This window comes from Haliotis asinina, chromosome 6 (genome assembly GCF_037392515.1).
Source record: "Haliotis asinina isolate JCU_RB_2024 chromosome 6, JCU_Hal_asi_v2, whole genome shotgun sequence".
Lineage (NCBI taxonomy): Eukaryota > Metazoa > Mollusca > Gastropoda > Lepetellida > Haliotidae > Haliotis > Haliotis asinina.
The window spans coordinates 39,864,813-39,922,416 of NC_090285.1; the positions used below are offsets into that span (position 1 = coordinate 39,864,813).

Here is a 57,604-nt window from a genome sequence, read left to right on the forward strand (position 1 = left end):
AGGCCGTTTATCATGCTCACCATCACCACCTGTTTTAAGTTGCCTATAGAATTGCTTTTCATTATTTTTATTATTATTATGTTTTACAGATTAAAAATTGAAATGCAGCAGAGAGGGTTCGGGTGATCCTGGCACAGTCAGGCTGGTCAAGCTCATCATCAGCTCAGGGCCCTCACCCCCTCTACACGCAGCCCAGACAGCCAATGGGACTTCTCCCAGGAAACACTGCCTAGTCGAACCCACCAAGAACTTTCCGAAGAATATGAAGGCTCCCCAACACTGCAGCCTTCTGCATTACCCAGATTGTCAGAAGGGCTGTGCTCCCGGTGGAGAACCCGGGCACTCTCCTCATCTGCGCCAAGAGATCAGGAGGTACCAAACCAAGGGCACCGAGAACAATGGGGAGCCTGACGACAGTGTACTTGGGATGCAAGCGAGACATTTCAAAGGCGAGGTCCGCATATTTATCATGCTTTTCCTGAATCTTGCCAATCACATTGCTGTCAAAAGGGACAGAAAATTCAATGATATAAATAATTTCATTGGCTTTATCAAAAAGGACAAGATCAGGTTTGTTGGCTGGAATTCGTCTCAGGCTGTATATTGGCCTATTCCAGAGAAGTTTGTAGCTGTCATTTTCCAGGACGCCCTGGACATGTTCAGGGTCATACCATGGATGGACCTCGGAGTCAAAGCCACAGGCATGGCGGAGACGATAATAAAAGCAGCGAGCCATGCCATCATGTCTTTTAAGATATGCTGTTTGTGCCAAGGAAGGGCATCCACTGACAAGGTGTTGGACAGTCTCTGTAAATTGATTGCAAAGACGACATTTCATATTGATATTTTCTTTAAGAATCACATTCTGGCGATTGCGAGTGTGAAGTCACTGGTCCTGAGCAGCAAAAAGGAAGCCCTCAGTTTCACATTTGAGACCAGCCGACTTCATCCAGGCGAAGGAGTCGCTTGGATTGCTGTTCTGTTCCACACACTGCATATACACACGATGCAGTGGCTTCTGAGACAGCTTCTCCACAAAGGACCGACTCTGGGCAGACTTGGTGAAAGACTTCACCTGGTTTACTCCCATCACTGTACCGTCCAGCAGTACATCGCCATCAACAAAATCAACTTCAAATTTCAAATTGTGTCCAACAACCTTGGCACGCTTAAAGTAGCTGTGGAATTCCTTGCTTTCATCATGAATCTTGACGTGCATCACCAGAGAATCATCTGACAAATAAATATGTGCAAAAGTACACAATAACATTCTGTCATGAAGAGCTTCCACGTTAATCAAACCCCGACTTATTATTATTATTTTTTACAGATTAGAATGAAAATGCAGCAGAGAGGGTTCGGGTGATCCTGGCACAGTCAGGCTGGTCAAGCTCATCATCAGCTCAGGGCCCTCGCCCCCTCTACACGCAGCCCAGACAGCGAATGGGACTTCTCCCAGGAAACACTGCCTAGTCGAACCCACCAAGAACTTTCCGGAGAATATGGAGGCTCCCCAACACTGCAGCCTTCTGCATTACCCAGATTGTCAGAAGGGCTGTGCTCCCGGTGGAGAACCCGGGCACTCTCCTCATCTGCGCTAACAGATCAGGAGGTACCAAACCAAGGGCACCGAGAACAATGGGGAGCCTGACGACATTGTACTTGGGATGCAAGCGAGACATTTCAAAGGCGAGGTCCGCATATTTATCATGCTTTTCCTGAATCTTGCCAATCACATTGCTGTCAAAAGGGACAGAAAATTCTATGATATAAATAATTTCATTGGCTTTATCAAAAAGGACAAGATCAGGTTTGTTGGCTGGAATTCGTCTCAGGCTGTATATTGGCCTATTCCAGAGAAGTTTGTAGCTGTCATTTTCAAGGACGCCCTGGACATGCTCAGGGTCGTACCATGGATGGACCTCGGAGTCAAAGCCACAGGCATGGCGGAGACGATAATAAAAGCAGCGAGCCATGCCATCATGTCTTTTAAGATATGCTGTTTGTGCCAAGGAAGGGCATCCACTAACAAGGTGTTGGACAGTCTCTGTAAATTGATTGCAAAGACGACATTTCATATTGATATTTTCTTTAAGAATCACATTCTGGCGATTGCGAGTGTGAAGTCACTGGTCCTGAGCAGCAAAAAGGAAGCCCTCAGTTTCACATTTGAGACCAGCCGACTTCATCCAGGCGAAGGAGTCGCTTGGATTGCTGTTCTGTTCCACACACTGCATATACACACGATGCAATGGCTTCTCAGAAAGCTTCTCCACAAAGGACCGACTGTGGGCAGACTTGGTGAAAGACTTCACCTGGTTTAATCCCATCACTGTACCGTCCAGCAGTACATCGCCATCAACAAAATCAACTTCAAATTTCAAATTGTGTCCAACAACCTTGGCACGCTTAAAGTAGCTGTGGAATTCCTTGCTTTCATCATGAATCTTGACGTGCATCAGCAGAGGATCATCTGACAAATAAATATGTGCAAAAGTACACAATAAAATTCTGTCATGAAGAGCTTCCACATTAATCAAACCCCGACCTCCCGAATTGATTGGCATATATAAACGATTAAGAGAGGAACGAGGGTGGTGTGCTCTGTTATCAGACATGATCCTTCTGGTCAGGCGGTCAAGACTCTGGATGTCTTGTTTTGTCCAATCAACTACTCCAAAGGAGTAGGAGAGGACTGGCACAGCAAAAGTATTGGTGGCTTTGACTTTGTTTCGAGCATTTAGCTCTGAACTCCAGATTTTCTTTAAACGAGATTTATACTCGGCCCGAAGTTTATCTTGAATCAGGGCATTCCGGAGCTTGTCTCGAACTTCCATTCCAAGATAGGTGTAGGCCTGATCTTCCACAAGATGCTCAATAACTCCTCCCCCTTGTAACTTGACCGATCCATCATTAATTACCTTGCCACGTTTCAGATGAAGAGTATTACATTTGTCGAGTCCAAATGTCATGCCAATATCATTAGAGAAGGACTCGACAAGGAGAACTTGTTCTTTCAAATTGGTCTCTCCTTTGGCAAGGAGCTCGATGTCATCCATATAGAGGAGATGAGTGAGAGGTGTCGGGGATCTGTGCTGAGGAGGTCCGGGATGGTACCCTTCCTCCCCGTTGAGCAGGAAACTCAAAGGATTTAGAGACAGACAAAAAAGCAATGGGCTGAAGGAGTCCCCCTGAAATATTCCCCTTCTGATTGGAATAGATTCCGATGTCTGCACCTCTCCTTGCGAGTACATCTCAAGTTGAGTGGACCAGCAACTCATTAAAGACTTGAGTAAATCAAGTAGTCGCTCAGGGAGGTCAATACACTGAAGAGACTTCAGAATCCATTCGTGAGGGACAGAGTCATATGCCTTTTTGTAGTCTATCCAGCACATGGAGAGGTTGCGGTGGTATGTTTTAGCCTCTTCCAAAATCATTTTCTGTACAAGAAGTTGATCCTTGCACCCCCAACAACCCTTTCTCGCCCCCTTCTGCTCTCTGTAAATTATCTCATTGGAAGAGCAGTAACATGACACGAGGTTTGACAAACACCCTGTGAATAATTTATATTGAGTATTTAGACATGTGATAGGGCGGAAGTTTTTGGGATCAGTCAAGTCTCCTTTTTTGGAAAGGAGTATTGTGCGACCTTTGCAGAACCATGGAGGAACATCACCTGTATCCACAAGAGAATTGAAACAGTGAAGTAATGGTGCTTGGACACAGGGAAACAGTTTCCAATACCGGTTTCGAATGCCATCAGGCCCTGGAGCTGTATTAGATTTGGACTTCTTTATAACAGTCTTATTATTATTGACCAGAACTGATCACACAGTTATTTATCTCTACTACATCATTGTTCGTTAATGTTCCCATCTTGTCTGTCCTTCATTATGCTAACATCGTGATGCTGTTTAAAGGAGTGATGACCCAGTGCAACTCTGAATATATTCAAACAATCCGTTCCTGTTTCACATAGAAACTATATATTTCATATGTATAACGTAATCAGCATATCATCATCGCCATGGAAGTTTAAAGATCAGGATATTTTTCAGTAAAAACATCTAGTATTATCTGAAACAAAGGCTATAGCTGTTATTAGTTTCCCTGACAGGGTTCATGGCTGTGCTGAACTAGATGTGTGTATGAATTTTAGCGCTGGGCACCAAACATGAAGACTTACTATACTCTCCAAGCCAAACAAACATGAAGATTTACTATACACTCAACGCCAAACAAACATGAAGACTTACTATACACTCAACGCCAGACAAATATGAAGGCTTACTACACTCTCTGCGCCAAACAAATGTGAAGACTTATTATACAGTCAACGCCAAATGAAACCTTACTTTCCTTCCTTAATAAATTACTGAAAAACTATCAAAGATGTGTTAGAAGTCAGTAGTTTACAAGAAAGGTGAACACAAAAGCCTTATGCAAGTCACGAAACAAATTTCTCAAATGTGTTCATATTTAAGTGAAATGCATGTTTTACAGAAGAATCAAATTGTCCTCTTGTGGGCCATGCCGAAATAATCCAACAACAATGGTTTAGATGTCCAAATGCAGGTTGAAAATCTACTTTGAGACAAAGATAAACCATTTAAAGTAACCATTTTCCATCTATTAAAACAAGAAACAGCTGTTGTAGAGTGTGTAACTGTTACAAAAATGTGTAACATTGTAAAAAAAATCATTCCTATGATTTCAGTCTTTTAAAACTTTCTCTGCATTTGCATTAATGAAAACAAATTTGTCTTTGGTATTTTGAAGAATTGTTTAGGAACATCCAAAATTATCTTTGTTAAAATTTTGTCTTGCAATGTAACATTTTTTTCCAGTTTCTGTTTACAAATAGCAATGTCAATCGCCAAATCGTAGCGGTATTCAAGTAGTATTTACATCCATTTCACGTGAAGAATGATTCTACATGAGAGACTAGAACGCATGATATGATACACAAGTACGAGAATCGCTCCGTACAGTTCCATGCACAGACAACAGCTGCAGCTGTTGGAGAACGGGAAGCTGATTACACTGATGTCTTTGATGGCATCGTAACAGTAACCGATTGTACGGTGTGTGATTCAAAGGAAAGCATTCCAGCAAGGTGGGGATGTGTGATTTTGTCTTATCCTGGCAACGAGCTGCTGGGAAAGTCCGGTGGGTAAAACATTCTCCCGTCACGCCTAAGACACGAGTTCGAATCCCACATGGGAACAATGAGGACCACTTCTTACCTCTCCCACTGGCTAAATGTTGCGGTAGAATTTATTGAACGTATGCAGGGTTGTGCACATACGTATACGAGGGTTGGCTGAAAAGTTCTAAGCCTCACTGTGGAAAAAAGTGACAAAGTCCACGTTTGTAATTTATTTTTCTAGATAGTCCCCTTCCAAATTCACACACTTTTGCCAGCGATGCTGCAAGGCCCGAATCCCGGTCAGGAAGAAATCTTCTTCGGCTACCCTAAAAAAATCAGTCACAGCGGAAATGACGTCATCATTACTTGCAAAATGGCGACCGGCGAGTTCCTTTTTCATTTTGGGGAACAGGTTGAAGTCAGAAGGAGTCAAATCAGGTGAATAAGGAGGATGGTCAATGAGTTCAAAGCCACAATCGCGGATTGTTGACATGGCCACCACCGATTTGTGAACAGGCGCATTGTCTTGTTGGAAGGGGACACCTTTAGCGATCATCCCTTGTCGTTTGGCTTTGATTGGTTCTCGCAACTGGTTCAGTAGATCAGCATAGTATCTGCCGTTGATAGTTTGACCGTTTTCAAGATAATCAATGAGCAGAATACCCCTGGAATCCCAAAAGACTGATGCCATCACCTTTCCAGCTGAAGGAACAGACTTGGCTTTCTTCGGAGCCGGTGAATCAGGATGCTTCCACTGTTTGGACTGTAGTTTTGTTTCTGGTTGAAAGTGATGTATCGAGGCCTCATCCATGGTTACAAATCGTGCCACAAAATCATCGGGATCTGCTTCAAAACGACGCAAATTGTCAAGGGACGTCTGGAACCTGACACGTCTCTGTTCTGCTGTCAAGAGCTTTGGCACCCATCTTGCTGAAACTTTAGTCATTCCTAATTCGTTGGTGATAATATGCTCCCCTCTCATGAGAGATGCCCACTACGCTAGCAATATGTCGAGTAGTCAATCGTCGATCATCCATCAACATATCGAGCACTCGCGTGATGTTGTCTGGAGTGGTTGCTGTTGAAGGCCTTCCTGAGCGTGGGTCATCATCAAGGCTTTGTCTGCCACGCTTAAATTCTGCAGCACACTTCTTTACTGTAGAAAATGAAGGAGCATCATCCCCTAGAGTGGAGACCATGTCAGCATGTATCTGTGTTGGGGACATCCCTTTCTTTTGCAAGTACTTGATGACTGCCCTGTATTCAGTTTTGTCCATTTCTAATGATTTCAGAGGGTAGGTTTACCAAAAGAGCTGTAGTTGAGATAAAACTATTAGTACGTTTGTAGTTCTTGTGTCTATGATTCACTAAATGATTGTCCTCATTGGTGGCAAAAACCTGTCTCTACCTGGTGGGGAAAAACCACTCAGGCTGAGAACTTTTCAGCCAACCCTCGTACTTGCATGTGTGCACGAGTATTTTGCGTCCATCTGGCTGTCAAGTCCTGACCAATGTCTTTATTGGAGATATAGCACACCAGTTATCATGGATACTGTATTCAGACAGTAAATTATTTCCGTGAGCATCTCTTTCAAATCCCTCAATAGCGATCACCAGGCAGGGCAACAACAAGCACCACATGCTAACGTGCTTTAGTATGACGGACAGAGATGACCGGGGGTGTATATGTCTCACCTACAAGCGCAATGCTGCTGGGGAGTAGGTTCATTCTGCTAAAACACTTTTGTTGTGTAGAGAGAATGCACTTGGAAATAACAGGTGCTGCCAGATACTGGAACGCATTTTATCTGGGGGCAACAAGTGGACCACTTTGACAAGAACAGACTTGATTTCCCTATAAAATTATATTTTTATATATTAATATTTTTATTATAAGTTTTAACTTAAAGCATTTAAAACCTTCCTCCCGGCTCTTCCTATGGTTCACACATGATGATGCTACGGTTTTCACCTTAACGAATGTACCCGGTGAAGATCAGAGTTAGATTTGATCTTCAGTAACCCATTCTTGTAGTGAGTGAGTGAGTGAGTGAGTGAGTGAGTGAGTTTTACGTTGCTCTCAGCAATATTCCAGGAATGCGACATCGGTCATCACCAGGATGGGTATATAGATGTGCGCCGTTGACATATTTCTCCCAAGTCAGCGAGCCACCCGATCACGTTTGTCATCTCTTATGAGTATCGATCTACGCAGTTGGGAAACGACGACAGTGAGTCTGACCATCCAATCCCGTTAGTCGCCTCTTACGACAAGCATGGGCTACCGAGAACCGATCTGAGACTACTGATTTATCTACCCTTCATGTGTTCATGTGCAGTGTGCAAAAATATGACATAGTTTTTTAGCACATTCGGGTGTAACGATTTTCGTGCTGACATCCGATGGTATAACCCGTATTGACGACTACAGTCATTTGTGTGGTCACTTCGAAGTAGAACAAACCCCACATGGTATTACATATGTTTAAGACAGTTGATTCACTGTGGTCATCCAATATAAACTGGCGCATGACTGACGGTATGGTTGAGAAGGCCAGGGCCTGAAAAAAAAAAAAAAAAATCATCTTTCTGCTGGTGCCACGGAGAGTAAGTGAGTGAGTGAGTGAGTGAGTGAGTGAGTGGGTGAGTGAAGGGTTTCAGTCGTAACAAAAAACAAGTTATAATATACACCTGGAAATTAATCAAGCAACACCCCAATTTTTTCTATTGGAGCAACTTTGAAGTGTTCTGACAATCAAAATATGCCGGGTTGATATAGTTTGACACTTTTTTATTCAACAGACGATCTCTGACAAACAACTTAAAGGGAAAAAGTATCAAGACTTTGCTTTATTGCAACGAAATCCAAATTCTTAAAACTGTCTTAAATTCATGAAAAAATGGACACAATTTACTATTCATCCACAGACGTTGTTGTCAGGTGTATTAACACAAATGTCACATGGAAAGAAAGAACAGTCATCTGAGAGTCTGCACACCGACTTTCATCAATATCTAGTGTGTCCTCCCTGCGCACGCACCACCGATTCCAGACGCCTCCTCATTCCTTGGATGAGTCTCCGGATCTGATTCTGGGGGATCCTGTTCCACTCCTCATGCAGGGCAGCCGTCAATTCGTTGAGATTATGGACTGGTGGGTCTCTCTGCCTCACACGACGGCCAATAAAGTCCCACAAATGTTCAATGGGGTTGAGGTCAGGGCTCATGGCAGGCCATGGAATTCTGTCAATTGCATTTTGCCGCAAAAAATCATTTACAGCATGCGCCCTGTGAGGTCTAGCATTGTCGTCCATAAATATGGGTCTCGTTGCCAGAGGATGGTTCTCAAAATGAGGTACCACAGCCCTGTCAAGAACCTCCTGTTGGTAACGAACACCGTTAAGGTTGCCACGGATGGTAATGATATCCAACTTGCAGTTCATGGAAATGCACCCCCATACCATAACGGAACCTCCCCCAAAGGCCACAGTCTCCTGGATGTTCCGTGGAGCCATTGCTGTGTTCCTCTGCCTCCAGACCCGAGTACGACCGTCCACCATGTGCAGCAAGAACCGGCTCTCATCTGAGAAATGGACCTTCCTCCAAGAGGCAATGTTCCAGTGCAAACGGTCATTACACCAGGCCAGTCGGGCTGCCTTATGGGCTGGAGACAGTCTGGGTCGCTTGATTGGCCTCATTGCCCGGTATCCTGCAGCTTTCAGACGATTCCGAACAGTCCTGTTCGAGATGGGTCTCCCTGGAAGCCACTCCTGTCTCAACCGAGAGCTCGAGTCGAAGGACCTGCGCCGTACAAGTCTCAGTAAAGCTCTGTCCTCCCGGACTGTGGTCTTCCTGGGTCTTCCTGGTCTAGGCAGGTCTTTAACTTCATTAGTGGCCCGGTATTTTTTCAAAAGTTTTGAAATTATGGAATGATGTCGTCCGATTTGAGTCCCGATTTGTCTTAGAGACATACCAGCATTCCTCATGCCGATTATTTGCCAACGAGTGGCCTCTGATAATTTCCTACGTGCCATGACATTGAAATGAATGAAAAACCGAATGCAATCGACAACCTGCGCTTGTAAACACCCCAGGGAAAAAGTGCATTTTTCGAAAGTTGAGGTTAAAGCAATGCACGTGCGCTGTGCAAGCTTCACGCGCGTCATATCAACCCATGAAAAGCTCATGCTGTATGTCAATACATCAAAATTGAATAATCAATCATCAAAATTACTTCGTTAAACTTTGTTAAGTTTTTATGTGTCTTTGAATTTGGTGTTGCTTAATTAATTTCCATATGTATAGAATAATTATATTGATAGAACATGAAGTTATCGACTGCAAAGCCTGTCGACAAAGGACAGTAAATCGATAGCGTATAGAAACCTAAATATTAGTAATGAACCATGAGATATGACACATCATAACTGTACATCATTAAAATTGGCTATCAATCACCAGCAATCAAACTTAGGCTATCATATGGTGACGGTTGTCATGGGGATATCAGTGGGACTGACTCAACAGGTAAGTGTGGGTTGGGTTTTAATACGCTTTTGGCTATATTCCAGCAATACCACAGCGGGAGACACTAGAGTTGGGTTTCACACATTGTACCCATGTGGAGAATCGAACCCTGGTCATCGGCGAGAGGAGCACACGTTTTAACCACTAACCACAACAGTGTGACAAGGGCTTGGGCATTGTTGTCTTGCATCGAGGAGGCAGCACGGTGTTTTCATACCCTATGATGCCTCATGACGTACTCGTATACAACGACGTATAGTGACGTAAAGAAACAGTTCCATCCACAGAAATAGGTCAACTTACAGTCATCGATGGTGACCCTGCTGTTGAGAATTCTGATGGCGTCGAAGTAGAAGTGGGAAGAGCTGCAGCTGATGTCGGAGTTCAGACACTTGAGAAAATCCTCTGCGGCACTAGCGAGAAGTGAGAAGAGGAGAAATCACGTTGAGGATTACTGCACTTACATAGGTAGGTACGTTGCCGCGGGTGAGTATAGCTGAGTATGTGTGGACGTGCGTGTGGATGTTCACATGCGTGCATGTTAGTAGACACCTGTGGGTGTACACATGTGTGTATGTGGATGCGTATTTTTTCTTGCGTGTGTATATATGGTATTGTACGTGCATGCATCTTTGTGTGTTGATGCATGCGTGTGTGGGTAAGCACGTGTGCAGGAATGTCAGAGTTAGCTGAGGCGTTCAATGGTCCAGGAACTGCAACAACGTCTTTAGCAGGATACAGTGACAGATACTGTGTTTCACATTGGGAAGAGTGAGTGAGTGAGTGAGTGAGTGAGTGTGCATGTAACAATACCTGGTACCAAAATACATGACATTGTACTTTAATCATTGGCAATACAACATGTACATGGGCCACTAAGTAACTCCTTGTGAAACCTTTGTCACAGGCATGACCGATCTTCATCCCATGAGTGATGAAGTGATATTTCTTCAGCTATGCTAGTGAGTAAAATTTACGATTATATTGCTTATTAATTACAAGTATGCCCTGAAGCTGATGGTGTACTCACGCACATAATTTGGTCATGCTCTTCCCCGCATAATAGAACTCCCGCGTGGCGTGCATTGTGCACTGGGAGATGAAACGCTCAGTGCAGGTCCATCCACAGACAACAGCTGCAGCTGTTAGAGAACGGGCAGCTGAGTACACAGATGCCTTGAATTGCTACTTAACAAATTATCTTAACAGTCACCGATTGTACAGTATGTTATTCGAAGGAAGCAGTCCAGCCAGGGAGGGTTGTGACTTTATCTTATCTCAACATCGGGACGGTGGGTGAGTGAGTGAGTGAGTGAGTGAGTGAGATTAGTTTCACGAGGCACTCAGCAATATTCCAGCTATATTGCGGGGGTCTGTGAGTAATCGAGTCTATATCAGACAATCCAGTGATTGACAGCACGATTATCGAACTAGGCATTTGCGAAACGATGTGTCAACCAAGTCAGGGAGCCTAACCACACGATCCCGTTTGCCGCCTCTTACGACAAGCATGGGTTGCTGAAGATTATACTAAATTGGCGAGGCGGCTGGGAGCCTGCTGGTAAAATGTTCGCTCGTCACGTATAAGGCCGGGGTTCGAATCCCACGTGGGTACGTACAGTGAGGTCCATTTCTGACATCTCCCACTTGGTTTGAATTCAGGCATAAAATACTGAAACGTTATACTGTATAACAGATGTACATATGCACATATGCTTGCGCCTGAGGGAAGGTGCATTTGTACCTGTCCTGACCAATGTCACACAACTAGCACACCGAGATACTAGCTTAACGTGGGCACTCCAATCAGACTGTAAACTATCTTCGTAAAGAGATCTTTCAATTCCCTCAAAAGCGATCACCAGGAAGTACAACAATAAGTAACTGTATCATCTGTTAGTGCCTTTGTAGTATGACGGAAGGAAATGCCCGAGATTGGATAAGACTTACCGGCCAAAAGCACGATTCCGCTTAGGAGGAGTTTCATTCTTATCCAACACTTTTAGTCTGTGTAGAGAGAATGTATTGGGAAACGACAGGTGCTGCCAGATACTGGAACGCCCTTTGTTTTGACGCGAAGACTGAGTGCAACAAATTGGTCTTTTTGGCAAGGCGATATATGACTTCCCAACAAAATGTCGTTTTATCTTAAATCATTTATAATATTCCTCACTACTCGTCAGATTGTTGTATATCACTTGATTCATAGATCACTAATATACACACCTTAACGAATGTTATGTTGAGGGATTACATATTCCTAAAGTACAAATTCTGGTAATTTGGGGCTTGAACCCCATCCAGATTTGGAGCTAAATGTCATAGTGAGCAAAAACGCCAGCACACACTGTCAGCGATCTGACCCACTCAGCCTCCGAGGCCTCCACAAAAACGAACACCTAAAAACAAAGGTAGATTTGATCACGAACTTTGCGCACATTTCTGTCAAGATTAAGTTAACACAACTCACATGACCGAACAACTTCTAAAATGCCTTTTATACTTTTATACAGTGGTTGTAAGTCTGTTGTCTCTTTCCTTGATTTTGATGGTTTATTGCTAAAAGCGATGTAAAACTCTTTCTCTCTGTCTCTCTGTCTCTCTCTCTCTCTCTCTCTCTCAATTTAGGACTTTTAAAACTAGTCAAATGATTTGAACCTTCAGTGTATGATTGCATCCCGAATGGGACTCAACAAACACATGTACTAGCATTTGTGCTAAACTTGGAAGTTATCTCAAATATCCTTTTCCATATATGACCACTCTTTGAAAGGCAATTACGAGAATAGACTTGGGGATGTAAATCTTTGACGATTATGTAACAATGAGCTCGAGGGACATAATTAAGTCAGGGTAGAGTACACGTTAGATTAAGCTATCTCTTGACAACTATCTGCAGTATTCCTAACCCACAGGAGCTCCTTTCACAAAGCAGCCTTTACTAAGGTTAACCTTAACTGTCATTCCTTAACACTGTACTAAGGTTACCTTAGTGACTTACGATAACCTTAGTCCTTTTTAATAGAGGCCCAGATGTGTATCCTTCTACTCTCGCGATGCTTACATTGTAGCAGATTTAATACATGTTAGGGGCAGTGGGATAGCCTAGTGGTTAAAACGTTCGCCGAAGATGCGGGTTCGATTCCCCAAATGGGTACAATGACTTGTGTGAAGTTCATTCCTGGTGTCCCCCGCCATGATATCGCTGGAATATTGCAAAAACCATATTGCGGAAAACCATACTCACTCAGTGACTTTTGTTGAGGTGGCGGTTTCGAACAGATGAAGCCTCCCGCATTATGTTCCATAAATAGATCATTATCTTGCCAAAGGATAATCGACGAAAACCTTTCATATCTCTTCATATGTGTACCGTTTCATTTGTTTCGACCCGTGAAGGTCCGACGTAGGAATCCATGCTTGCCATAAAAGGCGTTTATGCTTGTCGTATGAGGCGACTAACGAGATCGGGTGGTCAGGCTCGCTGACTTGGTTGACACATGCCATCGGTTTTCAGATCGATGCTCATGCTATTGATCACTAGACTGTCTGGTGTAGACTCAATTATTTACAGACTACCACCATATAACTGGAATATCGCTGAGTGAGGAGCAAAACTACACTCACTCATCCAAGTTCACTTGTTTTACAACTTTCACACACATCCTCATCGTAGAAGTTCATTCAGTAATAGTCTATATTGATAACATCAAAAATCGCTACACCGCACCCACAAACAAATGTAAGTGAGTCGAGGCCGACGCACTTCAGGCTATCTGTTCAATCAAAATTTTGATCATTTGACGTATTCAGCATATATGCATCAAGCAACGCCCTGACTATGACACGCTGACACATGACTACAATGTGTGAAACGGAAATGCGTAGTCTCGTTGTGTGGCGTTGCTGGTAACCCTGTTATATTTCTAAAACGGCGTAAAACATCACTCAATCTCTAGTAAACTATCAGTAACACTCCGCGAGCATTTTTATGCAGTACTGCAGGGTTGGGCTAACATAATTAAACAAGTAATATAGACGGATATTCTACAGGACATATATGGAGGGCGAACTACAAAAAATAAAGCAACAGGCATGCCTAAAATCCCAAACTTCCACCCACGGTTATAACCATACTCTCGCGGGGGCGTTCTACATGGCTTGTTCGTATTATGGTAACTTTACCCAGATAAAACCGAAATTAAGAAATGGACAAATCACTTGAAGCCTCTACCAGTTATGATTTATTCAACGTAACCATTAACACATATTGCATGACGAAACACGATGATGTGACGTTGTAGTCGGAACCAAATTTGTCACCGTCCATTGACGATGAGGAGCACAGTCACCAACGTCAGAATGGGGTAAGATCTTCGTGCTGCGGCAGGTGAACACGTGCACGGAGATGTCGTTTTTACTGTCGCTGTGGGGTTTAAAGGGATGTCATCCTCGAGCAATTCCGGGCCTGCAGACAAAGACAACAAATGATTAGACATTCCATACCATACCAGAATTATATCTCTGAGAGCTGGATAAGGATTGAGGATTGGGGATTAGAATCCCGAATCTGAAATTTCGTTCACATTCGGGATTCGTATGAGGAATTTGAGTTCTTTGTTAACATTTGGGATTCCAATCTCGAATCTGTAAGTTTGGTTCATATTAGGAATTCGGGATTCGAATACCGAATCTGATTTTTTTTGCATACTCGATCGACATCGGTTATTCGGTATTCTGTAGTTGAGCTCTTTTTCACATTTGGAAATCGGATCCTCAGCGGCCTTTGCACCTTTACTCTTCAGAATGTTCTATCCTTGATGCTATCTATCCTCGGGGATAGTCGAGCGCTCCCGGGGCTCTTGTATGTATGAGCTCTCAGTGAAGACCGAAGTCAATCCAACAAAGTCTATAATCAGAAACACACTTTTTGTGTCACGTTTTCATAATGTAAGGCAATATTAAATGTTCAGCATAAACCTGGCTCTGTGAAATGATCCCTACTTCGCTTGACCTGAGGAATGCAGGCAGTGTCCTCATTGTGGAGTATTTGTACGACTGAGAAATAATACTGCATCAAATATGAAATTAATGCAATACATATCGTGTCAATAACTCCTTACGTATGGCAGCAACATAAACGTTATAATCTCTATAAAAGTTATCCGATCGCTACAAAATAACTCTGTTTTCGTAATATGCATATCGATAATCAGATGGCAATCCTCAAAACAAGACTGAACATTTGGGGTGAGTGAGTGAGTTTAGTTTTACGTCGCACTCAGCAATATTACAGCTATAGAGCGGTGGTCTATAAATAATCGAGTCTGGACCAGACACTCTAGTGATCAACAGCATGAGCATCGGTCTGCACAATGGGGAACCGATGACATGTGTCAACCAAGTCAGCGAGTCTGACCGCCCGATCCTGTTAGTCCTCTTAAGACAAGCATAGTCGCCTTTCATGGAAAGCATCGGTTGCTGAAGGTCTATTCTACCCCGGACCTTCACGGGTCTTAAACATTTGGAACCTACTCAACCACTTCTCTACAAAGTGAACTTAATATAACTGTTTTCTGTCACGTACAGTCGTCGATGGTGACTTTCATGTTGAGATGGCGGATCCCCGAGAAGAAGTGCTGGGTTTTCCTGCAGGTTACGGGGTAGGAATCCACACACCGCATGAAGGTGACTGCCGCTCTGTAACACCATATGGAAGAGTTAGGGAGTCCGTGAGTTTAGGTTTACTCTTTTTTAGCAATATTTCAGCAATATCACGGAGGGTTGTAACACGATGTATGTTTATTAGTAGTAGGTGATCTGAACTAAATAGTGAGTGAGTTTAGTTTTAAGCCGTTTTAAGCAGTATTCCAGCGTGGTCTGTACACATCGAACCCGGGTCTACGGCGTGATGAGCTTTACCTACTAGATTAACCCAAGACCCATCTCTGAAGCGGATGTGTCATCTATTTTTTATTGCGCTTGAATATTCTAATATATTATATGACAGGGATACATAGTTAGAATTTGGATAACTGCTATCTTGCAAAAGTTTAGGTTGTAGCGTAAAATTTTGAAAAGCCATGTATGAGGAGATTAGCTGACACATGTCATCGAATCCCTATAGCGAAGTGCCGTTGATCACTGGATTTTCCGTCCCAGACGTGCTGCCTTAAACGCCACACCAACCAATCAAAACACTTCCCGTGTACAGTCACTTACTCACATAGTCTTGTAGAGTTGCTGCCGGCGTAGAAGTAGTTCATTGTGAGGTTGTCGTTGCAGTCGGCGATGTCGTTGATGTTGTCACAGGCGCTAACCATCCGTCCATCTCCCAAAAATGTAGCTGGCGAAACATTTATAAATGAATATGAACACATGGTACGACACCAGTTTCGTTTACCCACCATTCGACGTTATAAAATACATTCCCATGTGCAGTTTTCCCGGATGTTTTTGAGAAAATATTTGATAAAATCCTCATGATGAAATTTTAGAACAGGTGTAACATTATATAGTGAGGTACTGAGGATGGGAGGGAACTCTTGTAGGCCTAAGAATGAACCTTACTACATAAAGAGTTATCTCCCCTTGTTTAGCAGACGGCTTTCGTTGTTCTTGTGGCAGATTTGATAGCAGAAGAGAAGAGAAAGCTGCTTCCACACGTTTGTGAAAGAGGTGTGACTAACGCTGGTAGACATAACATTCCCCTGTCCAAGAAATATTCCAGCTGTATGACGGAAGTTTGCAAATATATATTTTGAACTGATCAGACAGTTAGTTAACCCTGCGACATCGTTGTTCATTGATACTCCGATTTTGTCTGTCCTTCCTTGTGTCAACATTCTTATGTTGTTAAAAAAATGACCCAGAGTGTCTGGTATATTCAAACAAACCGTTTTCTGCTGCACACAAAACGTATGGCATATGCATCAGATTCTGTATTATATATATAATCCCCATCTCCTCCACACGAGTCAACACGGATCAAAGATCAAAGATATGCTGCCGGAAACAGACGTGACACGGATCATGCCTAGATCTGTACTGAACTTGATACATGTATGACTCTTAGCCTTCAACATGAGTAATAGTTTATCATGATCTTGAAATGAAGGAGACTGATAAGATTTCACAGAAGCGTGGGGAAGCATGGGGATTTACATTTGCGGGCGTTTCCAGAACACTGTATACCAGTGTTGTGTTGCGAACATGACTCTCCCTGTAACACGCTTAGCTCCTATACCGGTAAACATCATACCTGTTTCCGAGTTACGTGACTACTAGTAGCTTGCTATGTGACTACTAGTAGTTTGCTGTGAGGGCACATAATCCTCAACAGAAGCAATAAATCTGAAGACGATTAACATTACCTACAAGTGAAAAGACGTCTTTGGAGAAACCTGCAAGTACGATTATTGTACGGGTAATATACTCATAGAATGTAATAAAGGAACACACGGAATTGCAAGTGTTCCTACGCTCTTTTCCGTGTTTCTTGTCACGCGTTATATTGCTGTGTGGGTGAAAATCTGGAAATGTTTTCCCTTATTGGTATAATATAACCAGTGCGATGTTTAGGTTCGAGCACAAGAACATAGGTTTGACATACTCATTAAATCGCTGTCCACAGTACAAAAGTAATATTGCATTACGTGTGTGAACCTGTTTCATAGTGTCGACGTTGCTTTAAACGATATTCATCGCATGTGGCATACAGTAACTGGTCATATTTACAGAACCATGTCACATTTGAGATATTGTTGGAAAATAATGAGATGAACCAGCAATGCTTGTAGGTGTTTCCTCATCGTCGGCACACTCTAACGCGTTCGGTTTCAATTGAATGTACAAATTACATACGTCAAATTTCGTTCTTATCTCGCTCCTGAGGCAGTGAGGAAGGTTTTACACCCCGTACAGCAGTATTCCAGCAATATCACGGTGTGAGACACCAGAAACGGGCATCACACATTGTACCCATGCAGGGAATCGAACCAGAGTCTTCGGCGAGATGAGCGTACGCTTTAACCAACAGGTTACACCAAATCCACACCTCTACATTGAAATCCTGCTTTGTGTCCGGTCTGTTATGAAACAAAGGCATAACAATCGCCAATTGAAATGAAATGAATAGTTATGCGGCGTAGACTGAATCTACCTGACCCATTTGGTTGGCAGATCTAATTCAAGAATCAGTGAAACCAAAGACCATATGATATGGTCTCCGGTGTAGTCTGTATTAATCTGCATATATGGTTACAGTAGTTACCCAAACAATACATTCCTTAACAGTACTGAACTACTTCGCTGTGACATAATACCAGCAGCCTTTGTAACGTTTTGTTCCTAACCAAACAGCAACACTATTGTGATGTCTCTGATTTCTTCAGGTCGGCATTAATTTTCGCTTTGATCAAACATAGCAGTGAATGAAGATCAACTTAGATTCAATGCCGCTGGAGAGGTGTTAAATTTCATAGCAGGAGTAATGGTTTTATGAATACTCACGTCCGTCTGATGTCGAAATTTGTGTTCAAAATGCTTCTACTGGTATGACCGTATTCACACTTTGCAATTCACACTTTACAATATATCCCCAATGTATATATCTTCGGATATGATTTCGTTTGGCTTGGTTGTTGTATAACGTCACACACAGCAATAGATCTGATATATGTCGGCGGTCTGTAAATAATCAAATCTATGTAATGAGCGATCTTTTCAGATTGATCTTCCCTTCACTAACCCGCTAGGTGCGCTCATTCGTACGACCCAACCTTAAACTGACAGCGCATGTCGTATGCGCGATGTGAACCATACGTGTTAATATTACACTTAGAGACAGTTAACCAGTTTAACCTTCACCTTCACTGTGAGGGTTGAAGCTGGTGCATGTGCAGTATATCAAGTTGTAGACTGGTACTCTGCCTCAACAAGCTTGTAGTGCAGCGATAGCGCAGCGCGGAATAGGGCAGGGGAACCAGTCTAATCAAGTTGTCGCAGCGCACACTGAGTGGAGAACCAGACCGGACGTAAGAAGTTGGACAGTCACTTACATCATTTTAAAAGGAGAGTTATCGCCCGTCACAGCAATAGGTTCCCCATTGGGATACGATGACATCATTCTGTCAACTAGCCTGACCATCCGATCCCCTTAGTCGCATCTTACGACGAGCATAGGCTGGGCCTAGATTTTCGAAGCTCTCTTAACGCTAAGATAGTCGTAAGTGCCATACATTAACATAGACTTACGTCTATCTTAGCGTTAACAGAGCTTCGAAAATCTAGGTCCAGAAGTCCAATTCTAACCCGCTTGTTCACGGGCTTAGGACATGGAGATTCGGCACTTATTGAACAGACAGGAATACGTTATTTAACGATATTAGTACTACCATTCATTAAAGGACACTGGTTAGAGATTGCCATTTAGTCAAATCTATCAGAACGTAGAACACCGTGGAAGTATACTTCTATGTGATGATTTGTTATACCTGAAATGTGTTCATTAAACGAACTTACGCCCAGGAAATATACAACTGTACAATTGTATTAAGTAATTTACCTGCAATGATAACAGCAGGAAGAATCGATATTATCATCTCTGTTATCCAGTGCTCTGTAGTCTCACTGAAGAGTTATCCGTGTGAACACAACAACTTGCGCTATGTTTGTGTTCGTCACCAGGATATAATGTCACCGTGATATAAAGGACGTCAGGTTGTCAATATCATCCAATCCGACAGGGTTGTGGGAATTATTGTCTGTGTAACTGATCTCTAGTGGCTTACTACCACAGACGGGTATTTAACAACAGAGATTTAAATAGAAACAGCGGAGGACCTAGTATACTGTATATTCTAAATTAAAATATTTTGCCCACACGGTATGACCCGCTGTTCGCATGATCTAGTTGTTCATCGCAGGGGTGATATTTTGCAGTATGTAATCTGTAATTGATTTTTCTTACACTTCGAATTTCTATTTACTTTATTCAAAACATTTTAATGTCTAAACATCTCTGATCTCTTAAATACATTAGTCACTATGATCTATTCTGCTATTTGGGGAGATGTTGATTTGAAGTACGAGAAAATTTATATATCCACCCACACGAGAATATCCTAACACCTTGTCAATCAAAACAGTTCGTACTGCCAGCACAATACGAGAACACAGTGTTGTTTTTAAAAATAAACTGGCAGATGAAAGAATGCATTGTGATGGTGCTGATTATGTGAGTAAATTGTTGATCTGTGAATGGCAGTTTTTAAATTTTATTACGCCTGTCTGACACTCACTTGTGGGAAAAGTAAGAATAGTGGACAATTTTGTGTCAGCATACACTGGATCATTGACGTCTCGGTTGTGAAATAATTTTGTCACCAAATAATTCCTACTATGTTTGAACTGATGTAAATTCTACCGAAATAGAAGATGTATCGATGTTCATAGATGGCACGTCTAAGATACCTATCAGCTTAGATTATAATGATTTTTAAATAGTTTAAATCTAATCCTGATTTCAAAGAATAAAAGCATGTAGATGATATCTGGAAGTGCTAGCAAAGCTAACATACACTAAGAAATTGTCCAGACAAATGATTAGCCCCTTTGTCGTAAAATATGCTTATAAAACTGTAAGTGACCATGAGGAAGGTGCTTCAGAACTCTCTTACATAAGGTGAGTATTTTACGTGTTATCCTCCTGAGCAAATACGGTCAAAAGAACAGGCACGTGACCGGAGTCGAACTCGAATGTCGGTGATAAGTGGCCCAGGGACACTCAGTCAAACCACGTAGAAACAGAGGAAACAGATACAGATATACATTTAAGATTTTATTCAATTCCATTCTGATTATTGTCATATGCACGTGTATCTTACAATGTGTCAGCACAGCAATGAGCGTGCATGGCCACAGGACATGGTAGAAGTTTATTTACACCTATGACACAAGTCCTAATATATGTAACGGTTGCCAAGGTCATTCTACAAATTAAATAACTGAATATTCTAAGGGTGTTTGCGAGACCTCTTAAGTTTAAGAGCCTATTTAGTGAGTAAGTGAGCTCTTTGCAATATTCAAGACATACTACGGTGGGGGGACACCAGAAATGGGCTTCTAACATTGTACTCACGTAGGGACTCGAACCTGGGTTTCCGGCGTGACGAGTGCAACCACTAGTCTGCTCCACATCCCCAAAGCCTATTAAGTGGCAAATATACCGTTGGATGTCTTCGTCATATTATGTGTCAACATAATGTCCAACACAACCCCGTTCCACGAAGCGATGTGAGCGCTAGGGTGGTCGTATCTGAACAGACACTCTACTCTGCACCGTAGCGATACTATCGGTCTGTGGAACGCCATGGAAGAAAAACAACGCCATGTCATATAACATGTCATGACCTTGTTCGGAATATGATCGGATGACATTTGGGGTTTGTTTGATTGGTCCATTCGCCCATTCATACGTTGAAGAAAAGATGTTTATTATAAGTTTGTCCATTGAAACAAGGTTGTAAATAATAAACAAAGCATTTGCTTTGATACCCGAATGTGAAGACAATATCATCATAACCTGTTTCAAACAAAATGTTCTTGGTGTAGACAGAGGTATGTGTGGCTTCAAATAGAATCGCCCATTGTATGATCCTTAGGAATAAAATGTTCAAACGTTTGAAATACAAGAGTTAAATACATGAAAACAAAATCAATAGATATTACTACAAAACTATAGTTTAAGTCAAACGTGAGTAGATGCACATATAAACAGCATATTTAACTATGAAGGCGCAGAGATAACAGATTCGACATATTAGAGATACTGAGCTAATATTAAACATAAAATATTTGTAACATATAAAACATGTAAAATGCTTGCTGGCAAACAACACCTGATGTAACTGTTGAGGTAAGGTTGTGAGTCATTATTAAAATGCCCAGGGAATGAAAGTCTATGCTTGACTAATTCTTCTGATGCTGAAGACACAGAATGACACAGCCAAGTGCAAGCCTGGATTCCAATACACCAATACTGAATATCCATTTCTCACTTGTTCCATTTTAGCGACTTTTAAACATAATGTATACCCTCTTTTGCCAGTCATTTTATGGTGTTGTTGTCAAGTGAGATAGATCGGCTACCTTACCCAACTCACAATAGCCTGTCTCACAGTCCCTGGATCCACTTTAGGAGTATATATGCTGAGAGAAACAAATACAGGAACCTCAAGCGTTCCTTTAATATTTTCCAGTTTAATTACGTCACCAGGCTTAACTTCAGAATAAAGGAACAAAGCCATGAAATGACGTTCCCTTATCCTTTCCTTCAGTATATCTTCACGCTCTCAGTGCACCAGTGGCAGTTGAGATATGTAAAACTATAGATGCGAGGTAAACGAAATCATTTAATCTATGTAATGGTATATATCTGTACACAACCAAGGAGCTAAAGGCCATCATTCATGACAGTAGTGACTGCACATTTTGCAGACATGACTCTTATAATGACACATCAACATGATCAAATTTTGTCGCATATGATAAGATGTAAACATTGCCTTTTCACATCACGTTCATGTCCTTCGTGAAATATTATTTCTCTGTATCAATTACTGCAACCGAAGTATAAGCCTTGTTCTAATCCTTTGCTGAATGTTAAGCCCATAATGTTTATATTAATTTTATTCTGTGAAGAGGTATGTCTAGATCAGTTTAAAATCTATGGACGCCAGGTTAGCTATTCTCGAAACATTCGCAGCCTTACGAACTTCTTAAGCACGTTCTCAACATATTGGCTACGATCAAAGTTACGAATTCTTAGGGCTACGAACGTTTCGAGAATAAGGGTCCAGATTATCAGAGGCTTCTCAAAGTAGTTATGTTAGAGGGACAATGTGATCTTCTTACTCAACAAAAATCTTTCAAAAATAATCATTTAACCTATTTTTATTACCTTGGAGACTTGAGCAGTTCTATCGAGACTTGAACGTCTTACGAATGGAAGCTCAATAACTATCTTATGAACATGTAACAAATGTGCGGCCCCCAGAATAGGGTTAATATAATGTTGAGTTCCAATTCCTCGTGTTCCTGGAATGTCTACCTGACCAGCAGAGTCAACAGCAAAGCCAGTATACAGATCACACCACCTCGGACAGTTCCGGCAGAATCTGTCGTTGGAAATACCACATCCGGGCCTGTGAATAATTCACCTCTCATTATCAGATCAGGAGTTAAAATGGTCAATTTAAGAAAGGCAAATGCATTGTTCGTTATATTAACATGCAGGATAATTGTACTACTCAAGGAGGGTTTGGGTAGCCTAGTGGTTAAAGCGTTTGCTTGTCACGCCGAAGACCCGGGGTTTATTCCCCTCGTCAGTAAAACAAAACTCACTCACTCACTAAAAAGGATTAAAAGAACACCCGATTCTCCCATAGTACAAATTAACCTGTCATCTCATGATTATATGAACAGTTATTAGCAATATGAAAGAATCGGGTGTTTTTAATTTTTCTTGAGTGGTATGCAATACTGTTTCAGCTTCCAAGAGACATGAGCTGTGAGTGAGTGAGTAGTTATGGTTTTACGCCGCTTCCTGCATGATCACGACGGGAGAGACCTGAAATGCACTTCACACATTGTACCCATGTTTGGAATCGAACCCGGGTCTTTGGAGTGACGAGTGGATACTCGAACCTTTAGGCTACCCCCAGCCCGTAAGCTATTCTCAAAGGCTTCGACCGGTATTTCCAATACAATCAATGTCATCGAGACAATAGTATTCTACCTTTCTCATAATATATAGCATTTATAGTTTCAAGAGTATTTGGACATTTTCGATTTTGAGAATATTATTATCCTCGACATAAACGTCGTGCACGGATAGATTGGACAGATTTGGAACGGAACAGTATCAACTATTTTCTTGTAGATTCTGTGTCAGATATTGTTTGAAATGTATACACAGACAGATTGAATGAGTAAGAAAAACTTACAGGTCCTGTCCAGATTCTTCGCCGTAATGGTTCGTAGCGCTTGTAGGTAAACGCTGTTTGTCTTGCAAGTCTGGTTGTTGAGGCACTTTACGTAGACATCAGCAGCTCTAAGATATAAAACAATAAAAGACAAGTATACATTTTGGCCCTTCTTGCATTATTACGAAGTCCCCATAACAACGCTTTAGGATATATTATTGTCAGACTTGATATTTGTGTGCGAAGAGTGCTTTTGTAGGGGTTGTTTGAAGCGCCTTAAAATGAACAGGACAACTAAGGGAGAGTGGCCCCGACACCTGCACGATATGCCCATGTATTTCATTCTTCTCAGTGACGATAACAGATTATTCATAAACCCGGCGTTACTGAAAACAACAGTAAATGTTTGAACAATATATGACAGTTAATGTGTGAGTTAAAATTCTACGTTACATCAGCAAATGGATACACCAAATATTCACGGTACACTGTTTGACTAAAGATCGAGGCCTATATACACCTTAAGATGCATGCATTTTTCCTCATTACAGGCTTTTCTACATTCATCTGAGGCATCACCATCATATTAAGGGCATTGGTAAGAAGAATTTACGCGCATATTGTGTTGGTAGTTGCGTTGGGGGCGTCGACCGCTGCGACTACAGCAGCACTGCAGTCGTACATTTCGTTGACGTCGCAGTGGTCGGTGCTTGCTGCAGGGACAAGAGAATCATCCATGAAAGGGTTTTGGAGAAAAACAATGAACTACATAATGTCCTCATATTCCACGTAACCACAAATTCGTACAAGCACGCGCGTGTGCATGTTTCTGGCTTTTGTTTGCCGTATATTGTCATATTGCATTCTTTGTCATAAGCAAAGGCCAGATCGTTTTGTAAATGATCGAATCTGGATCATACGTCTCTGTGATTGAGATCATGAACATGATTTGAGATACGGTGATATGTAGTCCACCTATTTAGGAACTTATCCTTCGGACACTGTCTGTCCATAAACTACATAAAGACGATGTGGCTAAAGACATACCAGACGATTGCCTGGTCCAAACTTAATATTTTGAGGCTACCATGGTAAACTAACACAAAGGATGACATTGTAAATGTTATAGTATCCAGGTCATGGATAAAAAAGCTCGACCTGCTTCCCTGAATATCCTGCGATGGCGCTACACGGAAGCATCAGCGCAGAAAACCCAAGGAACCAGAATGAACAAATTAAACCAAAGGCATGGGATCTGTACTCCAGTTTATGACGTTAAAATGTTCAACTTACCTTGAGGTGTGGAACCAGCAGCTGAAAAACAAAGTACATATGAAACACTGAGTACACTGAGTACATCGGGAGGGTATAATCTATCACAGGTTCCAGAAAATCAATTAATAAAACTGCCACTGATCCCAAAGCAAAGCGTGACTCCAATCGCCCGTGAACAGTCTATGGCAAAGTAATCTTGATTATGTCAGTGTTAACGGAGGTGTGTTTGTTCATGCGAGAATGCTTGTCTGCAGCATGTCTGACAATTGAAAAACCGAACACGGACACTATACATGCATAACTGTCACGATTTTTCGTGACACTGGAACAGAAGCACATTTTTATTACATGCTAAGTTGCACTATATTGTATGGAGATGTCAATGTGTGAAGTTCTGTTGTTCCATCATCAAACTACTTAGATAGTAGGTGCTTTCAATTTGGATACTTTTATTTCAGACTGAAACATCGCAGTATTATTTTTCTCTAAATCAACCGACTTATTGGTAAGTCATGTTTTGCACTGCGAATGACCATACGTTAATGAAGATAATCTTTGACAAAGAACATTCACCACTGGAGTCCTACGACACACTATCTTCAAGCATTTGTCAAAAATGTCATTTACTCATAAGGTCCCTGCTCTGTTATTTATTTAGAGTGACTATAACGAATTCTGCCTACATCTGACATCAGTAGTTCTTTTGGGTTCGTTATGACAGTACTTCATTGTTCAAGGTATTATGGTTCCATCAATAAGTTGGAGCTAACCGCCGGATTAATTATCTGCTCTAGCTACTTAGATTCGCAACCCAAGTGCAACCCTAACCAGTCTGTTACATGCGTCAAGTGTGCTGTGGCTCGGTGAAACTGGAACAAAGTATTTCGGTTATATGATAATGTATGAGCTTGGTCGGAGACGGTACCAATGTGGAGAAACCGACGCATGCGTAAAGTGCAGGTGCTAACAGACATGGGAGACAACTACACACCTAAGTGGTTCAAGGAGGAACGGTTTACCTGTTGGCGTTGTTGCAGTCGTAGTCGGGTCAGTGAACACGACGTTTGGACCTTGAAATACAATTTGAAAGTGTTACGTTTTGGGATAATTCTAATCTGGCTTGACTCGATATTAACGAAATGCCTTTAATGATATTTTGCTCGGTTTTGCTCAAAGAGGAAGGTCATAATGGAAAAAGAAAACTTTCTTCGATGCGGACATGTTTGTTAAATATTCCTAGTGCCTGCAATTATCGTACCCGTGAGTGAGAGAACACGTGAGGTTTTACGCCGCTTTTAGCAATAGTTCAGCAATATCACGGCAGTTAACATTAGAAATGGGCTTCAGATACTGAAACCATCAGGGGAATCGGACTCTGTTTTCAGCGATACGAGCGGGCGTTTTAACATGTATGTCTGTCATAGTATGTCTTTCTGTCTGTGTGGATGGATGGAATGTGTGTGTCTATGCATGTATGTATGCTGGTGTGTGTGTGTGTGTGTGTGTGTGTGTGTGTGTGTGTGTGTGTGTGTGTAGGTAGGTAGGTAGGTAGGTAGGTAGGTAGGTAGGTAGGTAGGTAGGTACAGGATGTATAAAGGTTCGTATTGCCTATGGATATGTTACAGCATTTACGACGTTGATGAATAACATATCTCACATGTTTTGTCAAGGTTCCTGGAAGTGATAGTGACAAGTGCTTGTAGATAGATGGGGCTTGTCTTGCATGTCTGTTTCTTGAGACATTGTGCATACACCTCAGCCGCTCTGAAAACATACAACCGTTACAACTGTTGAACCGTTTGATATCGATACCATTTGAATTCGTGTAGATACTCTGACCCTGAAATATTAATCTGTGGTAGCTATAACTGTCCCAGATTACAGTTACACCAAGGATTAACGGATTAGAAAGTCATAAAGTATGTAAAGTTTGGTGGTTGGACATCCCAGGATACACTACATACATATCAGTTTACAAAAGCCCGGAATGTCTCGACAGAAATTAATGACTTTCAATACTTAACATGGTCTAAGTATTGTAGGCGTTCTATGAATTCTGTCTCATGACCAATAGTGGGAGAACTTGGATGCACGTATGTTACTTACGTGCAAATGATGCTGGCATCCCCGTTGGCTCCGTCGACAGCTGCGACCACGGTGTTGCTACACTCGTACATCTCGTTGGTGTCACAGTGAACGGCAGCGGCTGGGGACATATACATCATCATCATTGCCATAATAATTATTATCATGATGATGATCATCACCGTCGTCACCATTACACTGAATGCTGTTTGCCTGCATTCAAATATTGCCAGACAAAATAAAGTACACATGTAAAGATTCACAAAATTGAATTTTACGGTAAATTTACAAAAACAAATTCGAAACGTTTCATGGCTAAAAACTGTCATCGCAAACACACCAAAATTCAGTTTCCGCAAACGGCCACGATACCCATGTAGACTTCGCCTCTACTGAGTAGCCATTTGCTTATTGTTTTAGTTAATGGTTTGGATTGGCAACGTAGTAGTGCTAACGTTGTCGCTGGCTGTGACTTTATGGTTGACACAAGCATGCACCATTTCAGACATTTAGCTAATTAAACATTCATGAGTGATTGCAAAGGCGTGACTCAGATCATGACTTTTATCACTCTTGTGAAGCAGAAACATACAAATATGGTGCTGACAAGTCAATCTTATCTGACCCCATGGCCAGCGGGTTACTGGCACGGCCAGGGGGAGACAACTATGAGAGGCGAATTGACGACGGGGTCCACATGACCCGGTGCCTTTGATGACAGTGTGTAGCCCATGTGTTGCTCTTGGTCGTGATATGTTAGTAATAACTGATTCAACTCATAACAACACCATTGCCATAAACTATCTATTGCATCGATGTCAAACGAGGAAGATGGATTGTTAGAAACCAGACGGATTCTTATTTCACTGTGCATTGTCGTTTAGTTATTTTATGGCGCTTCTGTGTAGAGTTAGGCGCCTTGGGCACCCAAACGTCGGCATCCACTTCGAGGAAGTGCAGTATATTTGTTACCTCGTGTTGTGCCCTCATCACCTGAAAATAGGAATAACACGCTTAAGTACTTCCACAAAGATTTTTACTGATATTATATGTATTAAGACATCCAGATTCGAACCCACACCTGACGCACCAAGGTGATGCGTTATATATTATTCACCCTCCCATCCCTTATATCACAATGTTAACACACATTTTTCAGCACCTCTTCACCGACTTTCTCGTCCTTGTGGAGACGTGTTACATTTGTTTTCAGTTTCACCTGGTCTACTATATATCACACAAGAGTACATTTCAAAATCGCAACCTAATAGACGCTCGAGGGTATATATCTTTGTAGGCTACATAGGTCAGGTTGAAGACGTTTACCTGTTGTGGTAGTGGTTGTGGTCGGGACGTTGAAAGTGACGCCAGTACCTGCAAATACATGCCCGACAACGTCTACATATAACTGTAATCAGTCATATCCGAAACATTGTAAAAAATATGAAAATATTTGAACATTTATGTGTATTTTTAAGACTTGTCAAATACACACTTCTAGTTTCCAATCAATGACACAACATGCGCAAACTATTCGCTGTCAAAACTTCCAGATATACAGCCCATGTTCCCTGAAAGGAGCCAGATGATTGCCAGTAGCACTACCATCTACATTCATCCTGCCTAAGTTCCAAGTCAGATTTGGCCTTCAGTACCCCATGCTTGTCGTAAGTGGCGACTAAAGGGATCTTATGGTCAGGCTTTATGACACATGTCATTATATCCCGGTTGTGAAGATGGATGCTCATGTTGTTGATAGCAAACGTAAAACTAAACTCACTCACTCACTCACTCACTCACGACTTACAATTCGAATTTGCCTTAGCAGACACATTCCGGAGCAGTTTGACTGAGCAGCTATAGAAATAAATACAGTATGGCGTTGCTCTAAGACATTTCCATGTCTAACAACGCCGATTATCGGTTCCACGCAAATAATCATTTTCGTTGAGATTTGACCCCGGGAGCTTAAAGTATGAAGAGATCACAGGTTGTTTATTTATTATGGAAAAATACACTGACATAGAAACAACACGTAAAGATACATTAATGTTAAAAAGAAAACGATAGAATGTGTTCTGTCCAGTTATACGCCCTAGGGTACAATGGTTCAATGTGAGCTCATCGATCAAAGCTATTGACGTATGTAATATATTGCAGTGGAATATGTCATGCTGTTTTATTGAAAGAGGAATATGATAAACTTTGTCGTACAGATTTATTGTCAGCGCCACAGAGTATTATATATGTCCTCTGAATTTCTCACGGGGTTTTCCGTTCATTTGATTTTTTTTAATTTGTGACTATCAAAATAATAATAGATTCAGGGATTGAGGAGGATTGGATGTGTTTGAACATACTGACTATATAACAACATGGTTAGTGGATATTGCCCAATTGTACCGTCGCGTAACAAAGTGAGTGAGTGAGTGAGTGAGTGAGTGAGTGAGTGAGTGAGTGAGTGAGTTTAAAACTTACACAGCGGGAACAACTGAACGGACCTCGCATATTTTACCCATGTTGGGGGTCTGCGGCGGGACGAGCGAACACTTTAACCGTTAGACTACCCACTGCTTCGTATCGTCACAAAGAAACAACAACAAAGCAAACTATGTATATAGTTATGTAATATTGTCAAAGGCAAACCTACACATGGCCCGGAGGTCGATCCCTTGCTGTCGTAATACCTCCGCCACTCTGTCGTTTATGAAAGCACTCCCAGCACAGCCCTCCACTCCTAGGATGCACTCTGTGTAGATCTTGAAGGCTCTGAATACAGAACACACCACTGGGAATCAGTTGCTATTGGTTAGCACCGTTCCGTACTGTGTGTCCGATTTACTCATGAATATCCATTGAAAAGCGAGGATGCTCCGTTTTGCATCCTTGTGATGAAAGAATCACGGTCAAGTATGTCTTGCTTGACTGTTGAATATTCCATCACAAGGGAGAACTATATTAAATCACGCACTATGGAGGATCTTTTTAATAACATTAGTTCTCATTTAACTATTGCATTTTTAAAAAGACATAGCTTTGTTAAATGATAAATATTTTATTCTTGGAAGTTTGAATTAGTAGATTGTTAGTGGCTGTATCATCGAATGGGGGTTATCGTAAAATTATTGTCCTCATGAGAGAATACGTAAAGGCCCCAAACCTTCAAAACTAGATTTAAATTTACCAGACTTTTTAAACGTCACGTCGTGGTATTTTTGTTCTTTTAAAAACTCCCTACCATCGCCAGCGGCTGAAGGGATGATGTAAATCCAGTTCGGGTCCATGCAGGTAGTAAAAGTATTGCAAGTATGGTGATCTACCTTCAGTTCTTGAGATATATAGCGTGTTTTCATATTATATTGTCCAAATAGTACTATTAGTTGTAACGCTCCACGCTAGTTTTAATTCTAACTGTGATATTCTAGACATCTGTTCCACTGTCCTTTTGACGATATGATATCCACGTGTTCCATTTCAAAGTCAAATATGTCTCCGTCACGACATGGCTGAAATCTTGCCTGTGTGACGTTAAATATTAACTCACTCACTCACTTCTTAATGTGTTTTAGTTACATCACAAATGTCAGTCTGATGTTGGTGATGCAGCACTTATACCATCTTGTTTAAGATGACAATGTTATAAGTAATAACACGGTACATACCTGCATGTGGTAGCGGTGTTTACCCCTATGCTGTTGGTTAGTCCAGTAGTGCAGTCAGATAGTGCCTGAAGGTCACACGCGGCGTCAGTGACAACCACGAGGGCTGGAAACAGTGACGATGACCTTCACATCCAATCGTTAAATCATGCTCTATTATCAGACATCATTATTGTGTTCATTAACATGTGAAATAATGGTTAATCAATGCAGATTAGTGTTGTCGTTGATTTATGAAATGAATAGCAAATTGGGTCGTTTTAATGGAATACAAATGAATGAATACATAATGTCATTTAGAAAGTGGTCAAATGTAACACAAATCAAATTTGCGGTTCCACTTTCTGCGTAAAGTACAGATTCTAGTACATTTTTTGAGTTGATGCCAATGTGGAAGTCGCGGTGGTTGTGCAGTTTAGGCGACTGACTTTGTGTGCTGGCGATTAGGTGTCTGACTCTATGGGTGTGGGTTCGAATCCCTGATGGGACTGAACCCAACAAAAGTACTAGAATCTGTACTTGACTGAGAAAGTGTAATCCCAAATATAACTTGTGTCACATGTAGATGAACTTTAGAATGATAATTGATCTTGAGTTTATATTTTTATTTTTAAACACACTGGATGTATAACAGTCTTGGCATATATCAGCAAACACCTATCAATATTTAAAGTATGATTCTAATCGGATGAAACATAATGTGTATTTCCAATGCATTTAAACTTAAAATGTTACGGGCAGAATAATTCCAACTAAACAGAATCCAAAAATCAAAACAGGCATAAATAATGATATGGATGTATCACTGAAACTCAGTGATTGTACGAGACGTCAGCAAAAGGTACCACATTCGCACAAATTTAATTACATTTGTGACGTCATTCCATTGTCTGCTTGCTCCATTACTTTTCAGGAATGGAGCGGCGTGTACCAGTTTCAAATTAAAGACTAAATTAAGACATTTAGTTTTGCTAACCTAAATATTCCCAAATGAATGTAATCCATGAAGGGTATATCCTAGTAACTCTCCATTCCTTAAAAATAATGAGCCTCTGGCCTTCCGGGTCTCGGCTCCATTGTTATTAAGGAATCGAGAGTTCCTCGGACATCACCCTCTACAAATCAATAATCAATACACAAAACAAACAATGTGGACCACACAATCCATCAGCTAACCCGGTAACCCGGTGACCCTTGAAGCATATCTCCTTGTAGGGTGAAGATATCAATACTAGCCCAAATACGATAAAAAACAACACATTGATAAAAATGTAAAGCAGAGGTCATCAGGCGAAACCTCTACTGATACAAAATATTATATTCATTAGCCCCTGTTTACCTGCGACGACCAGCACTCTTGTATACAGCAGCTTTTTCAACATGGTACTCCAACTCTGACACACCCTTTACTATTGTACTACTGAGATATTGTACATAGTCTTATCTGGAGCATTATTGCGACATTGCTATTATGGAGTTCAGGAAACCTGCTCGGCAAGTTGCTGTGTAAACGTACGTTGACATATTGACATGGTTGCCAAGCGACAAGAGCTATATCCGTTGAACTTGGTGGTAGGAATGAACGTAAAGGGTGTTCCACGATTTCACACTCTCAATCAAAGATGTCCATGTGTATCTCAGCACCACCCTGATTCATAAGGAATTGCCCCAGCATAAGCATGTGTGGAAGGACTCATGTCGATGCATTCTGTATATTGACATTGCACAGAAGGGTGTCTGAGTAAGTAGGTTATTGCATTAGACAGTGCGTACTATTCAGACTGATGAAATAAGTGCTATAGCGAGTCAATATATCGCGATGTCCAAAGGTAATGGTTCGAACGGAGAGTGTCCGAATCTAAGCGGTCCTTGGGTAATGTACAAAGCATGCATTATTTGCCTTCTGAATGAGTATGGTTTAACGCCGTCTGTAGCAACCTTCCAGCAAATATCACCTTGGAAGACAAGAAATGGGCTTCACAAACTGTACCCATGTGGATAAACGAACCCGGGTCTTCGGCGTGATAGCGAAATTCAGTGCTGTAATGCTTGTTATTTTGTATGTTGTTGCCATGGAAAGATACCTAAAGGTTTGATTCGGATTTAACTGTATTACCAGCTATATAAGTCTGTAAATAATCGTAACTGGACCAGAAGATCCTGTGAGCAACGTCATGGGCATCGATCTATACGCAATTCGGATACGATGACATGTGTCGACGAAGTCTGCGAATGTGGGTTGCTGAAGACCAGTTCTAACCCGAATCTACACGAATAACTGTTGTAGCATCGCAATGATGTAAACAGAACTTACATGAACTTGCAGAGGGTCCTGAAAACAAAAAGGTGAAACTTGGAAACGTATCACTTTTAGAAGGGAATAATCAACAGCTGGATATGCTGGTGCTTGATGGTTTGCATCATGTTGGTAACTTTGATAAAAAGGGAATAACTCAATACAATGTAACTAGATTAGTTACTTGATACATGTAGCTGTTACCGCATATTTGAATCTTGGAACATTTAAAAGAGTGCTATACTGGTAGCTGAATGTTATCTAAGCAATATGTCAATTCTCCTAAATTCGAGTAATTAGCGAAAATTGTAAATTGCAATTAGCTACGAAATCCATGTAGGACAATATAGATGTCCGTTTTCTCTTGCCTTAGGTTTCAGGTTTTGTTAGCTAATCGGGGTAGCTATGCCAAAAAGTTACGAGCCCACAAAATAATTCATTCGCCCAAATGTCAATGTGTGAACTTTGCAAAAGATTACAAAAGGTAAAATACCACCCTTTATCAGGCCATAATGTTGCATGATTTAAAGTGTATTGTAACTTAACAAGAGGGAGAAAGTGAATCAGATACATTTAAAAAATCATCCCTGAAAATTCGCTCCACAGTCGCTGACCCGAATGGCTTTTTACTAGCCAGATGCTAGCGGGCCAGTAGTTCTTCCGACACTGAACTCGATTAAGATTTTTAAAAAAAATGAAACTTGTGGCTTGTATTATCATCAGGCTGACATATAATACCAAAATTCATCGATTTTTTTAACATTACGGCTAGTCATAAACATGGCACCAGGAAATATTCTCATGCCTTGGTATGTACCTCCATATTGACCAATCGCCATCGCAGATGAAGAGACAGAACAGGTTGCTAAAGCGCAATACGTACATGAAGCGTCTGCATAAACCACCAGTCCTGTTCATAATATATAAACCTAAAGTGTGCTTCTCACTACATATTAGGTAACCTCCCATTTTCCCAGAATAACCGCAAATAAGGTTTTTGTTTTGGAGGGACAGGTTTTACTTTTCGCTAGAAAGACCTCTTCCCAGGTTTAACTTTTCGCTAGAAAGACCTCTTCCCAGGTTTCTCTTTTCCTTACTCTAAATGAACATCAACATTCCAATGATTCATGAGTGCTTGAAATCAATTGAAAAATATCTTTCAAGTTTAAAACTATATTAATGTTCTCCGAAGCGGGATTGGAATCGCAATTCTCACGTCCACAGGCAGACGCTCCCCTTCACAGCGGTAGGGTTAAATTATCTACTACCAGTTACTGTCATTAAATTGATTTTACGCGCGCTTCAGTTATTGTTATGTAGCTCCATTAAATGATCATCTACATTGTAATTACCCATCATTGACGGTATATATGTAAGAGAAAACACACCATCCGGTTTTACATTGTCTACCAAAACCTCGGAGGCGTGTTTTCTCCTATACATACAACAGGGTTAGCAGTATCGCCTTACTATGTTTAACAGTTTTTTACATAAAATACCTTCAGGCACCATCAATTTGAGTAATACATTAAATATTGTATGTGTGCATTTAATACATAACTGATAACTGATGATCATCAATGCTTGGTTGTTGTTATATGTCGTATTGGGCGAACACAGACACAAATCTGCTTTTCCCAGAGATCAGTATTCAATATACTGATGACCATGTCTTGCGTGATATTGGATGTATTGATACACAACCGCGTTGACCATTTAAACCCGTTTCTGCGGTCACCACTCTGCTGGGAGTGAAACAAGAATGAGTGAGTTTAGTTTTACGCCGCACTCAGCAATATTACAGCTATATGGCGGCGGTCTGTAAATAATCGAGTCTGGACCACACAATCCAGTGATCAACAACATGAGCATCGATCTGCGCAATTGGGAACCGATGACATGTGTCAACCAAGTCAGTGAGCCTGACCACCCGATTCCGTTAGTCGCCTCTTAGGACAAGCAGAGTCGCCTTTTATGGCAAGCATGGGTTGCTGAAGGCCTATTCTACCCCGGGACCTTCACGGGTCAGTGAAACAAGAACCCAAAAACAACGGCCCGTCAAGATAATAAAGGGAATTACTCCATAAAAAGACGACATAGTCAACACATCCAGTATTGTCTTTGAATGGGAGTACTATGTCACAACCACGATTGCCATGAGTGAGTGAGTGAGTGAGGTTAGTTTTACGCCGCACTCAGCAATATTACAGCTATATGGCGGCGGTCTGTAAATAATCGAGTCTGGACCACACAATCCAGTGATCAACAACATGAGCATCGATCTGCGCAATTGGGAACCGATGACATGTGTCAACCAAGTCAGCGAGTCTGACCACCCGATCCCGTTAGTCGCCTCTTAGGACAAGCAGAGTCGCCTTTTATGGCAAGCATGGGTTGCTGAAGGCCTATTCTACCCCAGAACCTTCACGGGTCACAATTGCCATGACGCTTGCATGCAGGGTGGTTCTCAAATGCTTGCTGTAGTTCCGCAAACATCGTCCTGCCTTGAGCAAGGTACAACGCTGAAGCGGGTCTTGTCTTTGAAACATTGTGCGATGACCATTGCGAAATATGAGAAAAAGATGTGTCCGTGTGAGTAATGCAACGAAATCAGGTCCAAGGTTCAGTTGCAATATTATGTCGATTGTCTGTCTAAACCGATTTGAAAGTTGAGATAGTTGTGTAAACGGGAAACACAGGATTAAGCATAAAGCCGTTAGGAAGTCTTCGTTTTATCCCAAACCAGCTCATGTGAATGATATGGCGCATGAATGTTATAAGAAAGTGTACTGACACCTGTGTTAAGCTCACACTTGACCATATTCATTTCTTTTGTTCTCTTGTTCATTGAAGCATGGTTCCTGTTATATAGTGCTCATGCCCACAACCACCTCCCATATCTGTCTCTATACTCACGCACGCACGCATATACACACAGGCGCACACACGCGTCAAACATGTTCTGTATTGGGTTAAGGAACAATGAATGACGTATTTTAAAATAATAAAAAAAACATAGTTCAGAACATATCTTATGGTGTTCACAAGCACGTCATTAGAAAGTTAAAGCTATTTGTGACACAATATAATGCTATTGTGTTTAGCATCACTGTTTAATCATGCGTCCAGTAACATTCAAACACACGAAATAAATACAGACCTTCATTTATTTCGAAAAATAATTTTATTATCAAATATCCTCTCTGACTCCTCAGCATCACTTTTAACTACCCAAAGATACAGAGCGTCAACAGAGCGACCAGTAGGTAAGCCGTCGTGATGACTGGAGCACCAACAGAATTGACCATGGGGTACTGGACTACTTCTGCACCTGGAAACACACATTGGAAATCCACATTAACTCTGTGCGCCTATTGGCCACAAGAGGCGTATACTGCTCAGGGAGTTGAGATTGATGGATAATACGGTGTGCCGTTTAAATTTCCCTCAAACGAAAGTAACCTTGGCCAGCTCAGCTGGATACTGGCGCTATACAAATATTAGTGAAATAATAGGAATAATAGTAAACAATAGTGCGTGAGTGACTGTAGGTTTACCCAGAAATACCAAGGCGGGGGACACTAGAACAAGACCTTCGTGATTACATGGTATAATATAACGCTATACAACTAGAACATTGCAGCAATTTACAGCTGGTCAGGTGCGCAATATTTACCATATGAAACCTTCCTAATCAACCTGTGGTTGACACATGTCATCGTATCCCCATTGCGTAGATGTTTATGATGTTGATCACTGGATTATCTGTTCCAGACTGGATTAATTACGCAATACGCTGGAGTATTGCTGAATGCGGCGTAAAACAACAAACCAAACTAAACAAATCAAACCTTTCGGCATCGTTCCATGCCGAACGTTCGTTAAATCAGAGAACAGTATATATTTCTTACACAACTCGTGCAGGTTCATTGATTCCATCATCTGTCTGGCTTGTGTGAAGGCAGGGTTGTCAATACACGATGTCAGCCTGTTGAGACACATTACAAAGTTGCCGGCAGCCCTGCGGGGAACCAGCTCAGAGAATCAGTTAAATGAATCAGTTCACAGAATCAGCTCAATAAACCAGTTCCATGTGATGGAACCAGTTCAGAGAACCAGTTAAAGGAATCAGTTCAGAGAATCCATTCAACCCGTCTTGACAATCAGGACGTGTCATATGGGAGAGTGAATATGTTTCACGCCGCTTTTAGAAAATTTCCACCAATATCACGACGGGGACACCAAAAATTGGATTCACATACTGTACCGATGTTTGGAATTGGACCCGGGTCTGAACCAGTTCAGATGATCGTTTAAAGTAATCCGTTCAGAGAATCAATTAAAGCATTCAGTGCAAAGAATCAATTGGAGGAATCATTTGAAGGAGCCAGTTCAGAGAACCAATTGAGGAATCAGTTAAATGGGCCACTTGCGAAAATCAGTTAAATGAATCCCCATATACGATAATAACAAGTGATTATAGATATAACATGGTACTGCATTCATTAGCAGTGTTATATATCAGTGTCCTCAAGTGTCCTCCAGGTCTACCCCTACCCCGCCCCAGTGCCAGCGGCAAGCAAACATCAAGCAACATTTGTCAACTTCTATTGTAGGACAGGGTCACACATTTTAATCTCCGAGCATACGCGTTAGCCATCAGACTAAAGAGACAGGCTGAATAAACTAAACTTTAAAATTAAGCAGATCCTGATAACACCCCATTGTTCCAACCATCAGCTATAGCGAAAATAAGAAGAAACTGCTGTTTCATTTCATTTGCAATTGTAGCATTTCTGTACCAGCATAAATGCCAAATAGAAATTATATCATCTAAACGTTCCGCTTTGTCAATGATTGTATTATTTCGACAATTATATATTTTCGCCTGGTTTTCAGGTGACCACACCGACTTGTCTTTACATGCATTTGTGACAGCCGCATTTCTACGAACACCTGCTATACCCACAGATACGGTACGGATACAATAACACAAACTTAGAATATAGCTTCACCTCAATGAAGGGAATTTGTCTGATTAATATTATGGAAAGTATTTAGTCGTTATACGCGTTGGGACATTACCTCACCTGCACATGACGTCAACGTTTGCAGTTCCGTTGGCAATTGAGACAGCGAGGCTGGTGGTGCAGTCGTTTATGTCGCCAACGTTGCACAGACTCTGGGACATTGTTGTAGCTGCACATGCTGAAGGATGCGTCAGTCATAGTAAGTCATTATAGCACGTGTTTAGAATGTAATAGTGAAGAATTTTAGCGTTTTGGCATGTCATTGTCATACTCACTCAGTCACAGTTGTTCAGTATTTTCACCACACAGAGCATGTACAGTTTTTCATGTCACACAACACATACAGTATTTTCACTCCAAACAGTATATTCAGCACTTTCACCCAAAACAACAAATTCAGCACTTTCACCCAAAACAGCACATACAGTCTTCACCACACAGTATATACATTATTTTCACCCTAAACAATCGAGTCAGTATTTTCATTTACAAAAAAGTACATACAAGCGTCTCCGTAGTGGTCTACAGTATATTCACACCAAACAACAGATTGAGTATTTTCAGACAGTGCTTATAATCATCACCAAACATAATGTAGAGTATTTGCACACCAAACAACAGATTGAGTATTTTCAGACAGTGCTTATAATCATCACCAAACATAATGTAGAGTATTTTCACTCTAAACAACAGATTGAGTATTTTCAGACAGTGCTCATAATCATCACCAAACATAATGTAGAGTACTTTCACTCTAAACAACAGATTGAGTATTTTCAGACAGTGCTTATAATCATCACCAAACATAATGTAGAGTATTTTCACACCAAACAACAGATTGAGTATTTTCAGACAGTGCTTATAATGATCACAAAACATAATGTAGAGCATTTTCACTCTAAACAATGGATTCAGTATTTTCACCCCAAAGAGAACAGCAGATCTCACCACGTAACATATACCGTATTTTCACTACACGTAACATATACAGTATTTTCACCACGCATGACATATACAGTATTTTCACCACACATGACATATACAGTATTTTCACCACACATGACAGATACAGTATTTTCACCACACATGACATATACAGTATTTTCACTACACGTAACATATACAGTATTTTCACCACACACAGCATATACAGTCTCATTGTCATACACAGGATGCACAATTCGTACGGCCACACAAAACATACTCACGCGCAGCGTATAGTACATGGTCACAACACAGTTTATTCCACATCGTCTCCCCACATCATGTACAATCCACACGATATTATCACAAAGCATATGATATACATCATCTTCGCCCTTGACAATTGATGCTAGAAGATGTGCAAGTCTCACCTGTAAGTATGACAACTGTATAAAGTTTCCACATTTTGTCTACGTTCGACAAGCACCGTCCGTCTTCCAGTCAAGTTGCAATGAAATGCGGAATGTCAGACCATCAACAGCTATTGCGAAATCCCTAAAACGGGTAGTTCTATGGGCGTGTATGAGAATGAGTAGACTCTGTCTGAATAGTGTTTACTTAGGTTCGGGTTACTGCACACTTAACGCTGGTATTTTGTGTTTTTTTTAACGAATGTTATATACGACTCAAAGACATGTGGTTGACAAACTAAATACGTCTTCAATGTGTTTATCAATGAAATATATTCATTTCATGACTGTAGTTGAAACTGTTACAGTATAATTATTAACTTTACAAGGATTCATTGCAAAACAAAGCGGGTTTATTATGTGCTTGTTAGTTGCTTAACGCCAAACTCCAGTATGCCAGCTGTATGCCGACGGAATGTCAATAATCCAGTCTTGATAAGACAATCCAGTGATTAACATCATGAGCATATGTCTGCACAATTGGTACCCGATGAATTGTGTCAAACAAACACGTTTATCTGATTAATTACCCAGGATGGTGTAAATGTATAAGAAACATCACACATATAAATACAAAATCGAGGTAACATCACCTTTCTATGAATTACATGCCTTCCTTACACGTGATATCATAGTTTGAGACTTTTTTTTAACGCGATTTAATTTTACTCATATGTGACATTGTTCGTCTTTGTCAGACAGCCCATGTTAACCCAGTGTTTTGCACTGGAAAATACTAGAGTTCCTCTTCTTATCCATGTACATAGGAAAACAATTATAGGAATACGTGACATTCCCATGGTTCCTTTATTCCTTTAAAGGTGAAAATCTGGGAAAATGCAAGTAAACACTGAGATCAAGTGGTGTTCCCTTATTTGTTTCTCACAGTATACGCAGCGATGTCTTCTCAGTCAGTGCGAGTTGTGCAATATATTCACCGGAAAAATGATATCGATGTCTTCATCCATTAGTCCCAAGAGCTCATTCCGCCGAGACGGCACGGAGTCATCACTCTCACATCATTTCTGTAGATCCCATATGATCCCACCGTCACGAAGGCAAACACTATTTGTACTGTCATAATCACGTACAAACAGAGCCGTGAGAACTTCTGCAGAGTATGGAATGCTTGAAGGGACATTGTCACGTTGAAGCGCTTAAACATACATTTGAAAACGGGAGAAGTTAACGAAGAGGGGTACCCAGCCTAGGTAAGCTACAAAATGTCATTAAAAACCCCAACAATGCGATAATTCGGCAGTTGGTCACAAATCGCGTTGCTCTTTGACGTAATGTCGTGCGATAGCTAAACTTGTGACTTTGTGTTGATGATGTCCCTTACGGGTTTCCGTAATTAAGCTGTATCCGCCAGATTACGACTCAAGTTCAAGTTCAACCAGGTTATACTCAATAACACAAGCGATCCCAGGACGTTATCAATACACCTGATAGAACTGCACATGCACATATATGGAGATATGTGTGTTCACTTCACGTGGCACTCAGTCCTTTGTGTCAGAGACGACAGAGATGCCTCTAGGAATCGTCTTCAATCCGAAATATATCTTATGTGGAAACACTGTTATCTGACTCACGCCAATAAATCTTATGTGGAAACACTGTTATCTGACTCACGCCAATAAATCTTATGTGGAAACACTGTTATCTGACTCACGCCAATAAATCTTATGTGGAAGCACTGTTATCTGACTCACGCCAATAAATCTTATGTGGAAACCCTGTTATCTGACTCACGCCAATAAATCTTATGTGGAAGCACTGTTATCTGACTCACGCCAATAAATCTTATGTGGAAGCACTGTTATCTGACTCACGCCAATAAATCTTATGTGGAAGCACTGTTATCTTGTTGCACATAATATTCAGTAAAATAACATGGTTCCAAACCACACTTCAAGCCCAGATTTCCAGTTGGTTCGTCCATCTTTTAAACATGTACTGTCCGTGAACATGTTCACTGACACGAAGGCAATATATAGGGGGTGTGTTCCGGTGTCTGTCATTGACACGTGTGCTGTCCGCGAACACGTTCATTTCGTGAGTTCACTGAAACGAGGGCAGTATATAGGGTGGTAAGTAAAGGTTGTTTATTTTACGAGTACACGCTATGCCTCGCCTACAGAGATGCCCACTCCGTGACATGTAGCTCACACCTACGTAAGAAATAGACACGAAATCTAATCTAGGTGTCAATCACGCAGCGACCAAGCTCAGTGATTGATATGGGCCGAATCACCAGTCAATAGAGGCATAAATCGTGTAACGACCAGACTGGAGGATAGCTGTGACCCCAACTATCTACCAATAGAGGCATCAATCACGTAACCACCGGACTCAACGATAGATATGGCCCAGGCTACCTATCAATAGATGCATCAATAGCGTAACCACCTGACTATCCCGAGTCACCTATCAACAGAAACATCAATCGTGTAACGACCAGTTTCGACGATAGATATGGCCTCAACCACATATCAACAGCGACATCAATCGTGTAACGACCAGTTTCGACGATAGATATGGCCTCAACCATCTAGCAACAGAGACATCAATCGTGTAACGACCAGTTTCGACGATAGATATGGCCTAAACCACATATCAACAGAGACATCAATCGTGTAACGACCAGTTTCGACGATAGATATGGCCTAAACCATCTAGCAACAGAGACATCAATCGTGTAACGACCAGTTTCGACGATAGATATGGCCTAAACCATCTAGCAACAGAGACATCAATCGTGTAACGACCAGTTTCAACGATAAATATGGCCTACACCACCTATCAATAGAGGCATCAGCCATGTAACGACCAGATTCAATGATAGATAGATGGTTGGCCCAAACCAATTATCAATAGAGACATCAGTCGCTTAACGACCAGACTCAACGACAGATATGGCCTAAGCTATCTACCAATTGCGAACCGACAGGTTCAGCGATGGATATGGCCCAAACCACCTGTAGCGTAACGACCAGACTCAGAGATAACGACACACCATCAATCAAGAGAGACCAGGCAGAACGACACAGTTGACTCTATCAATAGGGGCCTGAATCCCGCAACGACCAGGCTCAACGACACAGACCGGACTTTATGGATTCATTAACTGGGTTATAAATCAATAAACAGATGAGGCGTTTGTAAGCAGGTACTTGTTGAAATAAATAGCCTAACTGGCGAATATCCAGCAATTACCAGCAGTGATATGTTTGAAATCGATTCTTGTAAAATACGCAGTTACCAGTTTACCTGCTTGCATATCCAGACCAGACAGTCACGTGATCAATATTATGAGCATCAATCTACCCAATCGGGATACGATGATATGCTTCAGCGAACCTGGCAACGCGATCCCTAACGACAAATATGGGTTGCTGAGAACCAGTTCTAACTCGGATATTCAAGGGCAAAAAAAAGGAAAAATAAAAGTTGAAATTCACAATTTATGCAAAGCCCTTGTAATTATCATAACATCACCAGCTTGCCTTCGGGTTTCGTACTTTGTTGGCTCTGAGTCAAAACACACAAGTATTTCCAAAACATATACCACACCCTTCTCTGGTTCACTGATGTTTATTTAAGGCATACCTTGTCTGCGTCACCTTTATGAATGTCGAACATTTCAATTTTCAATAGACTTTTGTACCACACGATGTAAGTGTTCTACATACGGATGGCCATGACGCTGTACATTCAATTCAGTTCAATTCCGATAGTGTAGGCCATCAATAGGTACATACACGTGTATGTACATGTCATACACAGGCGTTGATATCCAAGTGTTGACCTTTAGGCTAATGACATTAGTTACATATACTGCATGATGTACATACATTATAGTCAGTACCATTATTGAAGGGTCATGTGTCTTTTACATTGACAGGAATGAATTCCTTGTTATAAATAAATCAGTAATGAAAAGTCAATCCTGTTTAAAATCCTACTGGTATCCGGCACCATAAAACACATTATTCTGCTCACATGTCTCAAAGATTGAGAAGTGAAAGATATTCCGTGTTTCAAAAACATGATCATTTTTATATTTGTTTTTGTTTCCGTAAGCACTGACATTGTCTATATCGTGGAAACGCAGCATTTTGTCTGGGTGGTATTTCTCATGCACAGATTTAGGCTATAAATGCCAACTCTAGTCTCATCCTGACATCATGGTTTCGTAGATGAAATGAGACGTTTAGTGGCGGTAGAGGAGATGGTTCTAGCAAATGTAAGCTGATCACAGTCAACAACCTGCAAATCACTTCAATGTGAGTCAATGTGTCATTTAGAAACTGCAGCAAATGCGGCATTCTTCATGAACTTAATCAAAAGCATGGGGTCAAGGGGTAACTTTGTTCTGGGCCCGCTTGCTCAGGGCAATCTTAGAGCTACTATTATTGTAAATCCTTAAGATTTCGATCTTAGGCTTCGCCATCCACTTGCACAAAGCGATTGTAGGCTAAGATTATTGTAAGTTACAATCAAAACTTACAATTGGTCGGAACCAACTGTAAGGAAATAAGATCATTGTAGTCAGTAGCAAAATGGCGTTCAAGGTGGTGTCAGTGTCACGCAAATAATTAGCTTTACGTTTGAAGCTTGCTTTACTATTGCCTCGACACTGCAAAACCTCGGAGAATGCAACATCAATTTAACGACAGAAATATCGTTATTTGCGGTAGTGAACAAAATCATTATCCAGTCGATATCACAAAGTACAATTCTCACCCGATTCAATGTACTAACCCCATACCTTTGTGATATACTCAAGAAAAGGATAGTGTCTAACGAAAGGTGTCTGCGTGCGATTAGCAGTGGCCATGACCTTTTCAAAAACTCAAGGGCAGCTAATCTTAGTTTTTACGCAAGATGGGAGTGGCTTCCCTTTGCATATTATGCCGTTGCCGTGAAATCTGCCATGCCTAAATACAATGCGTGTTCTGTTGCCACAGCGAAGATCTCCACATATTTCTTTTCGGTCAATGATTTTGTCTTAGTTTATCATTGAAATAATCTACAGTTGGATAACGTACAAAATTATGGCTTTTTTTCTACTGGTAAAAATTGAATCTGACGAGAGACAAGGGTTTTAATCTATGCACTTTAAATATAGTACAAGTATTCTTCAAACGGGAAAAATACTCTTGTTGAGGTATGTGAACTTTACGTGAAAAGTGTTTTAACAAGACGAAAAAATAATTATCAACAAAATAGCATGAAGTAATTAACACACTGTGGATGAGCATTTAACAACACACACGAAATAATAACGTTTTCATATTTCCCTGTCATGCATTTCTCACAACACTCCCACGATCATGTCACACTTTCATATCGTTACACATCTAATGCTTGTGGGATATATTTGAGGTTTTACTCCAAATAACACCAGCCAGATGCCAAACTAAGTTGACAGCCACTAACAAATCATGGTACAATTAGGTGTTATATCATAAGGAAATTTTATTTATGTGTTATCGTTTTATTTCATGATCATTAGGTCAGTAACTCAAGACTCATTAACTCTGTTAATGTATTTGTTTGTATTTAAATATTTTCACAAATCATGATATTTCTGTGGTTGCATTATCACGGTTTTAGTTCATAAATCAAATTAGAATGTAGAAAAAATGGACAATAACCATGAGTTACGAGTAAGCATATACGTTACCTTCCACGTTATTACGTCCTTCTTCAACATTATCAATTCCTTCAAAGACTTGTGGGCATGGGTTTGGAGGGCTTTTTTGTTTTGTTTTGTTTTCATGAAAAATCTGAAAGGTGCGTCAGGAATGTCAGTTGCGTGCAGTAACCAGTTCCACGTTTTATTTGCGCTGCATGCTATGCACACTTGAAGACAACTGTAGACAGGAGTCGAGTTTAAGAAATTTCTACCTCCAACGTTGAAGAGTTCGATCTTGATTCTTTTCTCACAGCATAGCACCGAACACCCTCCTCAGTTAATAAACTGTCTCTTCTACAATGTTGTCCCAGCATACCTTATTTTGAATTACCTTATTTGCTGCATGACCCTTCAATAATGACACTCTGTATACATTGCAGGATTCTTAATTAGGGTACCGTTGGTCGACATAAGAATATGGAACTTTGATTTTTTTTTAAAAGAACATAACAATGATGCTCAAGAACTATGATGTACTGCGTGAAGTAGGACTCTTTTTATCACAAAACAAAGCTTGATTTTCGATCATTTCGCCTTACTGCGCTCTGCTGATTTGTGTGGGGTTGTGGGTAAAGTGTCTGCCTGTCACGCCGAAAATTCAGGTTCAGTTCCACCATGGTACAATGTTTGAACCCCAATTCTGGTGTCCGACCGTCGTGATATTACTGGAATAGTGCCAGACCAAAGGCACTTTTCCGCCATTTTAAGTGACCAAATGCGAGTTATGTCAGTAGTGGAACATGGCCAATAGGAGTATCCCGCAATAGCTACAGATGGCGCTAAGATCGAAGTCTGTAGTCTGTTCGACGTGGGAGGAAACTGAAGGCTGTTGTATTGGGAAGATGCTCTAATTCCCACACCCACCTGCATATTACTAGCGGCACATCTTTATGTCAATACATTTCTTTTTACCTGTGTTTGTGAAAGGAGGAGTCTTTAATCAAACAGTTCTAAATAATTCAATGTGGCTACTAGCATGATATATTCGGGTGTGATTTGTGCGTTTTTGATCACCCGTAAACGACGTCATTGCACAAGAACATGGAGAGATACGCAGTATATTTGTGCTTCGTATCAGGTATGAACTTCTATTTTATGAAATTTCAAGGTATTCATTTTAACGAGACTCAGATTACTGTGTAGTTAATCAGGTCACATGTGCTAGAATGTCTGCATGTTTTGGAAGCTCTTCATCCTCTGTAACCCATGCGTGTCGATAGACGACTAACGGGACTGGGTGGTTAGGCTCGCTGACTTGGTTGGCACATTGGTTTACCAGTCAGATAGATGTCCATGCTGTTGATCGCTGGACTGACTGATCCAACCTCGGTTATTCACACAGCGGCCTATACTGCTGAAATATTGCTGAGTCACTCACTCACTCACTCATTCACTCAATCCTGGAAGCTCTGTTTATTTTTCCCGTAATAATGAAGCGTATATGAACAACAAAGCTGAAGCATACCGCTGTATGTGTCAGGATTTTCTTGTGAAGTTGACATCACTATGCCGTGATGGGGCGGTAGGGTAGCCTAGTGGTTACAGTGTTTCCTCGCCACGTCAAAGAACCAGGTTTGATTCCCCACGTGAGTACAATATGAATGTGAAGCACAATTCTAATGTTCCCGCCAGTGATATTGCTGGGATATTGCTGAAAGCGGCGTAAAACATGACTCATTCACCATACCGTGATGAAACTACGATGCTGTTGAAACCTGAACTGTAACCAAGCTCCATCACATGGTTTTTTTTTCATTTCAAGAAAACATGGTGTGTTGATATCGTGTGTGGTTTTCAAAATGTACTTTTTGAATACACGTGTATTTCCAGCTCTGATGCTCAAAATTCATGCACAGACAGAATGTGACGTGAATAAGTTGACCAGATGTGGTCGAGCCTTTTTGGACATAAGAGATACGGATATACAAGAACTATGCAGGTACGTCGTCTATATGTCCTTCAGTCTTGCTTTAGTATGTTTTGTTCATCTGGGTGGTTCCAGACTCTAGGTGTAACATCACTTGGGGATGGGTGGTCTTTTACTACCCGTGAATTTCCGGGTTAGAGTTGGTCTTCAATCAAGTCTGCCGTTAGAGGCGACTAACGGGATGTGGTAGTCGGACTCTAAGACTTGGTTTGCACATGTCATCCTATTCCAGTTGCGTAGATCGGTGTTCATGCTGTTGATCACTAGACTGTTCACCTTCACTGGATACCATGAAACATTTCAAAAACTTTCATGTTGATTCACACTAATTCCTTTGAAACCTAGGACACTTCATGACATTTGTAGGTGAGGAGATTGAACGTTACCATAGTAACTGTACGGTGTGTCTGCATGATGATAGAGAAAGTCCCGAAACGATCTAGCTCTTAAACTTTGCAAATTTGGTGACCTCAGCGAGATCGGGTATCGTGTTGACACACATTAACACATGACTTGTGTGAAACAGAAGTCGAGTCCAAGACCACTGGTTCCAGGTGTGCCAAGGATATGTTCCAGTGGCTGGGTCCCTCGTCTTTCGTAAAGACCCATTTGACATGTTAAGAAGTCACTGGTGACCAACGTTTATGTTTTGATTTTTCACCACCGCTACAAAAATGATGAATACGCATCAGTTATCATAATAATGCCTTGGGATGTGAAAGATAAGGATTTAAAACACATCCCAAACTTTCCTTCCTATTGCTTAATCGATCCATCATCATTGAAGATGTGACTGTTTTTTGTCGTTCACTCCTGATCCCTTAGTTCACGTCATGTTTGTTTGTAAGGTCTCTAACAAATTAGTTAAAATAGTTTGGTTGTTTGTTGTGTAATGTCGCAATATTCCAGCTATGTGGCAGCAGTCTGTAAATAATCGATTGTGGTCCAATGATCAACTGCACGAGCACCAATCCACTATCACTGGGATACGATGACATGAGTCACCCACGTCAGCGAGACTGGGCACCCGATCCCGTAACTCGCCCCTTTAGATAAATGAGGGTTATTGTCTATCAATTCTAACCCGGGTATTAGTTTACATACCTTTAGAACTTAATAATATCTCGACATGTCCCTTTAAGGATAGAATTACGATACTTTCATAAGAATTCAAAGCCTTGGAACTAGGCTGCATTACAGCAATAATTTATTTCAGAATAATTTCTAACGATATCGAAAACTTCATCAGCTGTGGTCGAACCTACTGTAAATGATTTGTGGATTGATAAGCTAACCTCGGGTGCGGCGCCAACTGCCGAAACGAATGAGAATAAGAAATATTTGTATTATCTTAACACATATTAAGTAAATGTTAGGTTCGTGTTATGCCCTGTTTGTGTTGTCATTGCATGTCGATGTAAAAGTTAAGGTAAATAGACACACCATTATAGACTTGACGGGGAACGCTAACAAACACGTAATGTTTGTATGTCTCTATTCACGAACCTAGAAATCAGTTAAGCCATCGCAGCAGTGTAATTTTCAATAGTTCGTTTAACAACATCCATAACGTGCATACTAACCTAACGCAAAGATAGCTGAGATAACTAGATAGACTAAAACCATTTAGATTTATTTCATATAATTTCATCCTTCTAATTTCGCAAACATGCAGGAATGTGTTTTGAAGTTTAAGAGCATATCAGCTACTGTCGTCAAAACGAATATGAACACCTAGATTTTGTGACCTGTGGTAATACTCTGTGGGCGTGGGTTGTAAAAATGTACAAAATATATTAGCATAACAAGAAGGGGCAACTGTGTACCTAGCTCTAAGTGTGTTAAACACACTGTCATGTTATTTTCCACAGAGAAATGCTCTTGAATGTTAATGCACTGCACACATTCACGTGCAAATATTTACACAGGACCTATATGGAGTACAAGGACTGTGTGTTCAGTGTTGTGGGATGTAACGGCGCAGAAACCGTCGCTCAAGTTGAGGCACAGTTGGCTAAAAGCGGAACCGATATGAAGAAACTGTGCAAGAGTATGTATATGTATGCATATTCATGACGTCATGATGCTAGTCAGTGACGTCATGGAACAATGGTGTGCCTTAACTCAGGCGTTGATTGATTGAGTGTTGTTTTACGCTGTCCTCAGCAATATTCCAGCTGTAGGTACACCTGAAGGTCCAGGTTAGAATACTGGCCTTCAGTAACCCATGCTTGTCGTAAGAGGCGATTAACGGGATCGGGTGGTCAGGCTTGCTGACTTGGTTGACACGTGTCATCGATTCCCAATTGGGCAGATAGATGCTTATGCTGTTGATTACTGGATTGTGTGCTCCAGACTCGACAGACCGACTCTAGGTCGGATCTTCACGGGTACATATTATCTTAATCGTGTGGATTCCTATGGATTCTGTGAAATGAATCTCCCAACTACTCTCATACCGCATCTGGTTGGATGAAGATCTTAGGACACCCCTGTTGAAGGTCACATCATGTGAACTGTGAACGACCTTTGCCCCTGTCTATAACTGTCTACCACGGAGGTCTGGCCATAAGTGTTTACTGAACCACTATAATTCATATTTCAGACTCCGTCGGTGTGACGTCAATAAAAAGTATAAACCATAATTCGTCTGGTTAAGCTCCCCCGATCTCAGAATGAGTTTGGTTTTACCTCGTTTTTATCAACATCCCTGATCATTGCAAAGGACACCAAGGATGGGCTTCACATATTGTACGTATGTGAGGTATCGAACCACTTTTTTAGTTGTGACGAGCGAACCACTAGGCGACACGCACACAGACACACACAGACACACACACACACAGACATACACACGCAGACAGACAGACACACACACACACGCGCGCGCGCGCGCGCTCACATACCTTTCCATATTGATGAAAAATTATATATATTTTTTTGGGGAAACGACCATGATATTGACTGAGGAATTATTGTGTTTTCTCCTCTTTTTTCTGTTTCAGTTCCTGAACACAGCACACAGTTTTCGAGTGAATGCAACGTCCACGACATCTACGCATGTGTCGACGTCTTCATTAATAGCGTACAGCATGCTGGAAATGATTCCGGGATAACATGTCTGTAAGTAACATAGAAAATCGAAGATAACATACGTAACCGCCGCAGGCCTCAACCACTGTTAGATTTTACTTCGGTTTTGAACAAGGGGCATAACTCCTGATTAACTCTGCTCTGTGGAAGCTGCAACTTTTGTTTGTTTCGTGTTTACCTCCGCACCGAACAATATTTCCAGTAGATGACGGTGGCCCTTAAATATTCAAGTTAGAACAGCCAATCCTGAGAGTGATATCATGAACATAGATTTGCGATATGAACAACGAAAAAGGATCTTTGTATTAGAAAGAAAATTACAGCTGTACCATTGTTTTTGTGGGTTTTTTTTGTTTGTGTGTTGTTGTTTGTTTTTTTGTTTTTTTTTGTTTTTTGGGAGTAGGGGGTGGGGGTGGGGGTGGGAGAGGTTACTGACAGTAGATATGAAAAATATAACAAATACAACGTACCAATTGGAACTTTGAAATGGTTGTTGGACAACGCACTGAATGATTTTGGTTTGAAAATGAAATTATTCTTTTACGCAAAACGATGCGAAATTAACTAGTGATACAAGGCAAGACATGTCACTGAGTAAAATCCAAACGTTCTAGGCACAACCGAAAGACCTTTCAGCACCGGAGAGGTAGCGGTGTGGTAACCTAGTGGTTAAAGCATATTGCCATAACGCTGAAGACTGGGAATCTATTCCAATATGTTTACCATGTGTAAAGTTCATTTGAAAACTGCCTAAAGCCGCGGAAACACAAACTCACTCATAAACATTGGCGAGCGTTTTAGGAGATGACTCCCCACACACAGGTCCTCGTGTCTTTGCGAGAATTTAAGATTTAAAAAAAAATGTTTCTTGGATGACACGACACGACACGACTCCAAATATTTCCCAATACAATACATAAAGACACGGCCGGACACTTCAGTTTACCCCACCCGCCTGTTTTGTCAATCGCTATGCTGCCACCGCATGCAATCGATTTATATCTTAATGTAAAGTTCTTGACTCCAATGGATGACGATATATCCTCCCAAACGGGAGCTGTGGTGCTCAGACGGGTAGAGTACACCGAAGTGTCCGGTCTTGTCATTATGTTTGTACTGGGAAGCAGTTGGAGTCGGAGATGTACTTTTAAAGCATATCTAATTCGCAAAGCAACTCGGGCCTGTTATTTGGATCTGCTGTCAATAGGAATATCTTTTACGGCGCTTTAGCAGGATTCTGTTTCTAGATTAAGTGTGAGTGGGTGAGTTTAGTTTACTCGCCTTTAACAATATTTAACCACTACCACACAAAGGACGCATAAACGGCCTTCACACAGTGTACAAAACAGCCACTGGCCCGCTAGTCCGTGGCTAGTTGAAATCCAGTCGGGTCAGTAATCTCCAGAGTCACTGGCTAGGCCGGCTGGTGATTTCTTATGGGGTAATTTTGTAAATATATCAATCTCTCCGACTTGTTAAACTATAACATACTTTCAAATCATGCAAGATTAGGGCCTGGTAACTATAATCATCATATTCGCAAGTAATTATGAAACCCTTGTCTACATTGAAATTTCGGACATGTGAAATAGTTTGTGGATCAGCCACTTTCAGGCACAGCCAGTCCGACTGGCTTGCAGAATTTGTGAGCTATTTTGTACAACTCTCTTCCCAAACCCCAGCCGTTATGCTCGTATTTTTGAATACATCATGGATCCGAGCAACTGTCAACTAAAGGTTAATGTCACTTTAATTTTTAGTTAGGGCCCTTCTAAACTGGCGGGCAAAAGAAAGTATAGGTTTTTAATGATATTACATTTTGTACATTTGTGACAAAATGTGATGACAGTTTGTATAATAATGACTGCCTAAGTTCCCATTTATGGTTTCTATTGCCAAAACGCAACTTATGGTCGTTATTCTGGAAAAATTCAAGAAAATGGTAAAACATGTACAGAAGTCCAATTTCATGAAATGCTCGTGCAGGAGTTCAGTATAAATTGACTTCTCAGATGCTGCAATATCACAGTAACTGAAAACACACAAAAAGGATGCCACGTTTGACCCAGGAAGAAAGAGAGCGAGCTGTTGGAATGGCACAAATGGGTGCAACACATGTGCAAATTGCGAGGACTTTCCATTGCTCACCCCTGACAGTGTCCAGACTTCTACAACGTCACCGGAAGACTGGTACAACTCGAGACAGGCCCCTTAGTGGCAGACCACGTATAACAACGCCCCAAGAAGATCGCTATATTCGGACAATTCATCTCAGAAACAGATTTGTGACAGCAACAGCAACAGCAGAAACAGCACTTGGTCACCGCATTAGTCGACGCACAGTGTCAAGGAGATTGCGTGCAGCAGGAATTCGTGCTTACCGGCCCTTCCGTGGCATGACATTAACCCCTCAACATCGGCGTAACAGACTTCAGTGGGCACGACGAGTATACAGATGGCAAGTCCGTAACTGGAGAAGGGTTCTGTTCACAGATGAAAGTCGTTTCAGCTTGTATCGCAATGATGGTAGAGAACGTGTATACAGACGTCGTGGTGAGCGGCTAGCACGTCCATGCATCCGGGAAGTTCATCCTTACGGTGACGTTGGTGTCATGTTATGGGGTGGCATTTGTGGGGAGATCAAAACACCTTTGGTCATAATAAATGGAAACCTGAATGCTCATCGGTATATTCAAGAAGTTCTTCAGCCCTTTGTACTGCCATTGTTACAAACTCAACCACAGGGCATTATTTTCCAACATGATAATGCGAGACCTCACACTGAAAGAGTAACAAACAACTTTCTGCAGCAAAACAACGTTCATGTTTTACCCTGGCCTGCCTGCTCACCGGATATGAATCCTATTGAACACTTATGGGACCACTTGGACAGACAAATTAGACTTCGGAGACCTGTTCCACATGATCGTCAAGAGTTGCAACGCGCATTTACAGAAGAATGGCAACGGATACCTAATGACGTCATCAGACGATTGACTACGTCAATGAGGAGACGTATCCGAGCCTGTATTGACGTGGCAGGAGGTTATACACATTACTGACACTGACCATGCTTCATTGTAGTGTGCTACTGACATTTGGTGTAACGAGAGATTTTAACAAAATGTGCTAATTCAACCCTTGTGTGGTTACTGGGCCATTATGGCATAAATGCAAACATAAAGTTTTCTGTTTTATGTTGAGAATATCATTAAACATCACTGAATCCGATAAAATAAAATAAACTGAACTATTTTCGTTTGTCTTTGTTTTATGGGTTGTGAAAGTGTACCTATACTTTCTTTTGCCCGCCAGTTTATTATTCCCGTTTTGAAGTGGAATACACACACACACACACACACACACACACACACACACACACACATACACACACACACACACACACACACACACACACACACACACAGAGAGAGAGAGAAGGAGAGGGGGGACATTACTAAAAGTGAAAGGTATGTATATAATAAATTTTGTTTTCCGTTATGTATCTTTCTATACTACAAGAAGTAATCACAATTAGCTTGTTCGCGAGAGTTTGTATCACTACTGTTTGATTATTACTTGTAAACAACTGCATGTCATATTATCCGAATGACTCAGTGGAACCTGCGTTTAGGTGTTGTTCTCATTATAGAAATGGACTGTGAGATGGATAATTATCTCAAACAATTTCAAGACACAGGACACTGAGGACACTCCATTTGAGTGTCGGTCAGTGTGCATCAACGATAATTAACCTGTGACATCTTTAATCACATACCACCTTATAGTGCACCTTTTACCACCACCGTCATCGTCTGCACATATATACATGCATACTATAGTCAATCAAACGGACTTTTATGTACTCGTCACAGTCACATAATATCTAGATCGGACATGTCACAGTCACGTTACATCTGTCTTGTTACAGTCACGTTACATCTGTCTTGTCACAGTCGCGTTGTGTCTTACATGATACAGCCGCGTTTCATCAGACTTACCCCTCAGTTAATATCTGACTTGTCACAGTCACGTTATATCTGACTTGTCACAGTCACGTTATATCTGACCTGTCACAGTCACGTTATATCTGACTTGTGACAGTCACGTTATATCTGACTTGTGACAGTCACGTTATATCTGCCTTGTGACAGGCACGTTATATCTGACCTGTCACAGTCACGTCATATCTAACTGCATAACAGGCAGTCTGTTATCGGAAGTACCTGCCAGATCCAGGTATGTGTGGGTCCCCAGTAACCCACGCTTGTCGTTAGCATAGTGGTTGAAATTACCAGTACCGAAGACTAGGTCATGCTCATGATATCACTCACATTGTGTTCTTTATAGATAGAAAGAGAACGATTGAAGAGTAATCAGCCAAGAGCAGAGACAGACTTGCGTCCTTCATATTGAAAAATGAGGAGGTTCTCATTTATGTTAATCGCTTGTAACTGCCCTTCATGTATGACAATCTCTCACTTCGTCTTTATTTTGTTGCAGAGTTGCCCAGCGGTTTGTGACGTGCCTCAACCGTCTAACACCGTGCATTGAGAAACCTGTCTTCACACAAGCCATACTGACTCTCGAACAAATGAATCTGCAGAGTACATGTAAGGCCACATTAGTTTGTGTGCTGCTTATCTTCTTGTTTAAAGTCAGTGAGATGTAAAAACATACATTCGAGTCCGACGAAGGGCTGAAACGCCTAGCCGAAGTGGATATGGGGCGATTCTGTAGACAGGTGATTCGCCCGTCATGACGAAAAGTCGTGCTCGACTGCCCTCATGGGTAAAATGTGTAAAGCCCATTTTTGGTGGGCCCAACCTTGATATTCCAAGAATATTTCTAAATGTGGGGTTAATAAACCCCGCTCACAAAACCGGAAATATCTCAGCAATTAAGGTTCTAGAGTTGTAAACATTTGTTTATAGACACCACTGGCATTGAGAATTTAGGTCGTCAAGAATCAGACGCGGGTGACTGGGCGTGACATTCATCACCACAATCCCCTTTCCGCAAGTATTCGGCTCAAAACGAGTGTGTCACGAATGTGGGAGTGAATAAGCTCGAGACTCAACAAGCGGTTTTCGACTCACGTGACATCTCAACAAAGAAGGCAATATGTATCCGATAAGTTTGAAAGATGATGGTTCGGGTTACTGGCATTCTCTCTGCCAACTAGAGTGTAACTGGGAAAAGACATGAACCCTGTCCCACAAACCGATTGTAGCGCTGCACTTCATGACTTCACTGGGCACTTTTGAACGCCAACTGAAAGAACACCTGCTCCACAAGCGATATCAAGACACACTGCAACACCTTTATCAGATGTGTATGCGCCTTGGAGGGGATTATGTTGAAAACAGACACTCACGTCTTAGCCACCTCTTGTCTATGATGGCCCAAATCAGCCACCATGCTATGGCTACCATACTCGTCTATGTATGTAGTAGCATGATGAAAAGTATTTTGTGCTTCATGAAGTGTATATGTTCATGATGAGTGTGTCTTTCTTAAATTGTTTAAATATGTAATTCAGTGCTCTTGTCCTCAGGTTTACAAGCGTTAAGGTTCGGGAAGTCAAGTTCTCCAAGTTCCCATGGCAACCTGTCTGTCGGTATGGCATCCAATCTGCTGTTCTTCGTCTGGATGTTGAAGTACAACTAAAGAGTACAATAAAGACAGAAAAAAAATGGAGATTTGATAAACTGTAAATGACAACACTCTCTGTCATTTCTTTCGTCATGTAGCACGACTACTGTGAGCCTGTGAGTTTAGTTTTACTCCGCTTTTGGTAATATTTCAGCAATATCACAGCATGGGACACCAGAAATGGGCTTCACGAAATGCAGGCATGTGAGGAATCGAACCCCATCGTGACGTGCAAAAGCTTTAACCACTGGGCTACCCAACCGCCCTTCGTTAGGTAACAAACATATACGGGGCCGACAGGTACTTAATATACAGGCATAACATTTGAGACGCCAGTACTCGACTCATCGGAATATGACTAGTTGAGCGGCTGAGTAGCATGAAACTTTCCGCATTCATAGACTGATGCATGGTGAACATATTACGATATGGAGGCACTCAGATAATTTCATTTGGCGCATGCGCAGTAGATACATAGTCTTTTGCCTTTCTTTTCTGACAACAGTTTAACCTTTGAGACTTCTGTTAATGGCGTACTTGTCCATTATATTGGTGAAACATCTTGAAAAAATAGCAAATTCAATGTTATGAACATTGGTCCTCGCAGATCAGGGAATTTAAGTGAGGACATTTTGCACTTGCACCGGTTGAGACCAATTCCTGATAAGATTGGGCTGTTTGGTGTAGTGTCGTTCAGTTGAGAACATGTTGTCCACTTTCCTTTTGTATCCAGTCTCTCTCAGTTGGAGAGGTCAGGCTGTGGAGGAAGCATATGTGACATAGATTCTATGTGTGCCTGGCTGGAAACTGCTCTTTTGACACTTGCATTCTTATGCAAATTCTGCAAGAAGGGAGTACGTTGCTACAAGTACAGAATGGGTCAAGCTTGACCTTTTGACAAACACTTGCTTTCATCTGGGACTCTCCCTGATCCGTAATTATTTTTATTTTATTTTTAAGCACCTTTTTTGCTTTTTCTCCCGCCTGCATCAGGTTCGACTAATTAATCAATCAATTATGATTTTTCTCTGATGTTGAAATTCCACATGAATTATATTTGCTACGGATATACTTTTGACAACGCACAGACAATGAGTTGGAACGTGCCTAGGTAAGGCAAGGGTACCCATCTCAGCACCCAAAACCGTTATCATCATATGACAAATAGATAACAATGTAATATATTAATCTTTCATGATTGAAAGGCTGTATTGTTTTTGAAAATTTAGACATTACTTACAGTCACTTCCTTTTAACACATAATCAAGATATTGAGGAATTCAAAATTTTAGCCTCCGAGCTGAATAATATATAACCATTTCTTGCAAATTTGATGGCGGGAATTAACATAACGGGTATTCGGGTAGGGTAGAGTAATAGGAGACAATAGGTAGAAAATATGGACACATCCCAGTTCTGTGACTAAGCGTCTTGTAACTCTAAATAAATGGACGGCACATACCTTTTGTGTCACGTCAACCATTAACGCACATAGGCAGTGCGAATCATTACCGTATATCACCCACAGAGATGCCAGTACACCATGATATAGTACAGAAACATTGGTCTGATTACTGGTAAACCGATCTCTCGCCGTAGGGACTTTGTGCTTGGAAATGTTCCATCTTATTCCAAAACAGTACTGTGTCGCGTCCTCCAGTTTTCGATGGGCAAGTTACCCAGTCGTCTACGGAACCGGATAAAGAGTTGTGTCCCTTGAGAACGTCGGACACATTAAATTTTGATCGATAGTTCATATCGGGTGGTCTCTTTTGAGTTCCCAGATTCGTCAGCGCCAAACCCGGCTTCTGGTGTCATCAAAGTG

At 41.3% G+C, this 57,604-nt stretch overlaps 3 protein-coding genes across 3 annotated transcripts; all 3 read right to left on the minus strand.

Moving 5' to 3' along the window:
• Window positions 1-13,902: 13,902 nt before the first annotated feature.
• Window positions 13,903-19,349, minus strand: LOC137288272 (uncharacterized). The gene is made up of 4 exons (XM_067820748.1): window positions 19,242-19,349; window positions 15,899-16,022; window positions 15,264-15,376; window positions 13,903-14,144 (listed from the first exon to the last, which is right to left on the minus strand). Exons 1-4 carry the CDS (start codon window positions 19,276-19,278, stop codon window positions 13,996-13,998), a joined length of 423 nt encoding a protein of 140 aa, XP_067676849.1. The 5' UTR covers window positions 19,279-19,349; the 3' UTR covers window positions 13,903-13,995.
• Window positions 19,350-20,512: 1,163 nt separating this feature from the next.
• On the minus strand, window positions 20,513-32,148 carry LOC137287199 (uncharacterized). The gene is made up of 12 exons (XM_067819382.1): window positions 32,020-32,148; window positions 30,684-30,786; window positions 29,672-29,790; window positions 28,348-28,395; window positions 27,994-28,014; window positions 27,043-27,142; window positions 26,594-26,700; window positions 25,956-26,006; window positions 24,955-24,975; window positions 24,275-24,374; window positions 23,683-23,789; window positions 20,513-22,881 (listed from the first exon to the last, which is right to left on the minus strand). The coding sequence occupies exons 1-12, from the start codon at window positions 32,060-32,062 to the stop codon at window positions 22,784-22,786; spliced, it is 918 nt and encodes a 305-aa protein (XP_067675483.1). The 5' UTR covers window positions 32,063-32,148; the 3' UTR covers window positions 20,513-22,783.
• Window positions 32,149-36,203: 4,055 nt separating this feature from the next.
• LOC137286666 (uncharacterized) lies at window positions 36,204-39,423 on the minus strand. Its single transcript, XM_067818641.1, has 4 exons — window positions 39,362-39,423; window positions 38,067-38,184; window positions 36,888-36,997; window positions 36,204-36,307 (listed from the first exon to the last, which is right to left on the minus strand). Exons 1-4 carry the CDS (start codon window positions 39,393-39,395, stop codon window positions 36,204-36,206), a joined length of 366 nt encoding a protein of 121 aa, XP_067674742.1. The 5' UTR covers window positions 39,396-39,423.
• Window positions 39,424-57,604: the final 18,181 nt, after the last annotated feature.

Excerpts from the sequence above, each read along its gene's own strand:
- LOC137286666 (XM_067818641.1), bottom strand. The coding sequence starts at position 39,395 with ATGTGGAAACTTTATACAGTTGTCATACTTACAG. Across the intron at positions 36,998-38,066 it reads AACGTTGACGTCATGTGCAG|GGCTGCCGGCAACTTTGTAA; the intron begins GTGAGGTAATGT and ends GGTTCCCCGCAG. Across the intron at positions 36,308-36,887 it reads AATGAACCTGCACGAGTTGT|GTGCAGAAGTAGTCCAGTAC; the intron begins GTAAGAAATATA and ends GTGTGTTTCCAG.
- LOC137288272 (XM_067820748.1), bottom strand. The coding sequence starts at position 19,278 with ATGATAATATCGATTCTTCCTGCTGTTATCATTGCAG. Across the intron at positions 16,023-19,241 it reads TCCTGCTGTTATCATTGCAG|CTACATTTTTGGGAGATGGA; the intron begins GTAAATTACTTA and ends ATGTTTCGCCAG. Across the intron at positions 15,377-15,898 it reads AACTCTACAAGACTATGTGA|AGCGGCAGTCACCTTCATGC; the intron begins GTAAGTGACTGT and ends ATGGTGTTACAG.
- LOC137287199 (XM_067819382.1), bottom strand. The coding sequence starts at position 32,062 with ATGTTGAAAAAGCTGCTGTATACAAGAGTGCTGGTCGTCGCAG. Across the intron at positions 29,791-30,683 it reads AACACCGCTACCACATGCAG|AGCCTTCAAGATCTACACAG; the intron begins GTATGTACCGTG and ends TTCTGTATTCAG. Across the intron at positions 26,701-27,042 it reads GATGCCAGCATCATTTGCAC|AGCGGCTGAGGTGTATGCAC; the intron begins GTAAGTAACATA and ends GTATGTTTTCAG.